The following is a 65,510-nucleotide window of genomic DNA, read 5'->3' as shown; positions in this document are numbered from 1 at the left end:
GTGAACTTTACAAATTAAAAGAATTGTTTTCTATTTTAATATATTTTAAAATAATATTAGTAATTTATTCCTGTTGTGGCAAATCAAAATTTTCAGGATTATTTGTCCAGTCTTTAGTGTCACATGATCCTTCAGAAATCATTCTAATATCCTGATTTGGTGCTCAGGTAACATTTTTTATTATCATTATAAAAAACAGTTGTGCTGCTTAACATTTTTGTGGAATTGGTGATACTTTTCCAGGATTCTTTGATGAATAGAAGGTTAAATGAACAACATTTATTTGCATTATATAACACATGATGGCTGAAATATAATTGGATAAAATCTCTAACATAAACATAGCCTACTGGAAGCATCGCAACCAAGAGAAAAGTTATGAAATTAAGAGAATGGACTATTGAGAATAATTTAATACTCATTCATGGAAAAAAATATATTAAAGTGCAAGTTAATGATTCTGATAGTGTTTAGGCTAGCAGAGAAGGCCTTGCTGGCCCTGACGGCGCCCGCCAATATAATGACATTGATTAAATGTTTGTTTCTAAACAAGTATTGCCATGACATTCCCATATCAGTTCTTCCTCCGTAGGTCTGCATAACGTAATGCCTTTTCAAAATTTCCCCGGGATCAGCAAAGGTCACTAATTTTGCTGATCATAAGCTGATACACATCAAACACATCCTCCATTAATGTGCATGAAGAATAACTCCACAGATGAAGGAAGATGAAAGTCAAGAGACTAATAAAAGGAGCACATGTGTCAGTTTGTTGCACACATCCCAATAAATGCTGACACCTTCTAACAGAAAAGTGCTGATTTTATGGTAATAACATTCAGTGCATGTTTAAACTGTTAACAAAGAGAGAGATTTGAGAAGGTTTTATAGGTGGCACATTACACATTTTTTTCCTGTTCTGAAGATATATATTGAGAATGACGAGAACAGATCAAGAACGTCAATGGAAAAGATGTTTATTTTGGGCTACTTTTAAAGGGATAGTTCACCCAAAAATGAAAATTCTGTCAGTATTTACCCACCCTCATGTTGTTCCAACCCCGTAAGACCTTCGTTTATCTTCGGAACACGAATTAAGATATTTTTGATGAAATCTGAGAGCTGGATCACTCCTCCATACTTGTCCATAGGCTTCTTGAGGGATTGAAACTTGCCGGCCTCGAAAAGTTATTAAAGGGTAACTAAACCCCTGCTCAGAGCCTGACTCCACCCACTGGCAATATTTGAAAAATGCTGGAAAAGTGGGCAGAGCCCAGCGGAGGGGGGTGTGTACCTGAGACGCATCTCTTTGTATGGAACCTGCCTACGTCACCAACAACCGCTGCGTCACGAACCACCGCAACCACCAATAGGAAAATTCAACTGCAGTAGCCACCGTTCAACCTGTAGAGGGCAGCACTCAGACGTTTTTAAACCATTTTTTGTAGAATTAAAACCCAAATGTCAAAAAAATTACTAGAATCAATGAACAGCATTTATGAAGCTCCATTCTTACAGATCGTTAACTAAAAAAAGTTGTTTTAGTGTTTAGTTACCTTTTAAAGACATCGTTAAAATAGTCTAAGTGACTACAGTGGCTCAAAATTAAGTTTAAAAAGTGACGAGAATACTTTTTGTGCGCAAAAACAAACATAAATAACGACTTTATTTCAACTATTCATTTCCTTCTCTTTGGGCCTCTAGTCAGTTAAACTAGTGTAATTGCGTAGAGCTACGTCACACGTAGGCTCACTATTGGCCGACGCTGGTCGTGTGGGTGATGCTTGTGACGTACAACAACAGATCATACGCTGTTAAACTAGTAACCTGACTCGAGGCCCAGAGAGAAGGAAATGAATAGTTCAAATAAAGTCGTTATTTTTATTTTTTTTGCGCACAAAAAGTGCTCTCGTCGTTTGATAAACTTAAGATTGAGCCACTGTACCGGTAGTCACTTGGACTATTTTAATTATGTCTTTAATAACTCTTCGAGGCCGGCAAGTTCAATCCCTCAAGAAGCCTATGGACTAGTAGGAGGAATGATCCAGCTCTCAGATTTCATCAAAAATATCTTAATTCGTGTTCCGAAGATGATCGAAGGTCTTACGGGGTTGGAACAAAATGAGGGTGAGTAAATACTGACAATATTTTCATTTTTGGGTGAACTATCCCTTTAAGACTAGTGTCAGAATATACATCAGTCTCATTTTAGGAGGCTTTAAAACTGTTCATGAAGCCTCCACAGCACTGGATATTTTGGATGTTTCCTTTATTTATTATTTCTGATCAGGTTCACCATAACTAATAATCATTAGATTCGCCGTAACTAATAATCATTAGATTCGCCGTAACTAATAATCATTAGATTCACCATACCTCTAATGCTTTTGGTTAATTTTGTGTTTTGGTTCTGTTCTCCCTGTTCCTGTTTGCCCTGTCATCGTAAGGTGACCAGGTGTGTCCCATTTTGTTTCCATAGTTACTGATTACATTCACCTATTGTTCATTTAGCTACCTTGTTAACCTTTTTGTATTACCTTTTGATACCAATGTGAATAAGCAAAACGGATATGTCACTTTTTCAGATTATTCTATTTTAAAGATAATTTATAAAATCCACAAAAGCTTTACAGGTGTCTATTTTAAAGTGGCTAAATAATGTTTTTTATGCTTTTTTTTGCATATAAAAATTTGAATATTTAAATGTCACCTCTGATGCAGATTCTATTTTCTCTGCAGTCGGAAAAAATACAGTGACTTAAAATCTATATAATTTGACATGAAAGATGACAGTTAGGGGGAAATTTCCTTTATAAAGTTAAAAAAATGCAATGAGAATCAATTTAAGATTATTGGTTCAGAATAAGTGACGTTTACAACACATAAATGTAACACTTTATTGAAGTATTAAGTTATTGCACCACCACAGTATTTGAAAAGGGTATGATTTTATTATAATATTAGGCCAATGTAGGGGTAGACTGTGTACAGTTGAGACATGAGTAGCCTGCAGTTGAGACACCTTCAATAACTTGCGTGCGCAGCATGCAAAAGTTGTGATTTTTGCTGTGCACATGTGTAGTAGTGTCCTCTTTGGTTATGGGAAATTTTAACAACGTAAACATATCCGATCCGAAGATATCAGCAAAAGTTTTTAAGATAAGACTTTCACTTCACCATGCACACTCCACAATGAATAGCTTATTATCCTTATGTGACTGTTAAACGTAACTGGTATCATCAAAAACTTTAAAAATCTGTTGTCCTGATGTTACTAAGGGGGTGGCCTATTCTTAAAGGGGCATATTCCACGATACGACAGGGTGGACAACCATTTAAGGGACATGGACAAACTCTTCTTTTTTATTAAATAAAAATATTGTTTTTATTATAAACTGATCAATACACTCAATTTGAGTAATATCTTATTAAACAAAATATTAATAGGAAAAAATAAATTAAAAAATAAATATGATTTGACTATTTTACTCTCATTCAAATTTGATGAGCAGTGCCTGGGACATCGCAAAATAACATACATCCTCTTATACAAAGCTATAGAAAATCTTGAAAATGTATAAAGAGCCAAATAATGCAACTGCTATGAATAAAACAACTTAGCCTTATATAACACACCCTTTCATAGTCATTTGTATGTTAAGTTATAATGGAAAATTAGTTATTTATGTTCAGGACACCAAAATGCACAGTGATATTGACCCAAAAAGTGTCTCAACTGCAGTCAGTCTACCCATGACTCGTACAAGGGTCGCCCCCGTATGGTCTCTCGCTGAGTCGCTCGCTGCGTGAGGAAAGTGAGTCGCTCGCTGCGTGTGGAGAGTGAGTCGCTCGCTGCGTGAGGAGAGTGAGTCGCTCGCTGCGTGAGGAGAGTGAGTCGCTCGCTGCGTGAGGAGAGTGAGTCGTGAGGAGAGTGAGTCGCTCGCTGCGTGAGGAGAGTGAGTCGCTCGCTGCGTGCGGAGAGTGAGTCGCTCGCTGCGTGCTGCGTGAGGAGAGTGAGTCGCTCGCTGCGTGCTGCGTGAGGAGTCCTATTTTTGGACCTTCCGGCCCGCCACACACACACACACACACACACACACACACACACACACACACACACACACACATGTAGTGTTTCCATGTTTTATGGGGACTTTCCATAGACATAATGATTTTTATACTGTACAAACTGTATATTCTATTCCCTTACACTAACCCTACCCCTAAACCTACCCATCACAGAAAACTTTCTGCATTTTTACATTTTCAAAAAACATCACTTAGTATGATTTATAAGCTGTTTTCCTCATGGGGACCAAAAAATGTCCCCACACGAACAAGGATTTCAGATATTGCCATCCACACACACACACACACACACACACACACACACACACACACACACACACACACACACACACACACACACACACACACACACACACACACACACGTTTACTATCTTTGTGGGGACTCTCCATAGACATAATGGTTTTTATACTGTACAAACTGTAGGCTATATTATATCCCCTCAGCCCTACCCCTAAACCTACCCATCACACACAACTGTCTGCATTTTTACATTTCCAAAAAAACTAATTCTGTATGATTTATAAGCTTTTTACCCATGGTGACCACTATTTAGGTCCCCACTGTGACACAAGTCCCCATGACTCTGTGTGCATTCAGGTTGAAGTCCCCATCGGGATAGAAAAACATGAACACACACACACACACACACACACACACACACACACACACACACACACACACACACACACACACACACACACACACACACACACACACACACACACACACACACACACTCACACTCACACACACACACACACACAAAACTTATATGGAAGACTTCTCGCAATTGTGACTTTTTTCTCAATCGCGAAATATTGCGACTTTAATCTCTAAATGCTAGATTTCTTTTTATGGATTTTTTTCTTGCGGTTCAGGGCTTCCGTATACATACCACATAGCATGCCTATCTGCAATTTAAAACATAATTTACAGGTAATAAACTCTGAGATGTTTGGCATCTTGTATGGGAAACAACATTTTCACTGTGTCCTGGTCCACTTAATCTCATGTAGAACACATTCTCTGTCCCTCATATAATTTGTGCTATGCTGCAGGGTTAGGGTTAGGGTTAAAGAACATTTCCTTTCTTTCATTGAATTTAACTTTCAGTATAATTTTTCTCTGTTAAATCAATCAAATTTGCACCACTTGTGAGCCCAGCAGGATATTGGTAAGTATCTGATCAATACAATGACGTACTGACACCAGTTATTAAAGTTATTGGGTTAACTTCAGTATTAACTAATCATTATTCAAATCACCATGTAAAATACATCCTTATTTTCAAAATACAATGTATAAGTTCAAATATTTAATTCTTATAATCTTTTTCTTTTCCATTTTTTCTTTTTCATTGATTTGAATGTGAACTGAATGGGAATTTTTGGCAATCAATGGCAATCAATGACAAGCAATCAATCAATGAATGAATCAATCAATCAATCAATCAATCAATCAATCAGTCAATCAGTCTATCTATCTATTGGCATTTAGTAATGTCCTTTTCCTAAAAAAATGATATTTTCCTATAGTTTATTATTTTATTTTATATATATTAACAAATTCCCAAAAATCAGAGTGTCTTCATCTTAGTGAAAAATCGGATTCATTGGAGATGTCCAATAGATTTCTTAGGCACACCGAAAGAACACCACAAACACAGTGTAATCACCATGGGGAAATCTCAGAGTAAGACTGGGAGTTGTGAAAAATATGATACACCGGTGTTTTGCCAGATGAGAATTTTATGTATCATCTTTTTACTATTTTAATTAATTTTATAACTGTATCATATATCTCTTTTAATTCCTTTTATAACTGTTTTAATTGTCCTTGCTTTTATTTTGTGATTATTTTAACTCCTTTCTGCGTAGCACTTTGCATTGGCATATGAAATGTGCTAAGTAAACTTGCCTTGCCTTGAAATGTTATGAACAGCAGCTATGCTAATTATTTTCAATTTGCTTTCTGTTTCTACCTCTAACATATTACGCCAGCTTTGGATCCAGCTTCTTATGAAGATTTCAGATGACCCAACACCTGTGAATAGAAGAAACCAAGCCCTGCGAGGACTTCAGATTATGCCAACTCTGAATCAACATGCACCACTGACGAATTTTATTTATATCGTAACTGTAATCATTATGATTGCAACTTGTAATTATTGGTTTAATGAGCTGTTATTCTGCATAAATGAATACATGATAGCTAACTGCACAATTTGGATTATCTTATGTCTGACATTTGGAAATTACTTGGATACAGCCATAACACATTACTCTAAATTGTAGAAACATGCATTTTTTTGTAAATCTGCTTTGAAACAATATGTATTGTGAAAAGCACTATACAAATAAATGTACGTTGAATTGAATTGAATTGAATTGAATTGAATTGAATTGAATTGACTGAGATGTGCTTGTTGTTTGCTAAATACAAGTAAGTGAGAGTGGAGAGAGATTTTTCAATGAAAAAGTCTGAAAATTGAATCTGGGCATTAGTTGTAGAACTAAGTATTTATCGCACAACACAATGAGTGTTTGCATGCACCGACTATTTGTTTAAATCAGGTTTACTTTGAGGACAGCTATGGTGGAAATGTTTATGACAATCTGTCCTTAAAACAAATTCTATTCCTCATTCTTTCTCTCAGCATGAGAAGGCAGCTGGAAACAATGGGGATCTACTGTCCAGCTAAGAAAATGTTTTCCCTAGCTGGATAAAAACATCAAATACATGTAAATTGTTTTTTCCCTTAGGGCCAGCCAAAGAAACACAGATACTCACTTGTGATCATAGTTTGACTTTTGGTAGTCCTTGCAGTTCATGAAATATGCATAATGATCAGTCAAACAAGACAATCACAGTTTCACAAACGGAATTTAAAAAGGCTAAATGAGGGCAATGAAAAGACCTGGTAACCAAAAAGAAATATGATTTGGGCATGCATGGGGGAAAAAAAACCCAATAAGGACTATCATTAGGAATAAACCTGTGAGAGGCATGCATATTTTTTCACAATTTAATATTACATAATTAACCCACCAATTACTGAGGTGAAGGAATCTTTCATCTTTCTTGTTCCAACAAACAAAATCAAAAAAGGCCAACTCCCAGCAGAGCTTTTGTTATAAATTTGTGCTCTCAGTGGGTTACTCCTCATATCATTGATGAATTTCAATTTAATCCAGACCAGTGCATCAACTTGAATACAAAAAAGACTTGTGATTTAAAAGTATAATTTACAAACATTTTACTCTTTTCTGCTGAATTGGCAAGGCCACTGCTAAAATCTGTTTTGTACTTTTAACATATACTGGCATCCACCTTAATAATAACAACACTTTTGATAAAGAGTAATGCCACATGAAGAATCAAAGTTCATCACAAGTAGCTTTTCCACAGGCTGAGGTATACTAGCATATAGAAGATGCACAGTGTCATGCACGCAAATACAAAACGGCATCATGGTAACCCACATGACTCTAACATAATGCAATAAACATTAATTTAATAACATAACAAAACCCTACTTAACTGATAAGAAACATAATTACGCTATTGATATTAAAAGGTTTTTAGAGTTAAAGTTTAAGTTTTATAAATTATATTGACTTTAAAATTTGTTACAGTGCATTTATAATCATGTAATTTTTATATTTTATATTATTACTATTATTATTTTCTTTTACATTTTACTGTTACTGTAAAATGACAAAATATAAGATCAATTACAATTTTTCTCCGTATCATGATGGTATATATTACAAGGACTTACTGCTAACCAATGAACAGATTTTTACTGTCACATTTTTACAGTCTTTTACAGTTAAAATTACATTTTTATTTTTTTTACAGTGTAAAGTTTTTTTTAATCTCTTACACTGCATGAAAGAAATTCCATAATCATTTATTATGGCTTTCCAGTAGTAACAATAAATGTGATATTTTGTTTTATGAAATGATTACTCATATACAGTATATTTTAAATAGCCTATGATAGTTTCATTATAAATATCATGATATGGTATATATGATATGGTAATATCATAATGCATATGGTTCAGTGCCACATGAGCTTCTTTGGGCATCATTTGATTTTTTCAGGGTACCGATGTCGATAACAAATTTAGTGAAAGCCTATTTTGGAGATTTGCAATTTAGTTTCTCAACTCCAGAATTCAGCACTACATGGCAATGCTTAGAGGTTGGAATAATGGCAGGATGCACCATTTCTCCACTGGCTTTTACCATGGCAATGGAAGTAATCATTAGGGCATCAAAATGGGTAGTAGGAGGAGAGCGCTTGGCTTCAGGGATGCGACTACCACCAATCAGAGCATACATGGATGACATGACAACCATGACTACAACGGTAGCCTGCACTAATCGGTTATTGGGGAAGTTAACAGATAATATTGAATGGGCACGAATGCAATTTAAGCCCTCTAAATCAAGGCATCTCAATAGTTAAAGGCAAGGTAGTAGATAAAATATTCTTCATTAATGGTGAGGCAATACCAACAGTTTCTCAGAAGCCAGTGAAGAGTCTAGGGAGATGGTACGATGGGGATCTAAAGGACACAGTTCGAGTGGGAGAAGTTAGACGACAAGCAGTGGAAGGGTTGAAGAGCATAAACAGCTGTGCTCTACCAGGCAAACTAAAACTCTGGTGCTTTCAGTTTGGTCTACTGCCAAGGTTGCTGTGGCCACTGACTGTGTACGAGGTTTCTTTGACAACAGTGGATAAGCTGGAAGCGTTAATAAGTTCATACATCAGGAAATGGTTGGGAGTTCCACGCTGCCTCAGCAGAGTGTGACTTTATAGTAAAGGAGTATTGCATCTGCCAGTCTCTGCTTTAACCGAGGAGTTTAAGTGTGCCAAGGTCAGACTGGAAATGACTTTAGCAGAGTCACGCGACAAATGTGTAAGGGAGGCAGCCCCTGTGGTAAAAACTGGTAGAAAGTGGTCAGCAAAGAAATCTGTAGTAGAGGCAAAGGCTGACCTTCAAATTGGGGATATCGTGGGACAGGTACAGCATGGAAGAGGGGGTTTTGGGCTCAGTTTAGCTCCTCCTAAATGGCACAAGGCAGGCCCAGCTCAAAGGAGGAAGCTGGTAGTCAACGAGGTGCGAAAGCAGGAGGAGAGGATGAGATGTATAAAGGCCATTTCCCAGGCCAAGCAGGGAGAGTGGATGAGATGGGAGAGTGTGGAACAACGAAAAATGGGCTGGCAAGACCTTTGGTCAATGGAAGAGAGTAGGATCAGTTTCCTTATTAGGTCAACATATGTTCTCCCATCACCGCAGAACCTAAACCTCTGGGTAGGAGAGGATCCCTCTTGTCCTTTGTCTTCATCACCTGCCACATTAAGGCACATTTTGACAGGATGTAAGGTGGCTCTTAGCCAAGGTCGGTTTACTTGGCGCCATGACCAAGTATTGCGATGTTTGGCTTTAGCATTGGAAGGCAAGCGTAGTATGACCAATAAGTTGCCGCCTGTTCTAGTAAAACATTACACGCAGAAGACAATATTCCTCCGCTCAGGCGAGCAACCACAAAGAAAAGGTGCGAACACCAATTCTCGCCCAGGACAACTGGAAGCTGCTAGGGACTGGAAGATGCTGGCTGATCTTGATCAACGGCTTATTTTTCCACCTGAGATTGCCACCACTAACCTACGACCAGATATTGTCTTGTGGTCTGGATCAGCACGCATTGTTCAACTGATAGAGTTAACAGTGCCATGGGAGGATGAAGTAGATGAGGCATATGAGAGGAAGAAATTGCGGTATGCTCATCTGGCCACTGAAGCAGAACAGCGAGGATGGAGAGTCCAGGTTTATCCAGTGGAAGTGGGTTGTCGAGGTTTTGTGGCACACTCTACAACCCGTTCCTCAGAGACGTCGGATTCAGTGGTCAAGAGTTGCGTCGCACAGTAAAGAACTTATCTGAAGCAGCAGAAAGGAGCAGCAACTGGCTGTGGTTGAGACGGAAAGATTCTAGCTGGCTGAGTACAGGCCGCCATGCTACGGTTTCGTAGAATTCTTGAAAACTTGAAGGGTGTTGGTTTATTTGTATAGGTTGTATAGTATTTACAGTCATTACGTTCCTGTGTATATTGCGTGAATGACGGGAATTTGGGCAGATATTGTGTTTTGCGGTAGGTGGTATGCCATACGGAACCGTTGCCACTGAAACTGCATATTAACGCACCAGTGGGGCTCGACAGCCTTAGTCAAACGGGTTGGCGCGTATGGTTGGGTTGCGGAGAGATTGTGAGATTGTGGTTAGGTCTCAGCAGCACTGTTGGTTTATTTGTAGAGGTTGTATAGTATTTGCAGTCATTACGTTCCTCTGTATATTGCTTGAATGACGGGTGGTTGGGCAGATATTGTGATTTGCGGTAGGTGGTATGCCATACGGAACCGTTGCCACTGAAACTGCATATTAACGCACCAGTGGGGCTCGACAGCCTTAGTCAAACGGGTTGGCGCGTATGGTTGGGTTGCGGAGAGATTGTGAGATTGTGGTTAGGTCTCAGCAGCAAGAGGGAAGTAGAGGTCAGTAAGCTGGGCTGAGTTGAGTGGGGGACGGAGGGGGGTGACTCTGGGACGCCAGAGTCACTGTCGAGCCCTCTTGAGGTGTCGTGGGCTAGTCGACGAAACACTGAGGACGGAAGGTGCCCACTTGAAGACCCTAGAGATGTTCCCTACTCCGCTCAATCCAGAGGGTTGTTATGGGGGGACCGCACTGTGGTTGCAGCCGTTGTGTGTGCTGACGCGCAAATACACTATTAACACCAGACAGAAGGAGATTCACGTCACCAGATGGAAAGAAGCGTAAATGGATGGAGAAGCATAGGTTACTGTAAAGCTACGTCTTAGTTGGTGCTTATCTTGGCGAAAGCCGAGTACAAATCAGCATGAAGTTTTAACATCTACTCTCGTGTAATGGAAATCATTATCTCTAAGGTGGATACCCAACTTAATAAATGATATTGACCATGTCATGCCAACAAATGAAAATGTCAGCCAACTATTTTTATCACATAAATTGCTGGAAAAGTAGGGGTTCTGTTTACCCAAAATATCATACTTTTATAGTTGTACTTTTAACTTTTATACTTTTAACTGTTGATTTAATTACCTGGAACAAAATAATTTACAAGACCCTTGCCTTGTCTCAAAATATATTCTCAAAACCTGTATCGATTCTCATTTGATAGATAATCTATAGCATTAAAAAAATAGAATAGTCTTTCTCAACTTTGTTGCTGCACGGGACAGAATCAAGAATCGGCCAAATTTCCATGATCAAATTGAAACGCAAATGTTTAGGAAAGTGCTGCGATGACTTTTTGCGCCACCTATGATTAATAGGAGAATAATCAAATGTGCATTTTACGTCGGTGTGCATTTACACCGTTTTACCCTTAAATTGCCTTAATAGGCCTATTATAGTATTTTTGGTAGTAAATAAATTACCTGTAGAAAATCGATAAATTGAATACTTGTCTAGGTAATATATTTAACAATATAATTAATAATACTTTACTCCATTTTATTGTAGCCTATTTGAGGAATTCATAATTTTAACTGGATGACTGGATGAATTTACCTTCTGTAAGGTAACCATAGTGTCTTATTCTCTCGCGACTAGTCTGGCTAGTTTTCGGTTGAAAATCTTTTGTTTTATTTCAAACAGTTTTTAAAATAATATATGGAAATCATAATGTAGGCTATCTAATGGGTCAAGTCAGGCACACCATGCCTTCATTTCGCCACGCGCGCCACTCTCTAGCTCAGTTTGTGCTGGGAACTCACAGCGACAGGTTGTTTACGGGCAGTTATGAGGAAGACACTCATGCTTCAATTACAAATATTGCGAGCTTTATAAGACATGTTGGACTGAGCGTTTGAGCTGAACGACAGCAGCCCACAGTATGGTTGAAGACATCGAGACTTCTGGAAATCATCCAGAGATTTAATAGAGGCTTCTGCGTAATCTGGTTAGACAGTAACAAACTTCATTCTTTTCCATTATACCGGAGTCCTAATTATGTTTCTCTTCAGAGCTTGGTCAACCGTAAGACTGGTCGCCGTTTTACTGAGTTTGGGGATTCACCAGAGCATCTGGGAAGCAGTAAGTTATCTCCATGAATCCTTTGCGTTGTATATTTATAACAAATATTGTAATATTTTATTAATATTCTATATTGTTACTGTGCACAATATACACCGTGCTTTTAAAATTGAGATTCCAGAGTTCCAAAATCTTATTTTCTGTGCATTGTCGTGATTATAGACTGGGTGCTTTTGAAATCAAGAAGTCATTGAAATTTGATTACTGTGGGAAGTGGATTCTGTTGTTGGACTATAGCATAAAAAAAGATTATTTCCAAACATCAGAAATGAAATGATAGATATTTAAAGTGTGTTATATATCCCTGACATAAAAATGTGTATTGCTAGTTGCATAACATGTCCATGGACTTTTTGTTTAATCAGCCCTATTGTTGATTGACATATATGTATAGGGCATAATGTTTTTCACCATCTTTAATCACATTTTGTGTGACAAATTAATTGAAAAAGTACAAGTATTCCTAATTAATATGAGGTCATTAATGCTCCATGCATAGCTATAAAATAATTAACAAATTCTTAATAGCATGACAAACCATTGAATCATGTTGAATTTCCATATTTCATTGCAAATTTTAGCTTTTACCTCCAGATTCAGGTGAGATTTCCTTGAGAGATATTTGCATATTTATTTTCCACTGATGTAAACAAAGTATAGTGTATGCTGTTTGAATGCCACCTCATGCAAGTTAAAAGTGTTTTATACTGGCCCTGATATCAAAGTTTATTAACATTTTCCTCCAGATTCATGTGAGATTTTCTTTTGAGAGAGATTCACATATTTATTTTAAAAGGCATGGCACTGCACCACTGAATTAGACAAAGTATGTTGAATGTATGCTGTTTGAGTTGCACGTCATAAAAGGTAAATGTGTCCCTGCTTCCAGATATGTGAGATTTTTTTGATAAATATAAATAGATGTACACAAAATATACATTTATTTAAAAAAAGGCATCATACTGAGCTAATGATGCAGATGAAGTGTAATCCATGCCGTTTGATTTCCACTATTTTCTCTAGGGACCAGTCCAGTGCTATATTTAATGTGCTGATGTGTCACAGATGTTGATTTGATTAGCTGTACTGACCTGAGATCCCGGTCTCCTTTTAATGATGTTTTGATGACCATTTCCAGTACAGGAACTGACATATTTTAACTTGAGTGGGCAATTTAGGTTCCTGTCATGAAAATTAAGCATGTAATTTATGTGATTACTGGCCTTAAAAAACAACAACAAAAAAACTAAAAACAAAACAAAAATTCTGTTCTGCTAATTCAAAGGTAGATTACCATTCCAGTTTCTGAGGAGCACAGGCCACAAATAAGAGCGCAAATCAGTGTTGTAATTAAATGTAGTTGTTGTTTGGTACTCCCTCTAATGATATGGCTTTCCTTCCCTGAATGGATGTTCATTTCCTATAATAATGATTCCATGTGTTCACGAGCCTCTTCCTCGGGGCCGCTGGATGTTATTTGACTGATAACGGGATCCTTATCGGTCAGTTATTTTTCTTCTTTATTTGTCCTCTCAACTTGTTTAACATTTCTGATCAGGTCACCAGAGCATTTTAGTGCAGAGGTTAGAGTGATTGAAGACAACAGGTGTCTATTTACTTAAGATAATTAGATATGCAGCCATAAACACAGTGAGAACAAAAAGGGATTTTAAGCTCCTTGTTGCAGAATTTTTGGCACAATTATATACATTTGATCAGTACATTGTAATGTCAATTTGTGGGGAGACATGGAGGCGGCCTTGAACACCCTTTATCAGCAGATATGTCCTAATTGTTCTTTGGCAAGATAGGAGACTTGACATTTTGGAGACCTTTAGAGCCACATGGATGTAGTCAAAAGTCCTGTGAATAGTTAGATTCATTGAAACAAAGAGCTTACTGCCCAGGTGTGTCACCAGTGCTTCTCTTTCACCCATCCTGACAAACATAGAGGTCTTTCATTGCTATTATTCCCCTCACAGTTTCTGTATGTCCAAGATGAGCCTTGGTCTTGGATTGAGAAAATTCCAGGGAGATTTGTAGTGTCTGCTTGGGTTTAATGTAGATTACATGCAATTATTACAAGTATAAGAAAAAAAGGTTATTATGTATTCAGTGGCGTAACAATTTCACTAACTGCTGCAGTTTATCTTGCCAAATTTTCCCACACAAATCTCCATCAGTCTTTTGAATATTTACTCTCTTTTTATAGATACTATATGCCGCTATATTCATCTTTTTCCCCTAACCATTGCTTTTAGATTTTTTCCTTTTCACAAATACTCAACTACACACACACACACACACACACACACACACACACACACACACACACACACACACACACACACACACACACACACACACACACACACACACACACACACACACATATACACAGTGCTGGTCAGAATTATTTGCCCCCTTGGTAAATAAGATCAACGATGGATGTAAAATTTACATATGCATTGTTAATCCTTTTGATATTTTATTAAAAAAGTTAGCAAAAATCTAACCTTTGATTGAAGTAAAAGAATTGAAAGAGGGGGGGAAATCACATTATGAAATAAATGTTTTTCTCCAAAACACGTTGGGAACAATTATTTGCCCCCTTTTATTAAATACTTTTTTGCAACCTCCTTTTACCAAGATAACAGCTCTGAGTTTTCTCCTATAATGCCTGATGAGTTTGGAGAACACCTGACAAGAGATCATAGACTATTTCTTCATACAGAATATCTCCAGATCCTGCAGATTCCCAGATCCATGTTGGCGCTGCTTCTCTTCAGTTTAGCCCACTCATTTTCTATAGGGTTCAGGTCAGGGACTGGGATGGGCCATTGCAAAAAATCAGGCCCACAGCATTAAAGATACAGCAGAGTATTTTATTTTACACATGGGGTACTTTTTATCCCTGTGTGCACCAAACCAATCTTAAGTGTTTGCTGCCAAAAAAGCTATTTTTTTTAATTTATTTTTTCATCTGACCATTGCGTGGACAATTTTTTCCCAATGTGTTTTGGAGAAAAACATTTATTTCATAATATGACCCCCCCCCCCCCTTTACTTCAATAAAAGTTTAGATTTTTGCATTTTTTTAAAATAAAATATCAAAAGGATAAACAATGCAGATTTTTTTTATAGCCATCTTTGATAATATTTACCATAGGGGGCAAATAATTCTGACCAATACTGTACATACAACCAGTCTCATTTTAAACTTTGTGGTGTTTCAATGCAAAAACTTGCATTTAATTTCCTAACAGCCAAAAGTCCAACTTTACTAAGTACTCTTTTTTTATGCAAATTATATTTTTATAGAATAAAGCTAAATTGTATACATTCAAAATGATAATTTTCTGTTTTATATCTGAGCAGTATATCTCAATCTACCTTTCTTATCCAAAAAACCCGCAGCTAATTTCAGAGTAATCGATTTGTTTACCCATGGATACACTTTTTTTGGGTTTATCATTAGCCAAGAATACACTTTTAGGGTTTATCATTTACTCACTCTCATGTTGGTTTAAACCCTGTATTCCATGAAACACAAAAGGATCTAAAATAACAAAAGCAGTCCATTCGAATGTGCACTGTATTTCAACAATTCTGAAGCCATATGATTGTGAGGAACAAAATTAAGTTAATTCTTGAAAATGATTCTATCTGACACCGCATATAAATCTCATTCACATTTAAAAACTGTGGCTTGGTTTGATGGTAATGACATCAAATTTTTTTGACACTCATGTATCTTATGACCAACAGCGACACTCTTGAATTTTGCTTTCATTGTGCCTTTAAATGTTTGAAATAGGAATGGAATGGACTACTTTTACTTTGCTTTTTTAAATTATTATTGTTTTGAATAATTGACTTTATACTGTACAATAATTTGCCTAGATTAATTCAGAAATTGAGTTCTTTTAAAGTGTCAACCAATAATATTCTTTAAATTATGGTGCGTTAACAGCACTAAAATGCATCCTTATGTTATTATTTAAATCATTTTTCTGTCTTATAAGATGGGTGTTTTAGGCTAGTTAGTTTTCTGTCCTGAAGATTCAGATTGACCTTGAGATATGCGAGACTTGTTTGTGAGAGTCTTCTCTTTTGTTATACAAATGCACTGTAACTAAACCATTGAAAACTTCCCGAACTCATCCACGATCCCTTTTCTCTTATCTTGCCTACCAGCAGGCGACAGAGGTCATTGAAACCAACAGCGCAACCATCTGCTCTGGTTTTGAATTCGGAGAGAACATAAGCACTAACAAGCACTCACAGACAAATAGACAAGCAAACACGCAGACTTTTCTAAACACAAACAGCCATAAACACACTCACACTAACGATCTAACTCACTGCGTCAACTTGTGTCCTGAAAACATCCATTTCTGCCTATTAGCCCAGTGAAAGGGACATGCCCAATATCAACCACTGAATAAATAATAGTCAACATAGCTGGAACATTTACTTAGATTTCCATATGACATCATAGTATTGATTTGATTCACACATAGAGGATGACTGCTATGACACACAGACCCCTGAGGCATCCCTCTAGAATAAATACAACAATTCACTTTTTCTGGTATTGTTATGATTCACCATCTCTATTTTCCTTTGGAGATACGTAGGTCTGTTTCAGGAACTTCTGAATCTGTTTCTATTGCTCATTCCACCGTAACCTCAGGCTTAATCAGATCATTAGCATTCACCCACCTCTGACTCTCTCTCATTCCTCTCAGGAATAAGTGGGTGGCCATTACAGGTCTTTTTATGCAGCAAAGAGGTGAAACAGAAACAACATTTCCTTTTATGTTGTCGAAAAGACAACATCCCACACATCTTGTTATATAGTCATTCCCTCTTTATTTCTCTGCATCTCTAATGCATTTAATTGTAGTAAATGATGGCAAGAGAGGCTCAAATGAGTTCAATGGCTGCTTCAGAGATAATGAGATTTTACAGACTAATATTGGTGTGTGGCTGGGGCTTATTGACGAGATATTTCAGTCTGAAGTCTCAGTCTGATAAATACTTAGATCCCTTAAATAGATATACAATGTATTTTCAATCTGTTTACCCAAATGAACTATTTTTTTTTTTTGTCAAACACTGGGGATCTTTATTTTGTGGAGTTAAACATATGACCAAGCTGTTAGCAATTAATGTTTTAAATTGAACGATTTTTCCTGATTTTATTGTCAATTTGACTTAATGGCAAGTGACTACAATTGTGCAATTGCTCACCATCTTTCTGTAATAGGCTCAGCATGTTTATGCGGTTTCTTAATTTGCCTCACACATCTTTTGTTTTTCATCATCATTCACAGGTGGAAACGATTCATCCAGCATGTGCTCTGGTGGCTGAGCATATGAAGGCTCAAGAGCAATGCATTCACACACAAAGACAAGAGGCCCACAACAGCAACAATATCACTGGTGAGCTCTCCCATCTGAACTACTTCAATTCTTACTACTTTGCATCTCTTTGTATCCTTAATGTCTACTCATTTGCTGATTGGTAATAAGACACTTTTCGAAGTGAACATGATTTAAAAGATTCTCAGACTAGAGTATTTCTGATTGGATGGGGTGCTGAAAACTAGATTTACAATTTTAAGCATTACAGTTTCCTATATAGGTCAGGCCAGGCAAGGTAATTATAGGATGCAATCAAGTGTAGAGATTTAGGAGATTAAAGGCAGTTTCTCAAACAGAAGCTGTTCGATTCTGGCTGCTGATGAAGGGTGCGGATCAGTAGATGGGATCAATACAACTCATTTCATTGTACTTTCATTGTCAGTGATCAAAGGATAATGAATCATATTTTAAGCATGATTCCGTTTACTAAGGTTTTGAGATCACATCATATGTAATATTTGTAGACAGAAGCTAACTATTTTTTCCGGGAGTGTATTTGCCTTTTCCCAACAGCCTAGTCAAGTTTGTGATTTGTAAGGCACTTCATGGATAAACATCCTCTTTTGTTTTGTCATTTTTATAAATAGTTTATCAGATTAACATAGAACATAGTTTTGTTATTAATCTTATTTAGGTAAACATAATGAACACTGTCTCCTCGCACTGATTTAACCAGATTTTTTTTAAACTCTTTAAATTTGCCAGCATGTTTTCATTTTTTTCTTTCTTTAAAAAAAATGGTTTTCATTATGTTTGACTAAACAAAAATGTAATATAATCTGTTACAAATTGGAAATAAAAATGTTAGATAAACAACAGAAAAAAATGATCAATCAAACAAATTGAAAAGGTAGGTAGAAAAATCAAACATCAAAGTCATGGGTGTATAAAACATTTTAAAAGTTACATTCTCAATTTGTTATACATTGAATAATCAAATGTAAAATAACACTATTCACTGTAAAAATTAAATATTGTTAATTAATACAATTTATCATTGTTAAAACCACAAAGGTGATTTTCTCTTTTGTTGTTTGATTTATATTGGTGACACACACAGCTGCGGTAGAATGCACAGATCCAATATAATGATACGCAATTACGCATCCATTTTCTTTCTCTGTTTACAACACATAACCGACTGCGTTTACGAGGAAACTTGTCGAGAAGGGCATTTCTTAATTTTTCGTGCATATGTCCGGTCAAGCACAAATAGACGAGAAAGAGAAAATAATTCGGTGCTGTCAGAGCGGCTCTGTGTGCGCACACAGAAAACAGCACGCAAGTTCCAGTCTTCTTGTGCTTGATGTTTAAATTGACAGGTCTTAAAAACACATGCAACTGATAAACGTTCACTCTGTGATGGTTAAACTTTGCCGTTTAATCTGAGTATAACATGCGTTCCTAACTGGGGTGTAGCTGGCCCGTACGATTCATGGATCAACTACGATTCCTATACTTGACATCGCACATCCTGCGATATGACTATCATAGATGCATATATATTGTGCAGCCCATACCTCCCATTGTTGGACGAAACTCAATATTTATTTTATTACAAGACATTTTCACTACTTAGTTTACATTTAAGTTATTCCATATGGACTTCCATGAGACTTCCACAGAGAAGCATATTGTTTTCAATGAAGACCTGTCATCTGTACCACCCTTAGTAAACTAATGAAATTATTTCTGTAGACTATACAGACTATTCTGTAGAATTGAGTGGACGCTCAAATTCTCTTAACTACTAAACATAACACAACCGCGGGAAAGCTGAAGCACATAAATATTCGATGCCGCTATATATATTTAGATTTGTTTATTAAATGTATACATTGTAAACCCATCACACAGCCTTCTATTGGATGTAAATAAAACTCTTTCCAGCTGAGTGGCTCCAAAGTCTGAAAGTATGTGAGACTAAGATTAACTTATTGTGCTAAACAATTATAAATCCTAATATTAGCTGCTTGCTGCATTTGTATCCTCTGAGTAATTGTGTAGACTTCAAGTGGAATTTCATTATCATTTGTCTCTGTTGGCATTTAAACTATATTTAGCATAGATAGTCTCGTATAAGATATTCTGATTTGCTCTGAAAACTGATGTGCCTGCATGGGGAATGTCTTTCCAGTAATTTTCATTGCCACAAACTGTCTATAAAGAGGATTTGTCATTTTAATGCAACAAAATGATTTCTCCAAAAATTAAACTGTGTATCTTCCAGTTTCTCAAGAGACTCAATTTGGCAGAGTAAGACGTGACTCAGGCTCTGTCTCATACCTGCAAATAAAAGTGAACAAATGAGAATGCAGTCTCTGTAGAAATGACAAATGTCGATGAGACAAATTCCTTCTTAATTTATGTTAAGTGGAGCAAACATAATAAACAATTTAAATGGACAACATTATGAATATCCTAGATAATACCCTGTCAATAAAAAAAAAGAATATTTGAAGTTTAAACTACATTTTTACCTAAAAAAACTCTTAAATCTACATTCTGTCACACAACAACAGTAATATTTCTAAAATAATTGTTTTCTTCTCGCCATGACTCTTGCTGTGAGAAATTCTGCAAGCAGAGTGATACAAATGGTGAAACGGTTCCTGTGTTGATACTGGTAGAATATTGCATGACTGGAAAGACCTCTGAGCCAATCATTGAGTACAAGAAGTAACTGTGTGTGTGTGTGTGTGTGTGTGTGTGTGTGTGTGTGTGTGTGTGTGTGTGTGTGTGTGTGTGTGTGTGTGTGTGTGTGTGTGTGTGTGTGTGTGTGTGTGTGTGTGTGTGTGTGTGTGTGTGTGTGATAAATTATTTAAATAAACATTTATATAACATATTTCATATAATACTAATATTAGTTTTTATACTGTTTTATAAGTACCCAATTTCTATTTAGAGGGCTCTTAAAAGTGTAAAATGGACTTATATTTTCCCTGTGTCCTGCTGGACTGTGCACTTTCTTGTAGTACTATCAGCCAATTAGCGTTGTTTTTATATAATTTCCTGCAGTGGAGTAATTAATCAAATCTATGGCTTAGCCGTTTGGCTCAAAACAAGCTGGGGGATGAGAAAACATCAGGATGGGATGAATTTGAATACTAATGGATACCTTTCTTCAGGTATTATACCTCCCTGGGTTAATATGCCAGTATGGGTGACTTGTTTCCATCTTGACTGAGTTTGTAGAGCATTGGCGTGTGTGGTACAGACATATTGAGAGGTTTTTAGAAGTCAGTGCCGGAATCAGTGCAGGTGAAAGTGCTGTCCTCGAGTTCTTTATAGGATCCCACGTTGCTCTGCTTCCTGCCCCACATAGACTTTAATTAACATTGAGCTTACAGAGGGGAGGAGGGCAGGCGCCATGTCCCTCTTTTGATGTATTACAGAGCGGACTGGGCTTGACACTAAGTTAGAGAAGAAAGAGACCGATCAGGACTTAATGGCGACTTCTTAAAGTTCAGGTGGGTGTTCAGTACAGTATGTTCTGTATGAAATTACTGTCTATAGAAAATTAGACAGAAAAAAAAAAATTATATTAAGAAAATGTTTGAGACACTGATTTAGCACTGTAAAAAAATTCAGACCTCTCTAACTAATCTGTATAAAGAACCTTAAATGGTTCTGTTAGGTGCTTCAGATAGAACCTTTTAGGGGTTCCCATCATGGGATAATTGTATGGATTTAGTTTTTTTGCTGAGTCATGTAGTTGATGCTATGTGGAACAGCATCAGCAAGACCGGTGTCTGAAGCATGTGTAACCTCACGCCATTATTTATTGGCGACAACAGTCCATGTCATTACAAGCAAGAGTATAAAAGGGTGTCTGCAATACACGTCTTCAGCTTTTATGTCTTCTGGAGCCGCTTGTTTGTATGATTGTGTAAGATGAAAGCTAGATGCGCTCATTGATCTCCATTCACGGTAAACCGTTCCGCAAAAAGAGAATCTAGAATTTGCATGGAGCACATTCGGCTCTCAAAGGATTAGAAAGCACTCATGCCACTGGGAGTTGAATGCGCTTAGTGTGATGCTTTTGCAGTAAAAAGCTCCGGCCTTGCTTGACTCTCTTTTGAGGAAGGAGATCCCGGTCTTGCCAATTGAGCGAGTGTGTTTGGCTTTTTCTATTAGCTTTCTATTGTTTAACCATTAGTGAGTCCCGGAGAAGTGCCTCTACTCAAGTGAAGGTATAAGCTTCCTCCCCTAATTTATCTAGGGACTCTATGTAATGGAGTAGAAACTCCCCTTCTGGGTGGTAGTACTGAAGGTTGTAGTTGAGAAATGCTTCCTTCGGTAGACTGCTCCCTAATAGCCTTATAAATACTGGTAAGAGATGTCTCTAATATCTGAGGCTATGTTGGATATTTGGTGCTTTTGGGGCCATATAGGGCTGAGGCCTGGCCCACAAGGGAGGAAGGTGTAACAGCCGAGGCTTCCCTTGTTTTAGAGCATAGAAGCTCTGGGACCTTTTCTATTGGAAGTATAGGGTTAAGGAGTAGTGCCACTATATGACTCACATGGGATGTGCCCATCAGGTTGGCACGCTTCTGACTCCGGTTGAGTAATCCATAGTGTCAATGTATACTGTGTCCACTATGTTTGTGCATTCAGAGCTTAGTGAGTTAGGCATTACCTCAGCATGGTGTAGTGGGTATTGGTTCCCCATAGTGTCAACTCCATGAGTGTCCAACTCCCGATAATACTCATGGGCACTCCGCTTGTGGCATCATGGACTGTTGTCGCCAATGAATATTTGTGTGCGGTTTAGGGCTGCACGATTAATCGCAATTAACATGAAGTCGCAATGGCTGCAATTTATTTGTTATGCGCAGCTTGTCAGGGACGGATGGATCTGTGATCAGTTTTAAATGCTGCTCCATCTGAAAGCACTGCGAGTTTGAGTAGCTTATAACGTGAATTTGAAAAAGCTACACACGCCAAACATCTTTCCAAACATGATAAGCATTTATGAACCTCTTGTCCAACAAAAGACAACATTTAAAAAATCAATCAAAGTGTTTCAATCTTCAGCTACAGCGATAGTATGATAGTATGAGGGAGTTCCTGGAATGACATGTGTTGTCTACTTCTGCGGCGGGGCATATTTTGAAGTTTCTGCACGAAAGCACCCTCTGGCTTTCAGATGGAGCAGCATTTACTATAGATCACAGAGCCGTACTTAACTGACAAGCTGCACATAAAATAATCACAGCCTTTGCCAAATCGTGTGTGGTTTCATTACGATTAATCGTGCAGCCCTAGTGCAGTTACATGCGCTTCATACGTGGGTTAAGCTGATGGCATTCCCCATAGTGTCAACTCCCCCTTTCTCAGGGAACCAGGTTGCATACCCAACATGAGACGGACATTCCATGAATTAAACATACTTTATCACTAGAACATTTTTAAATAAACCGTTAAACATGACAGTATATGCAATAGTTTACGACATTTCTCTTATATAGAACCTTTTTGTTATGACGGATTCTTTAAATTTGAGTCAAGAACCCAGGACGTCTAAATACATTAGAACCCCATTAAACCATTTCCTTTTTCAAAGAGTTTTGTGAATTTTTGACCTAATTGAATTTCTGAACTGACTTCTATCAATTGCGGCAACAGTCTGTTAATGTTGGCTCAATCAGAAATTATATTTTGAGCCAATGGAAAAAACTGTTGGTGCAATTAAATATTTTGAATTGTAGTAGCAATAATTTATTTTTCACTGTCACAAAAGATAAAATGTATTAAACGGAAATACATTACACAAAATACAGACCACGTTGAGTTGACATTTTATTAGCACAGAAACACCAACACAGGATTTTTGGTGATAATATCTTATTTAAATAATTACTTAACCAATGAATACATTCGAGAAGTTTTCTGTATCTAGAGAGAACTCATTCAGAGATACTTACAATTTGTCCTTGGCATGTAGAAGACCATGTTCATTGCAAATATCATTCTTTCAAGCTCATAAAGACAATTGAGAATACTTGTTGGTTTGAGTGATTATTTTGTGTATACTAATTTCAAAATGATCATATCAATATCTGCAACTGGTAGTGAACAAGCATACTAGAATAATTAGAATACATTTAATGTCCTTTTGTTCAATCTGTTAAATAACTACTGTAAAAAATATGGAAATATTTCCGATAAATTGATAATGAATTGTGTTAAAGGTAATATGAGAGTTCAGCGAAAATGGCATATTTCATATAAGGATCAATCCAATGGAGATTTAAAGTCTGTGCCAGTGCACTGAATGAATACACACATTTATTCCTGAGATGCTGATTTGTAATTCTGCTACACAGCTACGTTTGATTGAGTTCCAATAATGACAGCTGACATTAATGATATTGATGTATCCAATATGTACCATGTTGGAGCTTCAGATATACAGTATATATACCCAGAACCTTCTGTAACAAAATAATCTATTTTAAAGAATGTACTTTGTTTACTTTTATAAAGAAGGTCTTCATATAATTAATCATCTTACAACTAAACTCAAAACGTCATATTTGATAAATCTCTATTGTCCTGTCATAGACAACACAGGCAGTCAGATGGACTGCCCATAAAAAAATAAATGTGTAGCTTTTTTCCAGTGGCGCATTGATAATATTCAAATTTAATGAGGTGGCCTCGGGCCTTCAAAGTCTTTCTCATTTCTGTGGGGATCAGCCCAAGATTCCATAAATGTCTGTGTATGCCAGAGAGTTCCACACTCATTCACCTATACTTTCCCAGCTCTCACTAAGATGTTCAGTCTCTTTTTCTCAAATATTTTTCCATTATTGCAAAGGCTGTTGTTGGGAGTTTGATGTCAGTGTCAGGTGTTGTTGTAGACTGATTGCAATCCTTCTTCTTAAATGTGATCAATAAATAAATTAAAAATAATTTTTATTAATATTCTGTCTGATTTTTTACTCTATATCAGTTTTCCAGATTAATTTATATTTTCAATGACCTTGACTCTGCTCTCCAATTAGATACATTAAAAGTTTGTCAGCGGGTTTACAGTAGGTCTATGTTATTTTAGTATTATTTATATTCTATTATAGGATTTATTAATATTTAAATGAGCTTTTATTTTTATATCTTCAGTTTAAGTTTTAATAATTTTATGTGATTTTGTCTTTTTTATAATTATTTTATAATATCTCTATTTAGCTTAAGTTTATTTTCAGTTTTGGTTTTAGTCAACAATAACAACACTGGTGTATGTGTATATACTGAGTATATAGATCTACGAGCAGTAGAAATTAGATCCGAGGCTTAGACGTGGCAGCCATATTTATGACCAAATATGATCCCTGTGGCTCTCATTATGCTCAAAGTCTTCGTCATTCATTCAGCTTCGGTTTCCACTGTTCTCTTAGATTCCTCAGACAGATGCTCACCCATGAACAGTGGAGATGCTTATCTAACCCTTTTTATTCTATGCGAGAGAGTGTTGCCCTATGTCTGTCTGTCTGTCTAACAGAGAATATTCGCAGAATTCTGGAAAGGTTTTTTATACATTATTCATGGGACTTTTTTCTTAAAACGCTTGAGCATTCATTTAACGTTTTAAAATTTTTACGATTTTAAGTGTTACTTACTACTTGTTTCAGAATGTTCAGAGAACATTCAAATGTAACGGTGACGGTCACATTGTCATGTTTAGTTTATTGACTTTTGTTTCAGGGACTCTATGTACTAAAAAGTGATACGTTTGCATCCCTGTTCACACAGATCCACGAAAATTATTTTAAAAAATGCTGTATTTATCCGAATACTCTGCAAGATGGGCATTTTTACCTAATTTTGTATGTATTTAACCGTTTAAGTGCAATTTGGTACTCGCGAGCTGTATGAGACTGTCTAATGAGAGCACCACTGATCTATATCTGATCTCTCATAAGACCGACTCGCAAACATTTTGCGATCAGCATAATTGTCAAAATGCCTGTCTTGCCGAGTATTCAGGTAAATACAGTCAGTTTTGTAACGTAAATAGCTGAGATAAAATGCATGTTGTGCAACAGTATATTGGATCCATGCATTAGTTCTTAAAGTGGCAGCAGCCTAATAAACCTGCTGCTCCCTGTCATGTTAATCAAAGAACAAAATACAAAGAAAATTATTCACTTATAATGTTTTGTAACTTTAACTGTGGTGTAGCAACTTAGAAACATATTGAAGGTGAAACTACAAGTCTGCTCATGCTTAATTCTGAATCTGAGGATGTTATCTCTAAAAATATGAATTTTATGAAATATTTTATTATTATAATATTGTAATATTATTTCATGTGTGTTTTTAGAGAAGGCTAATGAAAATATGTATTGCCACCTGTAAGCTTGCTTGCAGTATATTATCTATGTCTGGTGTGATTCCCTCAACTGCCTAGGGCTGGGTATTGTTCAAAATACCGGTTCCTAACGATACTTTTTCCGATACCAATTTTATGAAATCCATTGAACAAGATTACATAACACATTACCTGAGGAAAAACTGTTTTTTTTTTTTCAGTTTGACTCATGCTCCTAGCCAGTGTAAAAAGGAACAAAAAAAGCGCAAAGGAACAAAAAATGTTTTATAAAGAGCTCATACTCACCAAAGCTGAATTTTTTTTTAAATAAAAAATACAGTAAAACTTGTACTATTGTAAACTAGTAGCCTATTACAATTTAAAATCTTATTTGAATCTATTTCAAAATGTAATTTATTGAAATGATTTGAATTCAAAGCTGAATTTTCAAAATCATTACTTCAGTGTCACATGACCCTTCAGAAATATGAAAACAGTTTGCTGCTTAATATTTTGGAAACTATGATACATTTTTTCATGATTCTTTGATGAATAAAAAATTCAAAAGAACAGCATTTATTTAAAAACGAAATATTTTGTAACATTACACATGTTTTAATGTCACCTTTGATAACTTTAATGCATCCTTTTCCATACTGAAAAAAAATTCTGACTAACCAACACATTTTTGAACGGCAGTAAGTGTACATTCAGTAGGTTATTATTTATTGAAATATAAACACTGTCAGAGTGATCAACAAGGTATCTCTTTATTTACCAGTCGAAGACGGAGCAACTTTATTCAGTGCACTGTCAAGGTCCCCATCATATTTGTCGTGGTATACAGGTCTTTGCAGCTATTATTTTACCGCAAATACTGCATCGCGTGCTGTTGGCATCAAGCCTGGAGAAATGTACCCACACTTTTGATCGACTTTTCCATATCTTTAAGGTAGTATGTGTGTGCTCGCGTCTCATATGAATATGTGCGCAGAGAGTTTGTGTGTGTGTGCTCGCTTAATGTCATTGAGTATGTGCGCGAGTTTGTGTGTGTGCTCGTGTCTCATATAAGTATGCGCGTGGAGAGTTTGTGCGTGTACGTGGAGAGTTTGTGCGTGCACGCTCGCGTCTTGTGTGTGTGTAGTGTTTGCGTGTGTGTGCATTTCATATGTATTTTTTGAGCACTTACGTTGACGAGTTAACTCCTTAGGTATCGAAATCTGGAACCGAACAACATGTCATTTTTAGATACCCGATAGTATCGAGGCAATTCGGTAGGTACCTAAAAAGTATCGAACTCGATACCCAGCCCTACAACTGCCCCATTCATGTTTCTATTGTTCTCACTCAATAACCTTTTCACACCTCTGCTGGGTATGAGACCTAATCTTCTAAAAAAACAATGCAGTAACCATGTTTAAATATATAAACATTTCCAGATATGAGCACTCCTGGACTAAAAGCCCTATAAACATTGTTCAGCGTAGCTATGTGAACACAAATAAACTGGAAGAGTATATGAATATGATGGAAGACTGAATATGAATGCGTGTTCAAAATTACAGATACATTTTTTGCAGTCCTGACATAAATTTGGTTGCGGTGACATTAATTTCTTAATTTGATCATAAATAGTGGTCAATTATTGAAGCTGGAGTCTTAAATCGTTCTAATAATACTCAGTTTGTCCATATCAATTAAGAGTGTGATGTTTTAACGTGCAGTGAATGTTGAACAACAATAATCTGTGGTCGCTTCTATAGATGGAGTTATATAGATCAATGGTGTGCACACTTTTAGTGTAAGCTCGAAACCTGCGGGAATGAGCAAAAATTATGGAGAGGCTGCTCACTGCAGAGTCATGGGTGGAGCGTGAAATCTAGCTCCCCCTCTCTAATGCACAACTAACAACAACTAATGCGCATGATGTCACCATTTTCACAAATTTGTGTTTTTGTGGTTTACACAGAGACTATAATGGTATCGTTTTCAAAAACTTGTACTTTGAAACCCATTTTCAGAAGTTTTCAGCCCCCCAAAAACACTGTTGTCGTGTAAATGAACAGCCAAAATGCATAAAGTTTTCAGTTTCAGTTGAAAATTGTTGTATAAATGCCCCAGAGTTTCTGTTTTGAGATTTACGTGCTCATTTGTTGCGATAGTTACCGTTTAGTTCACTTGCGTCTTGTTTAGTTGCTTGTTTTTACCTGTATATATGTGTCCTCTTTTTGTTCTTGGAGTTGTCAGTTGTTGTCGATGCGCTAGCTGTTTCATTTACTTTGACCTTTTGGATTATCTTCTTCTGCAAATTGGATCCACTTCTTAATCTTCATGTGACTGCAACATGACCCCCTTACTGTTAGCAAAATGATAAAATGGGATGTTCTCTTAATGTTTGTATAACCATTAACCAAGTAAAAACTGGACATTTTGAACATTCAGAGAATATTCAGAAAAAACATGCACATAACTGAATGGAATGGTAGCAAAACATTCTTTGAAAATAATTATGTTAGCTTGTATCTATCTGTTTCTACATATGGCAAAAATATCTATTTTTGACAAATATTTGATGTGTCTGCTTAATACTTATTTATTTTTGTGCATCTCAGGGTGTCATACCAACTGGGATGATATTTGGTGCTGGTACAGAGCAGAAGTTGGACAGGTAGTCAATGTCTCCTGTTCCGAAGTGTCTCAGCTGTTTGCAACCAATCATGGTAAGCTACGCTTATCCCAGGCAGCCTTTTTATTATTATTTTATATTATGGCTGTTATCAAATATCAATGAGAAACACATTTTTAGATGAACAAAGCTCATTTTTATGACTGAATGTATTGGTTGAAATAATGGCGCTGGAGCTTTTTATCTGTGCATTATTATGAGTACCTTAAGAAGTCTGACAAATAAATAGACCGCTACGTCATTTTCATACCACTGCCAAAAAGCTTGCACGGTTCATGCCAGATCATACCCTTTGGTTGGTCTCTTGCATGCACTCAAGCACGACAAACACTCTTTACTGACACACCAACCCAGTGCAATAAAAGTGACAAGGCAAACATACACAAAGAAACATCATGAGTGCTCTATAAATTCATAGCTAGAGCTCTGAATATCCGGATATCATAAACTCTGTTAATAGTTGCTTAGGGACACTGAGTGTATTTGTTTTCACGGGTTGAGTAGATTACAGTTATTTCTCAATATGTCTTAGCAACTTGTGAGCAAGCAAATTGTACTCATGATGGACTTTAAGTGTTGTCTACAGGAAATTGGTACCAATTTTTTACACATTACAATTCAAAACTTATGTTTCATGCCAGAGGTCCTAATCAGTAAAAAGATGACAGTTTTTTCCCATCCTGAACATAAAACGTTACACAATCACCACTAATCTAAAGATATTTGAGGGTTAATGTAAGGTATGAGAAGAGGGATTTTAGGTCAATAAGATTTCATGGTGGGCAGGGCTACCCAGAGGACAATAAAGTTAACTTTTTTAATCTTATTTTGTTGCATCTTTAATGAGACGCATTTATTTATGATCTAATTGAAATTCAGGCTTTCTAGTTTAAACTTGTTTTGTTCAGTTTAACAAACAACAGTCAGCAAATAACACTTCCAAATAAAAATAAAAGAAACAAACAAACTTTTATTTTTTAAAGTTATCTTTATATTAAGTAAACTAAATTAAACATTCATATTATAGTTAATTTAGCTTTTGTTTATGGTGAAATTAAGTTGTAAAATCAGAAAAAAATATATTTAGTAACATTTTTGGCTTATGTCTGAAGACAATATATTTATAACGACCACCACTGAACGTCTCGGTTACGTATGTAACCCTCGTTCCCTGAGCTGGGAACGGAGATGTTACGTCAGTGAATGACGAAATGGGGGTTTCGCTTAGAAGCCAAGCGGGCATGCACTCTGGTTACGGCATCAAAAGTGCAGGATGAACACAGGGTCTAAGAAGAACTCATCTGAGTGAAATAGCGCACGTATCCAGTCCGCGGAGTGGAATGGTGCAGCAAACGATGACACAGAGCAGGTCCTACTTACTGGCTAGTGGAAGCGAGTATATGAGAGGACACTGTATCTACCCGGAGATTATAGAATCTCGTGAATGTGTTGGGTGTCGCCCAGCCTGCAGCTCTGCAGATGTCTGTTAGTAAGGCACCATGCGCCAGAGCCCAAGAGGAAGTCACGCTCAGGGTGGAGTGTGCCTTCACACCAAGGAGGCATGGTCGACCCTGCGTCTGGTAAGCCAAGAGAATGGCGTCCACTATCCAGTGAGACAACCTTTGCTTGGAGAGAGTCTTTCCCTTCAGCTTCCCACCATAACAGACAAAGAGCTGGTCTGAGGTACTGAAACACTGCGTTCTGTCTACGTAAGCACGGAGGGCGCGTACTGGACAGAGCAGTGCCAAGACTGGGTCTGCCTCCTCCGAGGGCAGCGCTTGCAGGTTCACCACCTGATCCCTGAAAGGAGTGGTGGGAACCTTGAGCACGTATCCAGGCAGGGGTCTAAGGATCACGTGAGAGTTAGCCGGCCCAAATTCCAGACACGCTTCGTCAACTGAAAATGCCTGCAGTTCCCCTACCCTCTTGATGGAGGCCAAAGCGACCAGGAGCGCTGTCTTAATAGACAGGAACTTAAGCTCCACTGATCGCAATGTCTCGAAGGAGCTCTCTGCAGGGCAGATAAGCCCACTGCGAGGTCCCAAGAGGGTATGAGAGGTGATCGAGGGGGATTTAGTCTCCTCGCCCCTCTCAGGAACCTGACGATCAGGTCCTGCTGACCTACTGTTTTCGACTCCACGTAAACCTTCAGGGTGAAGGAGACAGCCTTCGTTCCACCCTTCTTGGAGGAAGGAGAGCACTGACCCGATCCGGCATTTTCTGGGATCTTCTCGGCGAGAAGAACACCAGGTGATGAAATGTTTCCACTTCAGAGCATAGGCTTGTCTCACAAGGCTCTAGCTGAAGTGATGGTAGCCACCACATGAGGTGGTAGGGTAATCAAACCTGCCGTGTGCCCCGTCTCTGAGAAAGGAGGTCCTTCCTCAGAGGAATTGGCCAAGGAGGGGCTGTCGTGAGGAGCAACAGTTTGGAGAACCAAGGTGGGCCAATGAGGCGCAACCAAAAGGACATGATCTTCGTCGTCCCTGATCTTGCACAAGACAGGAAACGCATACTTGCGGAGGCCCAGCGGCCAGCTGTGCACTAGTGCATCCGTATCGAGGGTCCCCTTGGTCAGGGAATAGAACAAGCGGCAGTGGGAAGAGTCTGGGGAGGCAAACAGATCTACCTGTGCTTCGCTGAATTGTCCCCAAATCAGCAGAACCGACTGGGGATGGAGTCTCCATTCCCCAGGAAGTGGCTGAAACCGTGAGAGCTCGTCGGCTGCATGGTTCAACTCTCCCAGGATGTGGATGGCTCGAAGCGACCTCAGATGCTTCTGACTCTATAGGAGGAGATGGCGGGCGAGTTGTGAAATACCACGGGATCGTAGACCACCTTGCAGCCCATCTCTGAGCAGTCTGCGTCAGGAGCGCTGTTTCGCCTGGCGTTTGGCAGGATGCGGGGCTGGAGCAGACTGGGGCGCCTTCCTGAGGCCACCTCCATGGCGCGACCCGTGTGAAGGCTGCTGCTGGGGCCGGGCAGGGGCCGCAGGAGGGTGCCCTCGGCAGCGAGCAGACTAAGGCATCTGAGCCGGAGGCTGGGTGGAGGCAGCAGCTGGCCGCCCAGGCAGAACATGTTTAATGGCCTCAGTTCACTTCTCGGCGGCCGAGAACTGTTGGGTGAAGTCCTCGACCGCGCCACCGCAGAGCCAAGCCTTGGATATAGGAGAGTTGAGGAAACAGGATCACTCAGCCTCTCTCATATCAGCCAGGTTTAGCCAAAGGTGTCTCTCATGGACCACAGCAGTGGACATCACCTGACCCAGAGAGCGTGTGGTCACCTTCATCACCCAGTGAGCGAGGTCGGTGGCGGCACGCAGCTCTTCCATGAGCCCCGGATCAGCTCTACCCTCGTGCATGTTCATGAGCATCCGGGCCTGGTAGACCTGCAGGATGGCCATAGCATGCAGCAATGTGGCAGCTTGCCCCCGCAGCTCTGTAAGATTTCGCCACCAGGGTAGATGAAAATCTATAGGGTTTGGAGGGGTGCTTAGAATCGCTACGCCAGGTAGAAGCGCTCTGAGGACACAACTGCGTTGCAACAGAGCGCTCCACCGGGGAGACCCCAGTGTACCCTTTAGCAGTGGCTCCATCGAGGGGAGAGAAGGCGGAGGAGGCCGCCGAACAGTCACGGGATCACGGGAAGACAATGGTGACTTCCAGGACTTCCTCGTGCACTTACAGAAAGAAAGGATTTTGGGGGTGGGTGCTGACGGCTGTCAACACTCGCCGCCCCCAAAAACCAATCATTCAGCCGCGAGCACTCGGGACAGGATGGAGGATTCCATTCCAGCCCGATGCTCGCGGCTGCCTGGAAAAACATGGCTGTCAATTCCGGATCTGACTCGGGCAATGCTGGCACACCCGAAGGCAGCAGCACAGCCGAGTCTTCATCTCCGGAAGACTCCAGCCCACCTTGTGATGTGGCGATCAACATCGTCTCATCATCTGGAGTGCTGAATGAAATGCGGGCAGCGCCCGAATACGGACTTGCGATCTCACCCTAAACGCTCGTTGGTTGCGGTGCGTAAGAGGGGGGTGTGGCCCGAGGAAGAATCGTCGGGGCTTTGTTCCACACAGTCACCCTCACGTCACCCTGGCCACCAGCCAAAGTGTCACCTCTTGCGGAGGGGTTGTTCCCGCAATGAGAACATGAGTCAACCACAAACGCTGCATTAGCGTGATCAAAGCCCAAACTAGCAAGGCAGCAATTGTGCCAGATCAGATGGCAAAACAAATCGACTGCACCCAGAAGTGCACGGGCGAGACATCTTTAAAAGGACGTGCCACGCGTAAGCTCTTTTTGTGAGAGGGAAAGCTCAGCAGAGTGATGAATCGCCCAGGGAGAAGCACACACACTGTTGGCAGATCACTGCACAGATCAGCAGCAGGCAATGTGATCTCGCTGGAACGTGCCGTTGCACCAACACACTGGAGAGCCGCTCGTCTCATAGTACTGAAGATCTCAGACACAGGCTTGCAGAGGAGTAAAGAGAAGCTCTTGGCTCCGAAGCAAAAACATAATGCGAGATTGCCAGTGTCCCTCCTTTTATACCCACGCGGAGGGGCGGAGTTGCGCTATGCAAATTCCGCAGACACATGGCATATCCTTGCCATTGGCACGTTTTGTAGAACTCGAAGGTGATAGGCTTCTAAGCGAAACCCATTTCGTCATTCACTGACGTAACTCGCAGTGACTGAACAAAAGGGAACTGTTTTTCGTGTTTTTGAGGAAAATGAGAAAAGTGGGAGACTTAATAGTGTTCAGTGTTCAGTTATGCTGGGATTTAGAACACGCTTCAACTACACTGGAATACATAAAGAATATGTCTTTGATTTCCTAAAGGACTTAGCATTTAGCATTCTAATATGTGCCATTGCTCGCTAACAGTTTATACTACCTTACATTTCAGTTCTGTTAATGCATTGTGCGGAAGAACATTGCTTTGGTTGTGCTTCGGTTATTGTGCGCCTTTGCGGAAGAATATGGTTATCCTACTGCTCGTAAAACATTCACTGCTAGGCTTAAGAGATAACCAGTTTAGATGTAAAAGAACCTCAAGCTGACTAGCCGATGAAGCTATAGTATATAACTGTAACATTCAGCTAGTCAGCTTGAGATATACTGTATATATATATATATATATTAGTGGTGGGCCGTTATCGGCGCTAACGTGCTGCGTTAACGTGAGACTCTTATCGGGCGATAAAAAAAATATCGCCGTTAATCTATTCTCAATGTTGGGTTGGGTGCTGAGCTGGATCTATACTACGCAAGCCATGATGACTTTCATCTTGATATTTTAGCGCGGATGTATACCTAGCCGAATTGCACTGTAGGGGGAAAGGATGGGAATTGAAAACCGGTTCCAAACCGGCTCTAAAGGCCTCATTATGCTTCTGCGTCAACTGCACAGCTACGCCGTCACTCCTACGGCGTTGTGGCCGTTTTATGGTGCTGCGTCAGGTTGAGCTGCATCGCGGTGCATCTGACCAATCACAGCCCTTGTGGTCTGCGTCGCCTCAACGCGTAGTTAAAATTTTTTGGAGGTGCACGTCGAGCTACGGCAGAGGGGTTCGCGGCGACGCAGAGGGGTCTGCGGGGGTACGCCGTCGATTCGACGCAGAAGCATAAAACAGGCTTAAGTCTCTCCTGCTCCGAGTCCCAGCCATAACATACAGACCGCAAACTCAACTTTCCCTTTTGTCCTTTATCGGGCACCATAGCGTGACGTCCTATACGCATCTGTGCGTCATTCTTGATGTCAAAGCGATTTGAGCAGAGGAGGTAAACATGGAGTGGAAAATGCGATCTAATGCTTGGCTTTATTTTACTAAACGAGACAAATTATGCTATTTCCTGTTTGCATAAACAGGGTTTTTCCTGCATTAAATTCAGTGAGTAATGTAGAGGAACTGCTGCGCTTGTGACAGGGCACATGTTTAACTGAAAGAACGAGCAGAGAGAGAGAGAGAGAGAGAGACCCGGTCGCGCGCGCACACTCTCTCACTTCTGAGCCAGGCGAAAGTGTAAAGAAGACTTCACCATCTCCACACTAAGCGCTGTCTTGCTCTCTCTTCCTCACACATATTAACCAAAATAAATCGACACTATTTTAAAAAGGTCGGAAGACCAAAGTTTCATGTGGAGCATTCGGAGATTTTGTTTTCCTGAATTACCGCTGGGTGTGAATTGTGCTAAAATAAGTTACCTTATCTTCTCTGAAAAGCGTTCCACACATTCAGCTGACAGTCTCAAGTACCACCTAAACGCAAAGCATCCCTTAGCTAATGCAGTAGATGCTGGGCCAAGCACTGATGTAATGTTTAACTACTATGCTTGAGTGCAACCGAGGCAAGCCCGTCAGCACAGCTCTATCAGTTAGATGTAAAGATCTACCTGGCTTGAGAAACCTGTTCTCAAAGACTTATGAGCAGAGGAGAAGCACACATATACTTAATGCCTTCGAAAGAATTCAAATGAGCCATTTTAACCTAGATTAATCTAGATATTCTCAAAGAAGCACACATATTCTGAATGCCTTCGAAAGAATTCAAATGAGCCATTTTAATCTAGATTAATCTAGATTAATTCCAAGATTACAGTGAGATGAATCTAGATTAAAAAAATTAATCTATGCCACCACTAATATATATATATATATATATATATATATATATATATATATATATATATATATATGATTAACAGGGCTTAAATCTCCTTTTCAGTAAGATTTAAGTAAGAGTCACATCTCTCAGGAATTAAAATTCTTATCAATGTAACCGGACACTGAGTTCTGCCAGTGGTGTTAGTTTCAGGGGAAGTTGGCCACATATCTTAGTTGGGAGACTGAGTTTGCCGGACTATTCATTAAATATAATAAATAATTTGTGTGTGATTGGTCCAGACGCTACAATATATAGCCTACCCATTAGACATTGTACTTCCTTGAAAATAAATTATAGCACAGAGCTACAACAACCATAATGAAATGACCCCTTACAATAGTTAATGCTTTACAATGAACTCTGTTAGAGAGCTACATATGGCAATTTATCTGTTCAATAAAATACCTTACTCACCTGTGGAATGAAAGAAACGCCATCTCTGTGTCACTTTTGCAACATTTAAAATCCCCTAGTTCTCGTCATCTCAGAAAAGCCAAGCCAATGTTGATTCTTATTTTATTACGAGCTCTGTCACATTCTCTTTTTGCAAGCAGACATCTCCTCTGTTCTGCATTATTCAAAGTAGCTGAAACGACCTTTCTCTATTTACGGATATGAGACACACACGGGCGAGTGATGTATGTACGCAATTTCCTGTGAAAACCATTCCGACAGGTCTAAAATATAAACACTTATAATATGTTATCATAGCGAATCAGGGTAAGACAAAAACACATTTCGTTTTGTTAATTTTGAACTAAAAAAACATTACATTGCATAGTCTACCTTTAAAATTAAAAACATAAGGTTAGGGATGCACCGAAGTTTCAGCTGCCGAAAATTATCGTCCGAAAATGGTATTTTCGGTTTTTGGCCGAAAGAGAAAAAAAGGCCAAAATAAATGACACCCCACCTCTCAGTGTTCAGTGTTTAGGTTTCACTCTTACGCAGCATTTTTTGTTATTTGGCAAGCGGCCAAGTAACCACTTCCGCTTCCACTTGCCACTTCTTTTCAGTCAGCCCAAGCAAACTCTCCACTCGTGTATAGCTACGCTCCCCGGAAAAACAAAGTCTGCACAAATAACGTGCCAACTGTAATAGAATTTGAACTGTAAACAAATTTATCTGTAATATACTTGTTTCTGTTTGCAATAGCCACACTGTGCTAACATGGTGTGGTATAGCCGTGCAGGGTAATGGTGGTAAAAATGACGCTACAGTCTTGTTCACTGCTGTTTCCCTGTCTGCTCACATGCTCTGGTTATAATGATTTCCATTACACGAGAGTAGATGTTAAAACTTCATGCTGATTTGTACTCGGCTTTCGCCAAGATAAGCACCAACTAAGACATAGCTTTACAGGAATCTATGCTTCTCCATCCATTTACGCTTCTTTCCATTTGGTGATGTAAATCTCCTTCTGTCTGTTACAGTGTATTTTGCGCGTCAGCACACGCAACGGCTGCAACCACAGTGCGGTCTCTTAGCTTAGCTTTGTAGGACTCGACATTATTTTGATAATTGGTCAAAAGATGAATCTGTTAAATCTGATTCTTTTGCATAAAACTAAATTAAGAATAATATTTTGATAAATACAAGTGTGGTTATTTATTTTATTGACTTATATTTAGTCCTTTCAGATTCAATAAATTGATTGATTTTAATGAAAAACTCTAATAGTAATTCAATTATTCAAGAAAAAAATAATTTAAAATAAGAAATTAAAAACTATTTTTTAAAAGTCATTTTTGGTTTTAGTTTTCGGCCAAGTGCATCAAGAATTTTAGGTCTTCAGCCCAGAATTTTCATTTCTGTGCACCTCTTTAAACCAGACCATAAGGAAAAACAAATACATACGGTTTTAAAAAAAATGTGTATCTCCCATTTCCTATGGTGCACTGAAAAATAAAGTTACACACATTGGCATTGAAAAACATTTAAAAATCACAAACCTAGAAAAACTACTCCAGGGCTTTTGAGAAATCAATGTGGAGGCTAAGAAAAATCAACACACTCATGACACAACGGCTATCTGCATCATGCTGTTTTTCCATCCCCCCACACACCTCTGAATACATAAGTACACAATGGACCTGAAGATATCTACATTGCTCTGCTCCAAATCTTGCTGAAAATGTGCCAAGGAAATAATAAAAATATTAAAAATCAAAGAGGGTTAAAGCAGGCATAAAAGCAGGGGCTGTTAGCGCTGGTTGTTCAATCTCTTCAGTCCCCCTAGGCCAGTGCCTGACATCTCCACCACAGAAAGCAGCAGCGGTCAGGTCCTCACTACTCTCGTCTTCCCCCCACTGTGGCTTCTGGGAGAGATACTTGCAAGCACATCATGAACTCTGTTTTATGGTAATGCTAGAAACAGCGGGTGGAAATAAATCCCACTGGCAAGCTAGCACTGAACCACCCACTTAGCAGGCCTTCAGAATGGCCGAGATAAGTGTAGGTGAGGAGACCGAAGGTTAGCTGTAATGTCAAGTCTTACAGAGTTAACTGAGGCTTAGTCTAAATGAAGTACAGTACATCATGTAAATGCATAAAGATATATGAGCTTATTTGTAGGCTATTTTATTCATTTTCTATCTTTTCTATCAATTCTCTTGAAACTTTTCTTTTTTTTCTTGCAAACATTTTTAAAGGGACAGTTCACCCCAAAAAAAATAAATTCATCTTTTACTCACCCTCATGCCATCTGTGGTGTATATGATTTTCGTTCTTCAGATAAATACAAACAAAGGTTTTATCTGTGAGTCTATATAATGCCATTGAATGTTAAACGGTTTAATGTCGGTTGATGTTTGAAAAACCACACACAGCTATTGTGACAGTAATCCATACAACCCCAGTGGATGAATCAATGTCTTCTGAAGGGTAACGATAGCTGTGTGTAAGAAAGCGTTCATGAGAGGGATGTTGGAAGTTCTCTTGAGAAGTGGTGGTCCTCTGCGTTTCTTCTTGCACAAACTTTTCAACGCGCTTACGTCATGTCACAATGTCCTTCTCATGAATGCTTATATGACAGATAGTTTAGAAGTGTGTATTTCTTCAAAATGAGAGAAATGTCTTACAGGGCGGTTGGTCCATGTCTTATTAGTGTCATATCCTTAATTTAGGATCTTTTGAAAGCATAGTTCACAAAATAAATAAATGCAAATTCTCTCTCTCTCTCTCTCTCTCTCTCTCTCTCTCTCTCTCTCTCTCTCTCTATATATATATATATATATATATATATATATATATATATATTGCTCACTCATTAAAAAGTCTTATTTTCAAAGAAATAGATAGCAATTTTGAAAAATGTTGAAAATCCTTTATGCTCACAAGTTATTAATCACCTCATGTTTGCTGATTAGTTGAGATTGCATGACCAGCCTAATACTTTATTTCACTTCTCTCAGTAACATCTCTTTGGACACTGCGCTCACTGAATAAATGAATCATGGATGACTGGCATTTCTACAACTTAAACAATGACATAACCTCGTTGTTCACACGGACTCAATGGAATCATATTTATATGGTTGACCAGGTTTTTACAGTATGTGTCTCCTAGTGGCAGGTTTTCTCACTACTAACTTCTGTTTTATTACTGTGAACACTGGTTGATAATCCAATCAAAAGTCCAAAAGAACTCCTCGTGCTAGTTTATTTTGCAATCAGAGAGGGAACATCTGATTCTCAGTAATGCTCAATGCTCAAATGGACCATTTTGCTCAAATTGACCATCTTCTACCGAAAAATGATATAACAGAAGAGGGCATTTGTCTTTGGAGCACATGATTAACTCCCTCAGCACACAGTGTATTAGGGTTTGAGTGGGCTTTAGAACCCAGAAGCTGTAATGTGCAATCACAAGGTTCTCAAGAGAAAGAGGTCTTTGATTAACTGCTTGCATTGAACCATTGAACCCTATTTGTTTTTGTGAGCAAATAAATTCTAGTGCTCCCTAACCAATTCGGGTTTAAGTGCTTTGGTCAAAGAGAGTGCTGTTTTTCAGAGATGATATTCAGTCAGACAGTCTTGTTTTACTGTGACCTATATGACATACAGTAAACCCCATGCTGGAGCAAGCTGGTAAAATAATTTTGTATAATGCTGAATGGTTTGATATATCTATCTGAGCTCTAAATCCACACATCTACATATCATGAAATACACCAAAAGGTATAAGCAGACTAATAAAAACATAATCCCTTTATTGTCAAATGCTACAGAGAGGAAGGACATGTGGATTACTGTAGCAGAGGCAGTGTCATCCTGGAATTTAATGTTATTTGAGTTTATACAGTAGTTTCATATAACATTTCATAGTGAGGAAAAAATCTTGGACAAATGAATCTGAAATCTGTTTTGTTTTTATGAATAATTCCACAGAAAAGTACTAGGTGTATCTGTCTAACACTGGCAATGTAATGAGCAGCTGTTGGTGTTTGGAGTTTTATCAGTTTCTTTTTGCCAAATGATGTATCAAGATGTTGCCTATGCAATGTTGCAAGCTGATAATTATGTTTAACATTATTTTAATGCAGGTTTCATACTTAGGAATTGCACCAAGAATGGCTGGACGGAAATCTACCCATCCTATGTGAATGCTTGTGTGATCGTGGAGGATGTGGAATCGGAAACTGAGGTGAAAACTACTATCAATTTCTGAGTGACAATTATTTCTATACCAACTTTTATTTTTAAGTGTTAGACATCCTCAAAGAATCTTCCCCATAACCATTCTGTATTTGTATTTGTACTTCTCTCTCTTTTTTTGTGGTAGAAATAAAACACAAATGCTGTGATCTTTTTCCAAAATGTGAAAAATTAGATGGAGCCTCATATACAGTATGTAGTTATTTTTACCCTAATTTCAGTTTGTGTTCACTGGCACAGAAGGAAGCAGGGGCGTTGTTACGTTTCCAAGATTCTGACCTGGATTTTTCGCCTTGTATTTGCATAATGTTGAGAGTTTCTTAGCTTTTAAAACATTGTCTAAAGTGAATTGAAAACACCCGCTCACCTCGTGCCACACATGTTGAGCTCTTTACCACTTTTTCGAAAACATCTCTCACTTTTCTTACTCTGGGGTTAAGAACTTGAAAGATCACTTTGGTTTTTTTAATAGTTGATGGGAGCGAATTAAAAATTATTTACTCACCTCAAAGCATAAATATTTTCTCTTCTGCCCGACAATTTCTTTGTATAATCTTTTTTTTTGTGCCAGAAGACCAAGGTGAAATGGTAATGAGAATAGAGACAATACTTTGTTCACAACAGGAACACTCATCTATTTTTTTCAAACCAATTAACAGTAGTTGAATCAGCCAGACAAGAACATTATACTCTCTCTCTCATGAGTGCTAAATTTCTATAATAACTCATAATGACTTTCAGTTGTGTCTGCATCAGGGGAAGTAGCAATGTGGTCATAGATGCACATGAAGTATAGTTAGTTGCATATGCTGTAATCCCAGAACAAGCTGACCTGCTTTTAATGTTGGCTTTGTCTCAAGACTAAAACATCTAAGATGCAGAGGTAGGAATGTTTGCATATCATCCTGTCGGTTAAGATGCCTTTATCTGTTTTTGAATTTTGAAGACAGCATTGCTTGCATTCCCACAGCTGACAAAATTATGTTCTAAGAACATTTAGCTGTATTACAGTATTTATTTACAGTATTTACTTAACCTTAAAAACATCCAGTTTTTTTAAATGTAAAAAAAAAAAAGTCTATTATTTTGCAAACATTATAGGAACGTTACTATTGAATGTTCTCTGAATGTTCTGAAACTTTAGATGCACATCAAACTAAAACTTAAAAGAAAATAAAAAAGTTCTGTGAATAAAGAATAAACGTTTTGATAACATTAGACTATATAAGACCAGATAATTCTGAACGAAGGTTTTATTAATGTTACTGGAAGAATGTTTGCTCGTAACTTTGAGAGAACCTTGCCAGAACGTTACCAAAGTTAACGAGCCAAAGTTACGGGAATGTTCTTTGGGCCTTTTCTGCCTACGATATCCCTCAATCCTCTGTGTGAAGTTCACAGGTTGGTAGCAAAAATAAACATGGCCTCTGATAGAGCATTACATTTATTCATAAGTTTCCATTTTTCCATGAACATGTTTAAATAATTTAAAATAATAAAGAATTTGACTTTATATATATATATATATATATATATATATTTTTTTTTTTTTAACATGACTTTATATTTGCTTGGCAGCTGCATTGAGGTTGTGGCATTAATAACAAACAACTGAATGAAGAAATTTAATTATTTTATCATTAATTTTTAATGCTTTTTACTGCACTCAACTGTCATTTGGTTGAATATAACATATATTATAACATCCATTTTTCAGACCTTATAGTGAGACTCTTTTGTTCTTTTCTCCATCCAGTCCATACCCTCCATGATTCATGAAATGTTTAGAATTATTCAAATTAAATGATCAAATTGTCACATTTAGTACAGTTGGAGAGTGCATGTAACAATAGATTTATGAACAATCTACACAGAAAGTTGTTCTACATGTGTGTCAAGAATAAGGCCCAATAACAACAGAAATGTGAAACAAAAAGGTTGAAGTGCACCAATCGAATTGAAAAGTATAATTGTATAATTGTCTTTTTATGTTTTATTTCCCCCCTCCATTCCAGACCACATATTACTCCACTTTCAGGCAGGTGTACACTGCGGGCTACGCTACCTCTCTGATTTCCCTCATCTCTGCCATCTTTGTGTTTACGGCCTTCAGGTACTGCAAGAATCCTCACTAAGCTCATGCAACCTCACAAAGATCAGTAGACATTTTAATCTGTGAGAGTTTTGTGACAATTTGTTGAATAATCTGTGAACCAATTTTACTTCGCTCAAAACAGGAAGTTCCACTGCACCAGAAACTACATTCACATCAATCTGTTCACGTCCTTCATCCTGCGAGCCAGTGCAATCTTCATCAAAGATGCAGTTCTCTTTGCCGACGAGAATCTGGACCACTGCGAGTTGTCAACAGTGAGTCTCGCCAAATGTCACAGGCTCATGCAGAATTTTGTTTTGTTTTATACACATCATTCAAAATAATGAGCTAATGTATGCTGTTCAACATGTCAATGCTCATGTTCCTCATCAGCGTTGCGGTCAGTGAACATATTAGGTCACAATGCATGATGCTGCAGCATTCATCTGGAACAGTAGAGAACTTTCAAAGCTTTACACCAGTTTCTGTCAGCATAGTGACACTAACTTCACATATTGGCATCCATTTTTTCGCCCCTGTCAGTATCAGCCAACTCATAAGTGCCTTTAAGGTACACTTTTCAAGATCTGCCTCCGCTAGAACTGAAACACATTCTTTGAAGTATAAAAAACACTTATTCATAGCTAACACTCTTCCTCCCCCCTCCTCTGCGATGATATTTGTGCTGTTTCTTATTAGCACTACCTAATTCTCATCTCTAACATTATGCTATGCTGAAATGTCTTAGCACTGCAGTAGTTTCATACTTTAATTTGCAATGCAGGGGCAAATTTCTAGTCTTGTATCTTCAGTGGAAAGATATGAATTCTAAGAATATACATAACTCTTGACGGAACACTCTCTAATACTGTCTTCCTCTTCAGACCTCTTGCAAGTCAGCGGTGGCTTTCTTCCAGTTCAGTATCCTGGCTAACTATTTTTGGCTGCTGGTAGAGGGGATGTATCTACAGACTCTTCTAGCTCTAACCTTTGTCTCACAGAAGAAATATTTCTGGTGGTACATTCTTATTGGCTGGGGTAAGTAGTGGGTACTATAGCAGACTTGAGAAAATATTGTTATGTAGTATGATTAAATATTACTACACTACTGGTCAAAAGTTTGGAACAATTACAAGTTTTGGGTAAGATTTAAAAAAAAAAAAAAAAAAAAAACTTTTATTAACAGTAGTGTGATGCATCTATTCAAAATAATACACGTGAGCATTTCTGTCTTTTAGCCACAACTTACTCTGTATTTTCTGAGTAATCTACGTAATCTTCGTTTATCTACGTAAACGCGCACCCCCGAACATTTACCAACATTCCCAGCTCTATATTACGCAATCTCTTTTGTCTCAAACGCAAAACTTATAAGCATTCAATTCATCACAGGTAGGTTAGGCAATTTTTGGAGAGGCTAGCAATAGCAAGCTAGTTTTGAAAGTATAAGATCCCACCCTTCCTTCAGAGCATCTCAAAAGCCTCGCTTCCTTCAAGACACATGAACACACAGCAGGGAGCAAACAAGTGTTATGAATACATTAAAATAGAAAAGTTATTTTAAATTGTATTAATATTTCACAAATCACTGTTTTTATTGTATTTTAATTAAATAAATAAAGCCTTAGTGTGTCACTGTCACAGCTTGTTAAAAAATAAAGATGAGTGAAAAGGATCTAAATGCAGCAACTAGACTTTATTTACACAAGAACTAAAAAAAAACACTAGGCAGGAACAGAATCAACTAAGGTCAAATTAATGAAAACAGACCAAGAACTGAAATTTACGGAGCCCCTAAAGGGACCTTTGCAAAAATAAAAAAATACAGACTTTCACTTGATCACGAGAAACGTATCTCATGCTCACGAGAAATTATCACGTGCTTGCGAGAAACTATCGCGTGTGCTCACGAGAAACTACCGCCTTGCACACGAGAAAACTATCACGAGATAAGTTTCTGTATATTTTTTTTTTGCAAAGGTAGAAATGAACAGAGCTTAAATGCAGTGAAGCAAACCAATGAACTAAATGAACATCAGGTGAAAACTCAAACTAACCCATCAGTAACTAATGACTAATAACTAATGAACACAAAGGAAACTTATCTAGAAACAGTTAAAAAACCAACTACAAGTCAAGCAAACACATAAAATGAGACATAATCCTGACATGGTGAGCTTAAGCTTCTTCTTTCAAAAACATAAAAAACACGTAGTGATTCTAAACTTTTGACCAAAAGTGTATATTATTATATAATATTTATTTCTCAAGGAATTGTAGTCTAGTTGCATGATAGTGTGGCCTTGTGTATTATGTTCCATTGGTGACACCTGTAGGCATCAGATGGAAAAAAGACCTACTTTTCGATATATATGGATATACACAAAATTATTGCACTTACATAAGATATCAAACATATTCTTGGTAACATTTTAGCAGAGTAACAAACATGTTTTACAATTTGATGATATTTTGTTTATTGATTTCTTCTGTCTGTATCCTGTAGGTCTACCAACACTAATACTGACCATCTGGGTTCTAGCAAGGAATTTTTTTGATAACAGAGGGTAAGTCCAGATTGATCTAAGCTCGTATAGACAAACTTTACGTTTCTCCTCTGATTTGATTTGCTTCTTCATTTGATTTGTAGTTGTGGCGTGCAGGACGAGGTTGAGGGTCGTGGGAGGACAGGTGTCACTCATCAGTAATCACGCCACCGGCCTCACGCCGTCCTCCCACGGCCCTCCACCTCGTCCTGCTCGCCACAGTAGTACTATATATTGTTGCGCTGCATACATTTCTGCGCTTATTGCGAAAGTGCAGATTCTATACAGGTGTACTCATATAATCATTGCAGGTGCTGGGATGACACAGATGTTGCTTACTTTTGGTGGATTATCAAAGGACCAATCACAGTATCTCTCCTGGTATGATTCACAGAAAAACACAGCTTATTTGATTTTATATATATATAAATATATACATTTTTATATATATATAAAGGCCACATCTGGAATACAGTGGAAGCTGTTGGTTGCAATGGTATTTTTCAAAATACAGGGTCCTTCTCAAAAAATTAGCATATTGTGATAAAGTTCATTATTTTCCATAATGTAATGATAAAAATTAAACTTTCATATATTTTAGATTCATTGCACACCAACTGAAATATTTCAGGTCTTTTATTCCTATTCCTAAAACCCCAAATTCCTATCTCAGAAAATTAGCATATCATGAAAAGGGTCTCTAAACGAGCTATTAACCTAATCATCTGAATCAACTAATTAACTTTAAACACCTGAAAAAAGATTCCTGAGGCTTTTAAAAACTCCCAGCCTGTTTCCTTACTCAAAACCGCAATCATGGGTAAGACTGCCGACCTGACTGCTGTCCAGAAGGCCATCATTTACACCCTCAAGCAAGAGGGTAAGACACAAAGAAATTTCTGAACAAATAGGCTGTTCCCAGAGTGCTGTATCAAGGCACCTCAGTGGGAAGTCTGTGGGAAGGAGAAAGTGTGGCAAAAAACACTGCACAACGAGAAGAGGTGACCGGACCCTGAGGAAGATTGTGGAGAAGGACAGATTCCAGACCTTGGGGGACCTGCGGAAGCAGTGGACTGAGTCTGGAGTAGAAACATCCAGAGCCACCGTGCACAGGCGTGTGCAGGAAATGGGCTACATTCCCCAGGTCAAGCCACTTTTGAACCAGAAACAGCGGCAGAAGCGCCTGACCTTGGCTACAGAGAAGCAGCAGTGGACTGTTGCTCAGTGGTCCAAAGTACTTTTTTCGGATGAAAGCAAATTTTGCATGTCACTCGGAAATCAAGGTGCCAGAGTCTGGAGGAACACTGGGGAGAAGGAAATGCCAAAATGCCTGAAGTCCAGTGTCAAGTACTCACAGTCAGTGATGGTCTGGGGTGCCATGTCAGCTGCTGGTGTTGGTCCACTGTGTTTTATCAAGGGCAGGGTCAATGCAGCTAGCTATCAGGAGATTTTGGAGCACTTCATGCTTCCATCTGCTGAAAAGCTTTATGGAGATGAAGATTTCATTTTTCAGCACGACCTGGCACCTGTTCTCAGTGCCAAAACCACTGGTAAATGGTTTACTGACCATGGTATTACTGTGCTCAATTGGCCTGCCAACTCTCCTGACCTGAACCCCATAGATAATCTGTGGGATATTGTGAAGAGAAAGTTGAGAGACGCAAGACCCAACACTCTGGATGAGCTTAAGACCGCTATCGAAGCATCCTGGGCCTCCATAACACCTCAGCAGTGCCACAGGCTGATTGCCTCCATGCCACGCCGCATTGAAGCAGTCATTTCTGCAAAAGGATTCCCGACCAAGTATTGAGTGCATAACTGAACATAATTATTTGAAGGTTGACTTTTTGTATTAAAAACACTTATTTTATTGGTCGGATGAAATATGCTAATTTTTTTAGATGAATTTTGGGTTTTCATGAGCTGTATGCCAAAATCATCAGTATTAAAACAATAAAAGACCTGAAATATTTCAGTTGGTGTGCAATGAATCTAAAATATATGAAAGTTTAATTTTTATCATTACATTATGGAAAATAATGAACTTAATCACAATATGCTAATTTTTTTAGAAGGACCTGTATTACTAATGTATTTTTCATGTGCCATTATTGTGCACTACAATACAATTACATAGCATATCAAAATGACACTTACACGTTTTCTTTGCACTAGTCATCATGATTGTTTCTTTTTGGATACAAGTATCTATTTGAACACGCAGTCTGTTGATGTGTACAGTATATGAGCTTTGTCCTTTATCTTTTAAACAGAGATGCATTCTTCCTTTTTTTATCTAGATCAATTTCTTCATCTTCATAAATGTGATCCGGATACTTGTCCAGAAGCTTAAGTCTCGAGGAATGGGTGGCAATGATACCAACCACTTCATGTAGGCCTGAAATGCACACTCAAAGCAAAGATGTGTCAATGTTTGATTCACAGATAATTGTACAATACTTGTGGATCAGCTGCACACATGCTACTGAAGTAGTGTGTTAATGTCTTGTTGAAATTCACAAGATGCAAGTATCAAAGTAGGCTGTTTTCAGGCTGCTTTTATTTACAGCCATCACAGTTGCTCATTACTCTCTCATGATAAATTCCCCTCCAAAACGTAGTGTAATTTTTGGTTATTAATCAGAAATAATGCTGATCTTTATGTATTCTTGTAGGAGACTGGCCAAGTCTACTCTTTTCCTGATTCCTCTGTTTGGCATGCACTACATGGTATTTGCCTTCCTGCCAGAGAACACTGGAGAAAATGCTCGCCACTTTCTTGAGCTTGGCCTGGGCCCGTTTCAGGTGTGTACAATCAACCATATGTAAAATTCACAGAATACTAATGCTAGGGTGACCAGATTTATCATGGTGAAATACAGGACGGCATGGTCAGTATTTTTTTAGATCCTCATTAAATTTACACACACACTTCTTTGTGTCTTCGCGTCTGACTTGATCTTTTCCATGCTCTAATATCCTGCCTTCACTAACTAGCATCCAAAATATACTATGACGAGATTGGCTGCCTTTCCAATCTCGTCATAGTATATTTCGGAGAACAAAATTGCCATCCATCCAATCACGTTAGGCTATTGTCGAGTGACAGAAAACTACTATTCACTTTTATGATCACCTAGCAAAGACAATTAAGGAAAGAAATATTTGAGAAAACATGATTTGTTTCATAAGTCAGGACAGGACTGAAATACAGGATTGTACCAAGAAAAAAAGGACTTCTGGCCACCCTAACTAATACTCATCAATTGTAGAATTGTCTGATGTACAATATGATGTGGTTACATTATATACGTTATTTGTATATTCAAGTGCACCTATAATGCTATTTTTAAAGGTTCCTAATTTTGTTTTGGAGGTCTATTGGTTTACATGCACCAAAGGTCAAAAAACACTTACATTTTCTCACAGTGTCTGAAACGGTTCAATAAAGCAGAGGTTTCCAACCCCGGTCATGGAGGACCCCCAACACTGCACATTGTGGATGTCTCTCTTGTCTGACACATCCATCTGAGGTCTTTACCAACAAGCTGATAAGTTGAATCAGGTGTCTTTGATTATGGAGACATTTAAATTGTGCAGTGCTGGGGGTCCTCCGGACTTGGGTTGGGAACCAGTGTGATGTAGGATTTTGACTTTAGCTGTGACTCACTCGAAGGCGGCGTCTTTTCAAGAGGTTGCATTTGTCGGCCGCATACCTCACACAAGCTGTGTCTGAAACCGCTCCCTATCGACTTTATAGTGCACTATATCGGGTGTCGGCCATTTTGTTGTAGTGTCCAAATTCTGAGTGAACGACATCATTCCCTACATTCATTCACTACTTTTACCCACAATCCTCTCTGAATTTGAGTGTACATCCGATGTACACTTGCTGAAGCACTATTTCCCACAATCCAATGCAGAGAGAACTGAGCGCACATGAAAGTGCGGAGCGAGCAAGTTTAAACCAGAGATTACTTTACAGCTTTCTTATTCCTGCTTTAACATTCATTTCTTGCTAGTTTTATTTTTAATTTTTTTTATTAATCATTACTTGAATAGAACATATTAAAATATTGAGACAATATTATACAGAGGAATTTTACAATTAAATTAAATTTATTAGGTGAATTATATAGACCTGTATATCATTTTTTTATTAAAATATATTATTTAGGCATTAACACAATTAAATGTGTTTTACTAACAGCTAGGTGTTTTGATAATTTGTGGCATTGTTGTTAACCTGTCAAACTGTAAAGGGAGTAGGGATGGGACGATACACTTAAACTCACGATACGATGCACCTCGATATGCCAGTGTCATGATACGATACGTCACGACACGATATCAAAAAAGGAAAAAAAAGAAAAAAATATTACTGTATAACAACAACTTATTTATTTTTGTTTCAGCTGCACACAGGGAAACACAAGGCCTAACTGGCCAAACACAAACAAGAACACTCCCTTAGTGCTGCTCTAATCCTAGGTTGTTATCCCAGGACTGGTTCTTCTTCAAAAAAAACTAACATATCAACATGTTCTGGTGTAATCAGGGATCTTTGAGCAGACACAATGTCTCCTGCTGTGGAAAAGAGACGCTCACTGGGCACTGATGTAGCAGGAATGCAAAGGTAGGCTTTGGCAAGGGGGGCAAGTATGGGGTAAGCATATGCATTAACTTTCCACCACTCAATTGGACTACTGTTGAGTGGGATAGGAATCCCATTTCTGTAGGAGAGTATCTCCATTTCAATCCCTCTGCTGGACTGCACTGTCTCAACAACAGTAGTGTAGGAGCTCCCAAGGAGATCTTCTAACGCTGTCTTTTTTGGTGGGGGAGGCTGTGTCACGTCCTGCATATGCCTTTCTCCTTCCACTGGCTCTTCCTGGCTCTGCTCTGCTCCCTGTGCTGCCTCAACCATGACCCTGGCCTGCTCTGCTGCTGCCCCTGATGTTGAAGAACTGGCCCTAGTGGTTCTTTAATCTATATCACTGGTCTGAAAAAATAAAAGCAGCTCAAACATTTCTGTCTTTCAATCCTTCACTCCCTCCCTCTCTCACACTCCCTCCCTCTCTCTGTTTGGGGGCAAGGCAGTTAATGCTAATATTTGTTAGCTCGCTGTAGACTGCAGTGTTGTTGTTGCAACATGCGCTGTCTTGACGTGATGACGTACCGCACTGTTCCCCGGATATAATTTTTTTTTTCATTTAGTTTTACCCTGCTTTATCAGCAGATGGTGCTGCCAGCCTGCCACCATAGACTGTATGGTTGCCCCATACACACACACACACACACACACACACACACACACACACACACACACACACACACACACACACACACACACACACACACATATAATACACAAAATTATTTATATACTACGCAAATCATGCAGCAGTGCCATCTATCTTTATTTCGCGATCCATTTTTTTCGACCTTGATGCGTTTCGTCACGTTTTGTATCGCGATATTTTGTCAAACGATATTTCGTCCCATCCCTAAAAGGGAGAGATGATAATCGGGTGGATGATTTGAAAAATATCCGTTAATCATCTGTAGGAAGCGTATTCATTCGTATCTAATAACGGTCGTCTGAGGGCGCTCAACGACCATGTCATCTGTGAGCGTGAAAGTTACAAATTCAATCAATGAAACTACAAAGCTGGCACGGAGGCACGGAGGTGTATATATAATTACAAAATAAAGTCATCATGATTGTTGTTGTTAATATTATTTAATAAAGTAAGTAAGGTAAGATAAGAGGAGTTCTCTTACGAGTGGTTCTCTCGTATTACGTAAGTTAGCTTACGCTACGGGTAAAGTCATCTTTTCTCGAGATGTTGAAACCAAAAATTATCCTTAATTTTGCATTTATTGTCAACGTAGTGCAGCAGCCAGCAGACCTAGAGAAGGCCATCTTGCGTGCTCATTGGCTGCCCTGCGGCAACTGCTGCAGCCTACCACTGAGCCTCGCGCGTGACTTCGCGCCCTCTACTCGTCATAGCCCGCCAAAATGGGGGTGACTTAGTGTATAAAAGTCAGGCTCGGAGGCTGCGTCACTGATTTCATCGTCTTCAGCGAAGCTCTCCACATCGCTGGACTCAAGAGAAGCCGCCACCGTTGAAACCAGCGACCAGCACGCAGAGGAAAGAGCCTGAGGAAGCCGGCCGTCTTTGCCGCCTTCAGCCTTCCGTGCCTGCTACGCCATCAGGCGACGAATATCCTTTTAATGCTATTGCTTTCTGTGAGTTCTCAGACGCGTTTCAGCAGCGGAGCGTTGGTCTCCACAGGGTGTTTTTTAATTGAAAATCAACCGGATCCTCTATGTCGTTCTGTGTCTGACTTCCTGCCTGGTATGATGTACTCTGTGCTGCTTGACACGGCAAGCGTGAAAATAGACCTGCTACCTATTCTCTGCGGAGCGGAGTGGAGAGCCGCTTCTGGGATGCTTCTGAGACGCACTGCGTCCGCAGCTGGTGGATTTAAGAGCATTGACTATAATGGCCGCGATTAGCTCCGGCATCCACGACGCTGACGTTCCGCGCCGTAGACGGATCCAGTGGATTTTAGGGGTCAGTGTTCACCCGGCGCTGCTCGCGCATCACAAAGTTGTCTCAAAATGTTCCCCGTTCAAGCAACCGGGACGTCACATGTGAAACAGCCAGCCTTCGCTGTCAGCGAGCCGCCGTATTCATGCACCGAGGGCGCGCGCATGGCTATGAATGTAAGTTACGTGCCCGCTTACAAGCGCTCACACTTACTAATAAACGCTCGTCGTTGCTCGCGCATCACAAAGTTATCTCAAACGTTCCCCGTTCAAAGTAATCGGGACGTCACATGTGAAACACGCTCACGCTTACTAATTAACGTCCGGCGCTGCTCGCGCATCACAAAGAAGGGTATAATGTCTGGTCATTCGGCTCAGGCACACTGTCAATAGTGTAGAAAAGGCGCCCACATCTCAGTGTTCACCCCTATACACAAACACTATACCCGTGTCTCTCGCTCTAACAGAGCCCACTCTCATAAAGCTGGCAAATGCCGCTTGAGTGCAAGATGTAGAGTATGTGCCCACAAATCTGTGCTCACACCTAGTCGCTGCCCGCTCTGTTACACGGCAACAGCCTCACAGCGGCCAAATTATGAATGTAAGTCACGTTGCCGCCCACGAGCGCTCACGCTTACTGACAAACACTTCGCCCCTCCAAATATCATCACAAAATGTTCCCCATTCCCAGTAATCGGGTCATCTCAAGTGATACAGACAGTCACAGCTGTCAGCGAGCCGACATTCCAGAGATCAGAGGGCGTGCGCGCGCCGCACGCACTTCCGGTTCAGTTTCCCGAGCCCGTGAGGTGCGGCGATCGGAACCCAGAGTCCATTCTGCCCCTACCTATACATGTAGAAGCATGGAAAGCTATTCCAGGTGTGTCAGAATGGTTGCTGAGCAAAATAAGACAGGGCTATTCGCTTCAGTTCGCTCGCCATCCCCCTCGCTTTCGAGCACGGACCGAGACGAAAGTGAAAACAGATGTAGAACATCAACTCCGCGCAGAAATAGCCAAACTGCTGTGCAAAGGGGCCATAGAACCAGTACCTACTTCTCTGAGCGAGTCAGGCTTTTACAGCCGTCATTTTCTCATACCCAAGAAGGACGGAGCTCCAAGACCTATCTTAGATCTGAGATATTTGAACAAAGTTCTTAAGAGATGGGCGTTCAAAATGCTCACAACCAAACATATCCTCGCGCAAATTCGCCCGAGGGACTGGTTTATCTCTCTCGATCTGAAAGATACATACTTTCAGATCCCGATAGCCCCCCGTCACAGGCCATTCTTGAGATTTGCCTTCGACGGTCGGGCATATCAATACACCGTCAATCTGGCAGTTGCAGTGTTCGCTGAGTCGACGCGCGGTCAATCAGTAGGAAGAAACTCGTCATCCGCTTGTCATCCACTTCCTTAGAGGAGCCTGACGGATGAATCCCCCGCGACCCCCGTCGGTTCCCATATGGGATCTTTCATTGGTCCTGGAGGTCCTGAAATCTTTCCCCTTTGAACCGATAGACTCCTTGGACCTAAAGTACCTCTCGCTCAAAACCATTTTCCTGACAGCTCTGTCGTCAGTCAAACGTGTGGGGGATTTACACGCGCTATCTATTATCTATTCTTGAGTTCGGGCCAAATGACTCTAAAGTCATCCTTAAGCCAAGACATGGTTATGTCCCTAAAGTGTTAGAGCGCAGGTCTTTTCTCTTTCGGCTCTGCCAGCATCCGATAGTGAGGGTGATGTTAATCTCCTCTGCCCCGTGGAGGCGCTGAGGGCCTACATTACACGCTCCGCCTCTTTCAGGCATTCGGAACAGCTCTTTTTCTCGTTTGGTGGGCGCACCAAGGGTCTCGCCACCTCAAAACAGAGCCTATCCAGATGGATAATGAAAGCTATCGCATCCGCTTATAAGTCCAAAGGTCTGCAATGCCCCTTGGGCATCAGGGCGCATTCCACCAGAGGCGTGGACTCGTCGTGGGCTTGGTCCAGCGGAATTTCCATTCAAGACATTTGTGAGAATGGCAGGCTGAAGAAGAAGACGACGAAGATGATGAAGACTGTCATTTCAGTTTTTATTGCGGCTGTGATTAATAGTATTTATAATAATGCTCAGTCCACATTTGTTAGGTTTTATAACCTGGAAGTTCCCGCCTTGCAGGCTAGACTTCTGTCAGTGTGAGCGGTGTGTATATCCTGCCCAGTTTATCATGCGCAGACTACTCATGGTTGAGCTGCACTATATGGTGAATAGTTGTTTGGACCGGCGACGCCGCTCTGTATACCCTGTATGTGTTATAACATGTGCTGGCCCGCATTGCTGGCCACCTGTTTCCCACCAATCTATATTCCCCGGGAATCCCTGGGACTCATGAAGTGGAGGCTGGGCGCGCACGGCGTTGACAATGGGTTCCCGTAGCGTAAGCTAACTTACGCAATACGAGAGAACCTCTCGTAAGAGAAAGTACTCCGTTACATATGTAACCTTGGTTCTCACTAGAAGAGGGAACGAGTATTGCGTAACCCGACCGTGCAGGCGCCACGAGCGATTTTCGCTTCAGCTGATGAAACCAGTGACGCAGCCTCCGAGCCTGACTTTTATATGCTAAGCCACCCCCATTTTGGCAGGCTATGACGCGTAGAAGGCGCGAAGTCACGCGCGAGGCTCAGTGGTAGGCTGCAGTAGGGAACGGAGACGTTACGTCGGATGACGACGAATGGGGTTTCGATTAGAAAGCCTATCAACTTCGAGTATTACAAAACGAGCCAATGGCGGGGGGGGACTTAGAGAATACACATATGACCCGAAGGAAACATATGGAGAACACTGGGGTGTCCAGCCGCAGGTGGAATATTTCAACCCCAGGGGTGGCAAGGTGGCTTGCCAAGGGAAAGACACATGCTCAGAGAGGCTTACAGTGGAAATACACATGTGGGGGTCGCTCAGGGGAGGGACCATGCACACGGGAGGCACCTAGCCGACGCGCAGGAAATAGACACTGGTGCCAACGTCAGGAGTGCTGGAGGAACTCAGGGCTTTCGGGGAAGCTCACCTGAGGACAATATCTCACGTATCCAGTCCGTGGAGTGGAATGGCGAGCAAGCGAAGACACCTGAGCGGGTCCAGTACTAGCTGGTTGAAGCGAGTACATGAGAGGACACTGGCTCCACTCGCAGATTGTAGAATCTGGCGAATGTGTTAGGTGTCGCCCAGCCTGCAGCTCTGCAGATGTCTGTTAGCGAGGGCGCCATGCGCTAGAGCCCAAGAGGACGCCTCACTCCGGATGGAGTGGGCAGTCACAGCAAGGGGACACGGTCGACCTTGCTGCTGGAATGCCAAAGCAATGGCGTCCACTATCCAGTAAGACAACCTTTGCTTGGAGAGAGCCTTTCCCTTCAGCTTCCCACAATAACAGACAAAGAGCTGGTCTGAGGTCCTGAAACACTGCGTCCTGTCTACATAGGCGCGGAGAGCGCGTACTGGACAGAGTAGTGCCAAGGCTGGGTCTGCCTCCTCCAGGGGCAGCGCTTGCAGGTTCACCACCTGGTCCCGGAAGGGAGTGGTAGGAACCTTGGGCACACATCCAGGCCGGGGTCTCAGGATCACGTGAGAGAAAGCCGGCCCGAATTCCAGGCACGCTTCGTCAACGGAGAATGCGTGCAGGTCCCCTACCCTCTTGATGGAGGCCAGTGCAACCAGGAGCGCTGTCTTCATAGACAGGAATTTAAGCTCGACTGATTGCAGGGGCTCAAATGGAGCACTCTTCAGGGCAGTTAGAACCACTGAGAGGTCCCAAGAGGGAACGAGAGGAGGGCGGATTTAGTCTCCTCGCTCCTCTCAGGAACCTGATGACCAGGTCGTGCTTCCCCACCGACTTACCTTCGATGAGGTCAAGGTGTGCGGCAATGGCGGCAACATAGACCTTCAGGGTGGAGGGAGACAGCCTTCGCTCCAGCCCCTGTTGAAGGAAGGAAAACACAACGCTGATCAAGCATCTCCGGGGGTCTTCTCGGTGAGAAGAGCACCAGCTGACCAAGAGGTTCCACTTCAACGCATAGACGTGTCTCGTGGACGACGCGCTAGCGGAAGTGATGGTAGCCACAACCGCTGGTGGTAGGGTACTCAAACCTGCCTCGTCCCATCCAGGAGCCACACGTGGAGGTTTCAGAGATCGGGACGAGGGTGCCATAGGGTGCCCCGTTCCTGAGAAAGAAGGTTCTTCCTCAGAGGGATCGGCCAGGGAGGTGCTGTCGCGAGGAGTACTAGTTTGGGGAACCAGGTCCGGTTGGGCCAGTAAGGGGCAACCAGGATTACCTGCTCCTCGTCCACCCTGACCTTGCGCAAGGTCTGCGCAAGAAGGCTCACTGGGGGAAACGCATACTTGCGGCCCTGCGGCCAGCTGTGCGCCAGAGCATCAGTGCCGAGCGTGCCCTCGGTCAGGGAATAAAACTGGGCGCAATGGGTCGAGTCGTGGGAGGCAAACAGATCTATCTGTGCGTCCCCGAACTGTTCCCAAATCAGCTGAACCGACTGGGGATGGAGTCGCCATCCATTCTCCAGGGAGAGGCTGAAGCCGTGAGAGCTCGTCGGCTGCACAGTTCAGCGCTCCGGGAATGAAAATGGCTCGAAGCGACCTCAGATGCTTCTGACTCCATAGGAGGAGGTGGCGAGCGAGTTGTGACATACGGCCGGAGCGTAGACCACCTTGATGGTTGATGTAAGCTACAGTGGCGGTATTGTCTGAACAGACTAGTACGTGTTGACCCCTGAGCAACGCCCGGAAGCGGTGCAGGGCAAGGCGTACTGCCAACAACTTGAGGCAATTGACATGCCATAGCCGCTGGGGTCCTGACCAGGAGCCCGCAGCAGCATGTCCATTGCACATGGCGCCCCAGCCCGTGGTGGAGACTTCTGTTGAAACAACAGCATGCCGGGAAGCTCGTTCCTGGGGGACAACCGCCCTGAGAAAACTGAGGTTCGACCACGGAGTGAAGAACTGACGGCAGGTTGGAGCCAAAGCTGAAGCCAAAGCTGAAGCGGTCTCATATGAAGCAATCCGAGCGGCATGACCGCGGCTGCAGATGCCATATGCCCCAGGAGCCTCTGAAAGAGTTTCAGTGAAACCGCACTCCTGCCCTCGAATTGTGTCAGGCAAGTCAGCAGTGACTGCGCGCTCTCGCTCGTAAGCTGCGCGGACATTGCGACCAAGTCGATGTCCATACCGAGAAAAGAGATCCTCTGCACGGGGCAAAGTTTGCTCTTCTCCCAGTTGACCCGAAGGCCCAGACGAGCTAGGTGCCGAAGCACTAGGTCCCTGTGTTCGCAAACCTGATCTCGAGATTGAGCTAGGATCAGCCAGTCGTCGATATAACTTAGGATGCGAACCCCGTGTTCCCGAAGGGGAACAGGGGGCAGCCTCGACGACCTTCATGAAGATGCGAGGAGACAGGGTTTGCCCGAAAGGGAGAACCGCGTACTGTTATGCCTGCCCCTCGAAAGCAAACCGAAGGAACGGTCTGTGTCGAGGAAGAATGGAGACATGAAAGTAGGCGTCCTTCAGGTCGATCGCTGCAAACCAATCCTGGGGCCCTATGCATCCGAAAACACGTATGGCGGTGAGCATCTTGAACGGCATCCTGTGCAGGGTGGCAATCTCTGCTCTCATGATTGGGGCATTGCCACCGACCAAAGTAGAGCGGACTCCACTGAAGCGGGTAGGAGACCGTGCGAACTGAATCGCATAGCCGAACCTGACGGTCCGCGCGATCCAGCGGGACAGACGGGGAAGCTCTAGCCAGGCTCCCAGGAACTGAACCAGCGGGATCATGCGAACCACAGGCGTCCCCCCGGAGGGGCAGCGAAGCGGAGTAACTGGCCCAGACGTGGACGGCATAGCGGCCCGGTGTGGGGGCACAGTTAGCAACCGCGCCCTGGCAGAGGGGGCCAGGGGAGGACCAGGCTGGTCGTCCCGCGGGGGCCTGCACTGCCAGGGGTCTGGCGACAGAGGGGGACAGGGGCGAGGCGGTCCGTTGACGGCACGCCGTGTCAACCGCCTCTGGGACATAGGGGGGCGAGGAGAGCACGGCTTGTGGGCGGCGCTCTGTGTCGCCCGAGAACTCTGTGAGCTCAGGGAAGAGGGGATTGTTTCTGTTTTTAACCACATTAGGGTGCTGCCCACCCGGCCTCGGTCTGTTTCTGGGCAGTTGAAACTGTTGGGCAAAATCTTCAACTGCACCGCCGAAGAGGCCGGCCTGGGACAAGGGGGCGTTAAGCAGACGGGTCCGCTCCGCGTCCCGTATGTCGGCCAGGTTCAGCCACAGATGTCTCTCCTGGACCACAGCTGTGGACATCACCAAACCCAGGGAGCGCGCGGTAACCTTCGTCGCCCGGAGAGCAAGGTCGGTCGCGGTGCGCAGCTCATCAAAGAGCCCTGGGTCTGTCCTACCCTCGTGCATGTCTCTGAGCATCTGGTCCTGGTAGACCTGCAGAGTCGTCATAGCATGGAGTGAAGCAGCCGCCTGTCCCGCCGCTCTGTAAGACTTTGCCACCAGGGTCGACGAAAATCTACAGGCTTTGGATGGGTGCTTAGGCTCGCCCAGAGAAGAAGCACTCTGAGGACATAGTTGCATTGCAACATAGCATTCAACCGGGGGAAGCCCAGTGTACCCACGGGCAGCTGCCTCATCAAGGGGAGGAAAGGCGGATGAGTCCAGCGAGCGGTCCCGAGAAGACAGGGGGGGTCTTCCAGGACTTCGAGATCTCATCATGCACATCCGGGAAGAAAGTTATTGGGGTTTGCCGAGGACGAGGGTCGGCGGTCTTACCCAAAAACCAATCGTCCAGCCGCGAGCGCTCGGGACAGGGTGGAGGCCTCCACTCAAGTCTGATGCTCGCGGCTGCCCGGGAAAGCATGGCCGTCATCTCCGGATCAGACTCGAGCACAGCCGTATGCACACCGGAAGGTGGCAGCTGTGACGAGCCCTCACTTCCAGAAGACTCAAACCCATCTAGTGATGCTGCAACAGACATGGCATCTTCCTCTGTAGCTTCAACTGAAACACGCGGGCCACCAGAGGGTAGACCCGCGGGAATCAGCAGTTCGCTAGCGGGCACCGTCATTGAAGAGGGGGGCTGGGGTCGCGGTCACATAGTCGGCGCCTTGTTCCAGACCGTAACCCTCAGGTCACCCTGGCCACCAGCCGCAGAGCGTGGGGTGGATGAGGGGACTCTCACTCTTGCGAGTTCACGGAGTCTCGACCGTAATGACGCGATGGTCATGTTCCCACAGAGAGAACATGAGTCATCCACGAGCGCTGCTCTAGCATGATCAATGCCCAAACATACTATGCAACGCTCGCGCCCATCAGAGTCCGATACCAATCTGCCGCAACCAGAAGTACACGGGCGAGACATCTTTAAAAACACGTGCCACGTGTAAGCTCTTTTAGTGAGAGAAAACTCAAGTTTTGAAGCACCCGGGGAGAAACGCACCGACTGGCAGACCACTGCAACAGATCAGCAGGAAGCACGCGCTCGCCGTAGATCGTCGTCACACCAACACTCGAGGTACTCGTTTGTGAAGCTGACAATTCAGAGATGTCTTGTGGAGAGAAGAATACACTTGGCTCCGAAGCGAAAACATATCTGCATGTTGCCGGGTTCCTCCTTTTATACCCACGAGGTGGGGCGGAGTTACGCCATGCAAATTCCGCAGACCCATGGCATTTCTTTGCCATTGGCTCATTTTGTAATACTCGAAGTTGATAGGCTTTCTAAGTGAAACCCCATTCGTCGTCATCCCACGTAACTCGGAGTGACAACGAAAGGGAACCGAGGTTACGTATGTAACCGAGTACGTTTTATTACTATGGCCGTGCGGACGATGTTTTTTACTGGTCGCCGAGAGTTGAAAAATGTTCAACTTTGGGTAAAACGCTGAGCTCATCACTGTCACTTTTTAAACAGCCGTCCAATCACTGTCGAGGAAGGGCGGGACAAATATCACACCGACCAACTGTCACTACATTATTTCTGTACAAAGACATCAACCAGCAGAGCTAACCGAACACAATGGATGAAAAATACATTTTGAGTATGAAACAAATTATCTTCGAAATCAGTTACAAGTAAACTGTGTTGCGGATATTCTGTATCATATCAACGAATCGTCTCAACTGAAAAAACGCAGCGCTGCCAAAACGCTCTCAAGTGCCCAGTGCTAGGCGTTTTCAGCAGAGCGCCTAGCGTTTTCATCCGGCTAAAAACGCTTTGGTGGACACACGGCCTATGTGTGACGAAGCCTTTTCTGCGACGGCTCCAGCTCTCCGACGAAGCCTTTTCTGCGACGGCTCCAGCTCTCCGACGCACTGTGTAAACGTCAGCGTCCGAATTCACTCACTTCATTTCGTTCACTCCTTGCAGATATAGTGCACTCAATTGCCATACACTATATAGGAATTAGTGAATGAATGAACGAGTGAGTGGTTTCTGACACAGCTACAGCTTCTCTTTTTCCAAGAGCCTAATCTGCTCTGATTGGTCAGATGGCCCAGTCTGTTGTGATTGGTCTACTGCTTTCATTGTGTGTTGGAAACAAAATGTCCATTACCATATCTTAATTTCAGCTCTGGGGGTTTCCTCAGCACTTGTAGACGACGCAGTTATAAAGAACACTAATGACGGCGATGGTTTTACTGTATCAATTTCGAGCCTCAATCCTCATTCTTTGGTAATGCATGCAAAGTAGATTTGCTTTGGCAGCACAAAAAAACAGTGTCTTCTTAACATGTCGACAACACGAACCAAACACTTCTAGGCTTCAGCTACAACTATAAGTGTTTGACGGTGGGTCAAAGTAGACATTGTTCGCTTACAGCCAGTGAAGACAAAAGACGAGCATTACGCAAAGTTGTTAAAGACCTACGCACATTTGAACTGAAAGTAAGGCTGGAATTACTGATGACTTGTTTCAGGTAGTTCAGAATCGGTTCTTTCTTTTGGAAGTAATCAATATCTCACGATAACTACATATATCTCACTCAATACAATCAATATCTCACGATAACATTTATACGATATACGATAACTTTGTTCTTTGAAATTTTATTGACTTTTTGACCACATGCAAAGTAATATCTGAAAAAGCATAATAGGGTCACTTTAACATAATATTATATCATAAACTATATATGGAAAATAATAAAAAATATGGGGGAAAATTATATATATATATATTTATTTATTTATTTATTTATTTATTTATTTATTTATCTAGCTGTTCTGTGATTTGTTAATGCTTCTTACTGACTGACTGTAATATTGTGTTTCTGTACATTTCAGGGTTTTGTTGTGGCTCTGTTATACTGTTTTCTCAATGGAGAGGTAAGGCACAAGTTTTTCCAAATTGTAAATGTGTGTAAAACAGGAAACACATCTTGCTTTTAAATAATGTACATTCATATTTTTGCATTTCAGGTACAAGCAGAACTAAAGAAGAGAATGTGGAAGTGGCAGACACAAAATTATTTGAGATACAGTAAGAGAAGACGAACCCTCTTTACTGAGAGCAGCACAGTCACACAAATCTCAGTTTTAGAGAAATCCAGCCCTAAGGAGCTGCCCTTAACGGAGTCCCACAACAGTGTGTCTACTGTCTGAAACCAATTCACAATTTTACAATTCATCTCATTCCCTTTTTCTCTTTCATGAAACCTCTTAACCAGGGTTCTTCTAGCCTGGTCTTTGAGGTTAACTGTCCTGCCAGGTTTAGTTTTCAAACCTGATCAAACTCACCTGCCTGTAATTTTCCATTAATCCTGAATGTCTTTATTAGCATGTTCAGGTGTGTTTGATTAGGGTTGGAGCTAAAGTACAGTAGTATCCTGCACAATGCCATAATACACAAGGCAAAAATAATTGAAAACATTCAAATTCATGCAAATTCAAGCATTGTGTTAAGGATATAAAATGGTTGCTAAAACAATCCAAAGATATACTTCTGTTTTCTACACATCACATCACTGAAACAATTCAACTTTTTACTGATAAAAAATACTATTTATTCTAACCCAAAAGCCCAAATCATATTGTTCAGTTTCCCCTACTGCTGGTTTAAATTTAGATGGTTGGCACTGACTATTTACAGAACAAATTCAAATACAGGACAGTTCACCAAAAAAACTGTAATTTACTCATTTTGTAATCCCCATCAACTTTTATATTTGGAAAAGAGCAGCTTAAATGATGATCGTGATTTAACTTTGTTAAACGTGTTGCTCTGTAATTTGTATTTATCACTCCGTTGTTTTTCACTTGAGACATATGGTCTGCCTGCCTTGAAAGTTGAGAGTGCATAATGTATAGATGTTGAATACAGCTAATTGCCTTACAGTAAACAGACCTCATTTTGGATCCTTCACAAAATAATAGCTATCAATTAAAAAAAAAAAAAAGAAAGAAGGTATTTTTATATTCATAAAGGCATTCTTATTCTTAATCTTTAATTTTGTAAATTGCGTTCTTGGCACTATATTGCACAGTGTGCTGGCCCTGTAAAAGAATTATAAAATTTCTAAAGGGCTTACAAAGTATTTTTCTTAAATAGCAGATATTTTCAAAATAATTTATTCATTTTCAATCAAATTGATTTGCTTTAATTAAATCATTAGGAAATATTGAAAAAAAAATTTTTATTTTTATTATAAAACACTAATTAGTCTCTGTATAATACAAATTGTAAAGATGATTAATAGTAATGATATGAGTATCGGGGGGTATTATAATGTATAATACTGTATTATAATTGAATAATACTGTTTTGAAAATGGCCTATTTAAGAATCCTTTGCAGTGCACACATCTGGAGCACTAGACTGTAAAGTTTCTTGTTTGGTAGAAATGTTATCTGGTTTCAACAGGTTTTATAGTTGCTAAATGTATTTGTAAATATCCTTGCTGTATGTACAGTAGTAGATTTTATGTGATGTGTACTATATTTACTGACATTTGTGCTCAGTTTTTTGATGGTTTGATTATAAACAGTTTTATTAATATTAGTGTTCATTTACATTAATAATAATTGTAACTAATCACTAGTGCTGTTAATTTCAATCACACACATTTTTTTGCAATATGAGTTTATGTGATAGTTAATGTTCATTTTCAGTCTTTTGTGAACCTGGATACTTGTCATAATTGAATAGTAATTGAATAATTGATACTGTATAGGCTGTATAAAGTTTGAATATATAGTTGAATATATAGTTATGTCAGTGCCATAGAAATGTGCAATAGTGTTAACTCAAAACAACCCAAATGTGCTTTTTTTTTCTATCACAGCATGTATTGTTGCTCAAACATGATTTCAGACAATAACACATTACACGGTCCTATCCAATTCCAAAAAAGACTGTGAATCAGGAATAAGCCTGTCACTTTCTGACATTATGGTTATAGCATATGCTATGCTAAAATGTATTTATTCTCTGATTGTTTTTTAATATTGTGTTGTATATTGTCTTTCTGGTTGTCAAAATGTTACAGATTCCCATTCCGATGACTTCTGTTTTCTTAAATGTAAGCGTTATTGCTACATTCACCAACCTGCCTTAACATATTCGGTTATCAGATGTGTATTAGTTTTGTTAAATGTGTAGAGTAAATATCTTTATTTTGTGCTTTGTGACAATTTATTGTTATATGTAAATGGACTCACCATAGGCAATAGTCATGGAACTTTGATTTGAAAATGAGGGTACGTTCACGCAACAATGATGTACTAAAAACGGAAAAGTTGTTCTTCGAGTACAGAGGACAATGTTGTCAAACAATTTTCACAAAGTCGCATTTTTATAGTTTACACAGCGACAATAACGGCATTGTTTATCTTGCACCTCTTTTTTAATAGTTTGTATTTTCAGGCCCCCAAAACGTTGTTGTAAAATGGCCAAAATGCATAAAAAAAGTTTTACGTTTTAGTTGAAAACATTATCGTGTAAACGCCTTCTTAAAGTGCAATATTTTTGCAGCATTTCAACTATAATTGATCAAAGCAGGTGCACTTGTTACTGTATTTTTCCACAATGGTGACGTATAAAACAATTCTGAATCATTTTAGGACACATTAATACATTTTAACATCTACATTTACTGTCTTTTACATATTTACTGGTGTCTTTATGGATCGGGATTATTAATTGCAATGGGACTTTTACTTGTCAAAAACATTTAATGATGTTTCAAAATCAATAGTCTATAATATACAAAAAAATTAACAAAAACATAATCCAATAACATACATCCAATATGACAAAATATGCACAATGAAAAAGAAAAACATAAAAAGCCAGCAACTCTCCACAAAAGCAAGTTTAGCTGCATTTAACATAATCTAGAACATTCAAATGAATCTACTGTCATTACAAGTCTCCCAAAACACTTTAATATTAATATTTTAAATACTGTATTCTTTTTTTTCTGTGATATGCTTGAGTTTAAAGAAACACTCAAAGTTTTCACATGTAGTTTGTGTGAAGTGACATTATATGTACTATACCCCTCCATTAAAAATCAAATATCTTAAAACATTTTTTATATTACATCTAAATCCATAGCTTATTCTACGTACAGTATTAGTTATCATACATTTTCACACAATTTAAATTTACAAGAAAGAAAAAAGTAAAATGCAATTTCTGTGTAAAACCGCACACAATGTTATCTCTATACCCGTGTAACGCTGACAGTTTACTTAATTTCCCATCAGCCGGTTTTATGTATATTATGATCACAAGTGGTGGAAATCAGGAGTGGTAATTGCAGGCGCATATGCTGAAAGCTCAATATATTCTGTTGGCTGTTATAAAGAGGTATAAAATGTGCTGATTTTCTAGTTCTGGGTAAGTTTAGAATCTGTGCCAGCATTGCAATCCCACTACTTTGAACGAGAGGTATTAGAGAGCTCTTAGAGTAAAGTATGTCATTTAAAATGGTCTTAATTTATTATACAAAAATCACTGTAATAATTAACAGGATATATTAAAAAATAGTCATGATGTGTTTTCAAGAAAGTGCACATGCTTGTTGGCCCTATAGGTACAGAAGACTCACTTATTTTTTGTCATTGTGGTATTTTTTCTTGAAACAACAATATTGCTGTACATCTTAAGCCACCCACTTTCTTTGTATGCTTTAGCAGACACTAGATCACATGAAATGCATGCATCGTTTAAGAGGAATAGGCAGTGATGCTGAGAACTACACATTTAAACAACATGATCAGCTTACTTAGCTTTACTTAGTAACAATTCAACTGAAAAAAATCTAAATGCAAAATTCTAAATTAATAAATAAAACTTCTGCATACGTTCTGTGAAATGACAGGTAGGCCTACGCGCTATTTCGTTTTTGTTATTTTAACATTTACACTAGCAAATATTGCAAATTATTTATCTGCTTTAAAGTGTCCACAATGTAGGCTAGGCTACACTATTGCTAAAGCTTGTTTACTCAATGTGACAGAACAGAGTGTAATGAAAGGTACACTATAACTTTTTAGTAAATACATAATTCTTCTTCCAAAATCGTGTTTCGTCTGACCCTGATATACCTATTATAAGTGTTTATATTTTATCATCGCCGACAGCCTGTCGGGATGGATCTCGCGGGAAATTGCGTACATGCATCACTCGCTCGTGCGAGTCTCGTCATATCCGTAAATTGAGAAAAGTTGCTCCAGCTCCTTTGATGCATTATGGTGAGGGAGTGGGATAGGTTAGTTGTCACAACGAGTCCAAGAAAGATTGATATTGACCACGCTAACCTTGAAACCACCGGGTAATAACCCAAAGCTGAACAGAGGAGAGTCTGTTGGCTAAAAGAGAATGCTACAGAGCTCTAATAAAACAAGAATCAACACTGGCTTGGCTGTTCAGACTCAGAGATGGTACAAAACTGGGGGATTTGAAAGGTTGTAAAACTGACTCGGATAAGGTATTTATCAACAGGTAAGTTATTTTATAGAACATTCATTGTAATTTGTAAATCTCTATAAAAATATTAATATTCTAAGTGTCATATTCAGTCACGCAGAGCCGGAGCACAACCAAAACAATGTTCTTCCATGCATGCAGTTTTGTTAAAAGTTACATAGTGTACATTTAAAGAGACAGTGTTTAAACATATACAGTGTTTAAAGTGAATATAAAGAATATTGATCATATTAAGAATTATTAGTAACTCGTTTGTTATTGGCTACTCTTAATTCTTTGTCAAATGCTAACATTACATTTATTGGAATCAATCCATCTTGGAAAAAGT

General features: G+C 40.1%; 1 protein-coding gene across 2 annotated transcripts; it reads left to right on the top strand.

Annotated features, from left to right (window-relative positions):
* The first annotated feature begins 11,898 nt into the window (after nt 1-11,898).
* ghrhrb (growth hormone releasing hormone receptor b) lies at nt 11,899-62,746 on the top strand. Of its 2 annotated transcripts, XM_077198627.1 has the most exons (13): nt 11,899-12,237; nt 17,577-17,685; nt 28,594-28,701; nt 39,886-39,986; nt 42,013-42,110; nt 42,235-42,367; nt 42,977-43,130; nt 44,599-44,659; nt 44,950-45,019; nt 46,939-47,030; nt 47,314-47,443; nt 60,535-60,576; nt 60,670-62,746. In XM_077198627.1, exons 1-13 carry the CDS (start codon nt 12,154-12,156, stop codon nt 60,850-60,852), a joined length of 1,365 nt encoding a protein of 454 aa, XP_077054742.1. In that variant the 5' UTR covers nt 11,899-12,153; the 3' UTR covers nt 60,853-62,746. The 2 variants fall into 2 exon arrangements, with proteins under 2 accessions (XP_077054742.1, XP_077054743.1); XM_077198628.1 differs by lacking the exon at nt 28,594-28,701 and having other exon boundaries at nt 60,670-62,243.
* Nucleotides 62,747-65,510: the final 2,764 nt, after the last annotated feature.

The sequence above is a fragment of the Siphateles boraxobius genome, unplaced genomic scaffold (genome assembly GCF_051911475.1).
Source record: "Siphateles boraxobius isolate OS27281-9 unplaced genomic scaffold, OSU_SipBor_1 41, whole genome shotgun sequence".
NCBI classification, from domain to species: domain Eukaryota; kingdom Metazoa; phylum Chordata; class Actinopteri; order Cypriniformes; family Leuciscidae; genus Siphateles; species Siphateles boraxobius.
The sequence above is the reverse complement of the archived record's forward strand: the minus strand, read 5'-3'. Positions and strand labels throughout refer to the sequence as shown.

Excerpts from the sequence above, each read along its gene's own strand:
- ghrhrb (XM_077198627.1), top strand. The coding sequence starts at position 12,154 with ATGTTTCTCTTCAGAGCTTGGTCAACCGTAAGACTGGTCGCCGTTTTA. Across the intron at positions 39,987-42,012 it reads ATGTGGAATCGGAAACTGAG|ACCACATATTACTCCACTTT; the intron begins GTGAAAACTACT and ends CCTCCATTCCAG. Across the intron at positions 42,368-42,976 it reads ACCACTGCGAGTTGTCAACA|ACCTCTTGCAAGTCAGCGGT; the intron begins GTGAGTCTCGCC and ends CTTCCTCTTCAG.